The sequence below is a fragment of the Manis pentadactyla genome, chromosome 8 (assembly GCF_030020395.1).
Source record: "Manis pentadactyla isolate mManPen7 chromosome 8, mManPen7.hap1, whole genome shotgun sequence".
Taxonomy (NCBI): Eukaryota; Metazoa; Chordata; class Mammalia; order Pholidota; family Manidae; genus Manis; species Manis pentadactyla.
The window spans coordinates 110524968-110585915 of record NC_080026.1 but is presented as its reverse complement, the minus strand read 5'-3'; the positions used below and the strand labels follow the sequence as shown (position 1 = coordinate 110585915).

Sequence of the window (60948 nt, the reverse complement as noted above, 5' to 3'; positions counted from 1 at the left end):
TAAACACAAACAGACCCTTTGCCTACACTTTTATATGCCCTTTATACCCTTGTGTAGAACTCGTTGGAGGTTACCACACAGGAGCTGCCTTTTTTTTTTTTTTTTGCTATCACTAATCTACACTTACATGACGAATATTATGTTTACTAGGCTCTCCCCTATACCAGGTCTCCCCTATAAACCCCTTTACAGTCACTGTCCATCAGCATAGCAAAATGTTGTAGAATCACTACTTGTCTTCTCTGTGTTGTACAGCCCTCCCTTTTCTCCTACCCCCCATGCATGCTAGTCTTAATACCCCCCTACTTCTCCCCACCCTTATCCCTCCCTACCCACCCATCCTCCCCAGTCCCTTTCCCTTTGGTACCTGTTACTCCATTCGTGAGTTCTGTGATTCTGCTGCTGTTTTGTTCCTTCAGTTGTTCCTTTGTTCTTATATTCCACAGATAAGTGAAATCATTTGGTATTTCTCTTTCTCCGCTTGGCTTGTTTCACTGAGCATAATACCCTCCAGCTCCATCCATGTTGCTGCAAATGGTTGGATTTGCCCTTTTCTTATGGCTGAGTAGTATTCCATTGTGTATATGTACCACATCTTCTTTATCCATTCATCTATCAATGGACATTTAGGTTGCTTCCAATTCTTGGCTATTGTAAATAGTGCTGCGATAAACATAGGGGTGCACTGATCTTTCTCATACTTGATTGCTGCATTCTTAGGGTAAATTCCTAGGAGTGCAATTCCTGGGTCAAATGGTAGGTCTGTTTTGAGCATTTTGATGTACCTCCATACTGCTTTCCACAATGGTTGAACTAACTTACATTCCCACCAGCAGTGTAGGAGGGTTCCCCTTTCTCCACAGCCTCGCCAACATTTGTTGTTGTTTGTCTTTTGGATGGCAGCCATCCTTACTGGTGTGAGGTGATACCTCATTGTAGTTTTAATTTGCATTTCTCTGATAATTAGTGATGTGGAGCATCTTTTCATGTGTCTGTTGGCCATCTGTATTTCTGTTTTGGAGAACTGTCTGTTCAGTTCCTCTGCCCATTTTTTAATTGGGTTATTTGTTTTTTGTTTGTTGAGGCGTGTGACCTCTTTATATATTCTAGACGTCAAGCCTTTATCGGATGTGTCATTTTCAAATATATTCTCCCATACTGTAGGGTTCCTTTTTGTTCTGTTGATGGTGTCTTTTGCTGTACAGAACCTTTTCAGCTTAATACAGTCCCACTTACTCATTTTTGCTGTTGTTTTCCTTGCCCGGGGAGATATGTTCAAGAAGAGGTCACTCATGTTTATGTCTAAGAGGTTTTTGCCTATGTTTTCTTTTTTTTTTTTTTTTTTAATAATTATTTTTTATTGAAGGGTAGTTGACACACAGTATTACATTACATGAGTTTCAAGTGTACAACACAGTGGTAGAACATTTATATACATAATTCTAGGTTCCAGCTATCACCCTACCAGGCTGTTACAATATCTTGACTGTATTCCTTATGCTATACATTACATCCCGGTTACTAATTTATTTTACCATTGGAAGTCTGTCCTTTTTTTTTTTTTTTTTTTTTTTTTTTGTGAGGGCATCTCTCATATTTATTGATCAAATGGTTGTTCACGACAATAAAATTCTGTATAGGGGAGTCAATGCTCAATGCACAATCATTATTCCACCCCAAGCCTAGTTTTTGTCAGTCTCCAATCTTCTGAGGCATAACAAACAAGTTTTTACATGTAGAACAAATTCTTACATAATGAATAAGTTACATAGTGAACAGTACAAGGGCAGTCATCACAGAAACTTTCGGTTTTGCTCATGCATTATGAACTATAAACAGTCAGTTCAAATATGAATTCTGATTTGGTTCTTATACTTGATTTATATGTGGATACCACATTTCTCTCTTTATTATTATTATTTTTAATAAAATGCTGAAGTGGTAGGTAGATACAAGATAAAGGTAGAAAACATAGTTTAGTGTTGTAAGAGAGCACATGTAGATGATCAGGTGTGTGCCTGTAGACTATGTGTTAATCCAAGCTAGACAAGGGCAATAAAACATCCACGTATGCAGAAGATTTCTCTCAGAACGGGGGGGTGAGGTTCTAAGCCTCACCTCTGTTGATCCCCAATTTCTCATCTGATGGCCCCCCTGCGACTGTGCCTGTCTTAGGTTGTTCCTCCCTTGAGGAATCTTACCCGTCTCTGGCTAACCAGTCATCTTCCGGGGCCATACAGGGAAATGTGAAGTTGGTAAGTGAGAGAGAAGCCTTATTGTTTGAAAAAGTTAGCTTTTTACTTCTTTGCATATTTATGCCCTGTGGCTTCTATGCCCAGCATTTGTCTTGAGGTATCTTTACCACTTGGAAGAATTATGATACTCGGTAAATTTGATATGAGGCACGAATTCTATTTAAGGGTTGTAATTAGGAAGGAAGAAGAAAAGCTATAGAAGTAGCAGGCGGAAGAAAACATGGGAAGATTGATTATTTCTTTGATATATCTTCTTGTAGAGTAACTTCAGCATGTATAGGTTTTAAGCTACTACTTAAATTGCACACACACATTAACATAATAGGAGTATAGTTACATAACCAAAGCATATCTGTAATTACCAGCCATCTGCAGTGAAACCAAGAAAACCAGTTAGGCACCTTAGGCATTTGTGAAAACTTATCTATGATATGGTGGATATTGTCCAACTGAACTTGAACAGTCTGAGAGAAATCAGACAAATTAAAACAACCCATTCCTGGGGACTGTTCACATGCCATATGTTCTTTTAACAATAAATAGTTTGTAGTTGTAAGACTTTGGAGCGCTACAATTTGCACTTCTCCAAATTCTTGGTTGAGTTCCAACAGTATAGATCCAGTCAAATTTTGTTGTTTTACTGTATGCACAGGCCAGCTTAGATATCTCCTTCCTCATTCCCATGGCAGGTCCAGGAACTGGTGGGATGAGTGCATCTACAGCTGTAGCAGTGCGTGGATCTTTGTTGGGGTTTTTTGATGATCATCTTCTGGCATGAGTCTTCCAGAGGGTGCAGATGTTGGAAGTTCTTTTTCGTATCGTATCTTAGTTCATTTTCGGGGTAGCCCAATTAGGCTTTGATCCTCTGTATAAACACAAACAGACCCTTTGCCTACACTTTTATATGCCCTTTATACCCTTGTGTAGAACTCGTTGGAGGTTACCACACAGGAGCTGCCTTTTTTTTTTTTTTTTGCTATCACTAATCTACACTTACATGACGAATATTATGTTTACTAGGCTCTCCCCTATACCAGGTCTCCCCTATAAACCCCTTTACAGTCACTGTCCATCAGCATAGCAAAATGTTGTAGAATCACTACTTGCCTTCTCTGTGTTGTACAGCCCTTCCTTTTCTCCTACCCCCCCATGCATGTTAATCTTAATACCCCCCTACTTCTCCCCCGCTTATCCCTCCCTACCCACCCATCCTCCCCAGTCCCTTTCCCTTTGGTACCTGTTAGTCCATTCTTGAGTTCTGTGATTCTGCTGCTGTTTTCTTCCTACAGTTTTTCCTTTGTTCTTATATTCCACAGATAAGTGAAATCATTTGGTATTTCTCTTTCTCCGCTTGGCTTGTTTCACTGAGCATAATACCCTCCAGCTCCATCCATGTTGCTGCAAATGATTGGATTTGCCCTTTTCTTATAGCTGAGTAGTATTCCATTGTGTATATGTACCACATCTTCTTTATCCATTCATCTATTGATGGACATTTAGGTTGCTTCCAATTCTTGGCTATTGTAAATAGTGCTGCAATAAACATAGGGGTGCATCTGTCTTTCTCAAACTTGATTGCTGCATTCTTAGGGTAAATTCCTAGGAGTGGAATTCCTGGGTCAAATGGTAAGTCTGTTTTGAGCATTTTGATGTACCTCCATACTGCTTTCCACAATGGTTGAACTAACTTACATTCCCACCAGCAGTGTAGGAGGGTTCCCCTTTCTCCACAGCCTCGCCAACATTTGTTGTTGTTTGTCTTTTGGATGGCAGCCATCCTTACTGGTGTGAGGTGATACCTCATTGTAGTTTTAATTTGCATTTCTCTGATAATTAGCGATGTGGAGCATCTTTTCATGTGTCTGTTGGCCATCTGTATTTCTTTTTTGGAGAACTGTCTGTTCAGTTCCTCTGCCCATTTTTTAATTGGGTTATTTGTTTTTTGTTTGTTGAGGCGTGAGAGCTCCTTATATATTCTGGACGTCAAGCCTTTATCGGATGTGTCATTTTCAAATATATTCTCCCATACTGTAGGGATCCTTCTTGTTCTATTGATGGTGTCTTTTGCTGTACAGAAGCTTTTCAGCTTAATATAGTCCCACTTACTCATTTTTGCTGTTGTTTTCCTTGCCCGGGGAGATATGTTCAAGAAGAGGTCACTCATGTTTATGTCTAAGAGGTTTTCGCCTATGTTTTCTTCCAGGAGTTTAATGGTTTCATTGCTTACATTCAGGTCTTTGATCCATTTTGAGTTTACTTTTGTATATGGGGTTAGACAATGGTCCAGTTTCATTCTCCTACATGTAGCTGTCCAGTTTTGCCAGCACCATCTGTTGAAGAGACTGTCATTTCACCATTGTATGTCCATGGCTCCTTTATCAAATATTAATTGACCATATATGTCTGGGTTAATGTCTGGATTCTCTAGTCTGTTCCATTGGTCTGTGGCTCTGCTCTTGTGCCAGTACCAAATTGTCTTGATTACTATGGCTTTATAGTAGAGCTTGAAGTTGGGGAGTGAGATCCCCCCTACTTAATTCTTCTTTCTCAGGATTGCTTTGGCTATTTGGGGTCTTTGGTGTTTCCATATCCCTTCTTTCTTAATTATAGTACACTGATTTTCTTTAGGGTGTCCCAAGAAGAAAGAGTAATTTCCCCAGACTCTCCTGCAGATAGTTATGACCCCACAATTAAGTCCTGGCCAATGATATTTAAGTAGTCATTGAGTAGGACTTCTGGGAAAACCCTCTAAAGGGGCATGGCCTTTTGCCATTTTTTTCTTTTCTGTTCTCTTTTCTGCAACCTGAAACTTAGATGTGATGGCTGCAGCTCCAACAGCTGTCTTGTCACTGTGAGGACGAAAGCCTTGCACTAAAGATGACAGAGCAGCAAGAAAATTACTCAGTTCCTGGTAACTTCATGAAGAAGTCATCAAAATTCCCCTGAACTGTCCTACCTCTAGCTTTTTTTATGTGAGAGAATAAACCCTTATAACGTAAATTTACAGTAGTTAGGTCTCTTTTCCTAGCAGACAAACCTTGGCCCAATTGGCAGAAGCTACGGAAGCCATACAGACATACTTAGCAGATCTCTGTATGTGGTTAACAGATGTGGTGACTCCAGGAAAGGAAGAAATTCATCACATATCCTTCCCAACTCCTTGCCAGATTTTCAAGAATAATTCCAGAGCCAGTTAGCAGAAAGTAAACATTCACAAGTTAAAATTAGATGATTAGTAGCCAAACTTATCAAGTTTGGCAGAAAGAATAAGTCCGTGAAAGCAGTGGGTGTCTGGGGGAGCAGAATGGGGATGCTGCATCACTTCTTCCACTATATCTGATCAGGAGAGGGGCCCCTTTTTGTACCTCTTCAAGAGAGCTGAATTCCTGATGCAGGGCTGGCTTCAGATCAGCACACTGTCTCCCACATCTCAATGCTACCAGCCACTGCTTGGTCAAATGTGGGGCCTAATCAAAGGACAGAGGCTCTCAGTGGAGACGTCTGAGGGAACTCCACATTCCTGCTCCACCTAAAAGTGCAACCTAAACTGTGTCACCCTAACTTAACAGGCTGACACCCATACCCAGGCTCCTCAGCTGTCTCTGAGGGGCATCCCGGTGGTGCCAGGAATCCCCTTACCACAGCACCATGGTAAAACAAGGTCCTTTAAAAGGGGTTCTCCAGTTTTCTTACTTCATCAGCTACTTCTGTGCTGTACAATCTTAGGCGGGGCACTTAATCTATCTAAGCCTCAGTGTCCTCATCTGAAAAATGGATACGATCATAGCACTCACCCTAAAGGGCAGTAGTGAGGCTCACATGAGTTCACATTTATAAAGTAGTGAGGATAGTGCTTGGCACAATGTAAGTGCTCAATATATGTCAGCTATTAATATCACTGAGTTATTTTTATTTCTTTTGAAAGAAAACTATTTTTAAATTTCTCCATCATTTTTTCCCATTATCAACAGGGGTCACCTTGTCTTTCTTCTCCACATTTTCCAAGAGCTGACACTCTTGCTCTGTTTAAAGGGCAACCCCCTTCTGTGCATTACCTTCTTCACACCCCATTATTTTTTTACCTGAAACCTTAGATAGGTCCCTTAGATATATACAGGCACTACCAGTTTTCAGCCCGTCCAATGTTCCTTTCTCAAGCCACACAGTCATAACTACACCACAACCATACCTCTTGAGACTGCTAGTTGAAATGGAAGAGTGTCTATCAGTTAAGCCAGGTGATAGACCTACTATGATTCTATGCCACTTATCCTCCTAAGGCGCACATAGTATTAAAACAAAACAATTTCACCAATCGTTTAGCTTTAAAAATGGACTGAAATTTGGGAAAGACATCCAAATAGAGTGTAAGTTGTTTTAAACATTGGATATACTTTATAGAATAGCTCCAATAACATCTTCCGGCAAGCTCGCTTATAAGGCTCATGGGGCTACTGCTTCCTCCCGGGTAAGTGCCATCCAGGTAGTCACAAGCGACGACTGATTCATAGATCAGGTGACATTGGCTGTTCTCCAGGCCAGGAATTTGGCCAAAAGGGTGCTTTGTGTAGTACCATTCAGGCTTGTTTCTCAGGTTAATGTTGATAACTTCATGTCTTAGAAAACAGAGGGAAAATAAGACAGAACAAAAATGAGAGGCTTACCCAGGCAGAAGCAATCGATCTATAAAATTTAAATTTGCAGTAAGTTTTTTAACATCTAGGCTTTTTACAAAGAAAAATCCGCAGCCGTATCATTGTCTTCCTTCCTACAGTTGTGTGTGTTGAATGTTGCCTGTGCCTTGTCTCCTGTGCTCCTTGTGATTCCTGTCTCTGTGAGGTTGAATCTCCTGCCCCAAATCACCACTAGGAAGTAGCAGAGCCAAGAATGGGAGCCCAGTAGGTCTGGCACAGAGCTCACATGCTTTTAGAACTCAAAAGTACAACTCTGAGGTGAGGCTTAGAACCTCACCCCCCCTGTTTTGAGAGAAATCTTCTGCATCCGTGGATGTTTTGTTGCCTTTGTCTAGCTGGGATAAATACTTAGTCTATAGGCACACACCTGATCATCTACATTTGCCCTCTTACAGCACTATGTTTTCTACCTTTATCTTGCATCTACCTACCACTTCAGAATTTTATTTAAAAAAAAAAATAATAATAATAATAAGGGAGAAGTGGGGATTCACATATAAGTAAAGTATAAAAATCAAATGAATAATCATAATTGACCTGATTGTTGATAGTTCATGATGTGTGATCAAAACCGAAAGTTTCTGTGATGACTGTCCTTGCACTGTTCACCATGTAAGAACTTATTCACTATGTAAGAACTTGTTGACCATGTAAAAACTTGTTCGTTATGCTTCAGAAGATTGGAGACTATTGAGAATTAGGCTTGGGGTTGATTAATGATTGTGTATTGAGTCCCCTATACGGAATTTTATTGTTGTTAACAACCATTTGATCCATAAATATGAGAGATGCCCTCTCAAAAAAAAAAAAGTTCAACTCTGACTTTAACAAGTCACTGCAGCATATGGTTAAGTGTTAGCAGTTATGGGCATGAATTCTGGCATCAAACCGCCTGGGGTCTGGACAGTCTAGCTTGTGATCTTGGCTGAATTCCTTAACCTCCCTGTGCTCAGTGCCCTTAACTGTAAACTGGGGGTAATAGTTATATCCACCTCTTGGTATGTTGTGAAGATCAAATAAGTGAATACTTATAAAGTGCTTAGGACAGTGCCTAGTATATAAGTGTGCAATAACTGTTTAATTCTTCTTCTTAATTATTATTAGAGGTTCAAGCCTACAAAGTTTATTGAGGTGCTCACATATGTTTAAAAAAGGTTAAAGGAAATAAGTGTATATCCTTTGCTCAGGTAATTATCTTAAATTCTAAAGTGGTTCTCAACCAAGAGTGATCTTGTCCCATTCCCCAGGGACACATAACAATGTCTGGAGATACAATGTTTTTGGTTGTGATAACTGGAGGAAGAGGGGATTCAACTACCACCTACTGGGTAGACACCAGGGATACCGCTAAATATCCAGAAACACTCAGAACAACCTCCCCACCCCCCCAACACATAATAAAGAATTGTCTGGCCCAAATGCCAATAGTGAAAGCATTGAAAAACTCTGCCCTAAAGAAATACTTACATTAATTCCTAAGCTGCCAATTTGTCATTCTGGGTAAAACATCAAGCGATTGTTACTTCAAATAGAGAACATTAGGGTCAACTAGAATTGAGCCAGAGGGAAGAATCAGGGCATACATGCTATACACATCACACAACAGAATTACATAATTTTATTTAAAATGTCTCTGTATTTCTCTGACATGAATCTGAAACTCTGAAGTTATCCCCTGATGATGGACTCGCCGAGACAAGAGCCGAAAGTCTGGAGTAACATGTTCTCAACCCACTGGCTTTGAGGCCAGCGGCATTACACAGTCCCCATTCCAGGGAAGTTGCTCTACCTTCCAAATCCAGAACTCCCTGCAGGAGCTGGTCTTGCAAAATTCCTTCTGGAAGGATATATACCCATTTCTATGTCAGAACCTTCAAGGCACCTCTTGATAGTGAGGTAGGGCAGAGACATGGAACAAGCATCATGATTAACTTTCCTGCCTATGATGAAAATGCTCAGATATAAGTAGCATAGTAAGAACAGCAGGAACTCCATCTTAAGGCCAAGATTCCATTTCATTTTAAAAACCAGGGAGGTAGGAGGTAAGATTCCTAACATATTTTCTGGTAATCGGCCAATAACCTACCCTATCTTAAGGCAGGGCAAGCAGTCCTAAATGATATGTTCCCACTGCTTGAGGGGAACCACTATCTTGGAGAACATGATCGAGAAATTCCTTGTGTTAAGTTAAGCTGACAGAACATCTAGAGGACAGACTGGATAGTGACATGATGTCTCTCACCAGAGACAGACATCATGAGGCAACATATAAAGCCTAACCCACCCCCACTCCAGCCCTTTGCCCCATTTTTGAAAACCTTAAAAGACAGAATCCAAAGCCTTAACCGCACCTCCTCTCCGAGGTTGGCCATAATCCCCTTTCTTCAAGTGTGTCCTTTGCCCTAAATAAAGGCTTCTTGCTGCTCAACTTGCTGCATTTTGTTTCTGTGGTCTTCCAGTGGTAAATGTCTTTCTTGTATCACTACTTCATTTAATTTTCTAGACTTAAGCACTAGTCTTCTCTCTCTCCTACTTCAGACAAGTAGGGAAGGGCTGCTGAGATCTCTGATTTGGGCTTGCAAGTTCCCATCACCTGGGTGATCAGGACGGGACTGCAGCTGTACAATCACGCTCTTTAGCAGCCTGCCCCCAGATCTCCTTTCTTTGCCTTTGGGAAGTTCTCAGAAGATAATCTCACTCCATCCAGTGCTCTGCGGCTCCCCCATATCCTGGGGTGGTAGGAGCTTAGTTAACACGCGGTGCAGATTCAAGCAGACCCTGGTTTCAGGAGTGGGCAAGGGATCTGCCCTATGAGGAGCAGGAATGCAATGAGCTTCCCTTCCCTCCCTCTGCTCTTCCTTGCGCTCTGCTGCCAGCACAGCTGCTGTCATTTGCTGCTAACTCTCACTTTAATAATTCCTTCCTTACCGACACTCCTCTGGCCTGCTCGAGAAGTCTTAGTCAGAGCCAAGACCTCTCCCGGACCTGGGTTGAGGTTTCACCTAGTGCACAGGGAGCGACCTCCCCAGATGCAGCTACCTGACAGCAGCAGTCCCTTTTATTTCATTGTTTGAACTATTCATTAAAAAAATATTTTTAAGCACTTACTATGTGCCAGGCCCTCTTCTAGACCATGAGTAGAAGAGACAAAAGTCCTTAACCTCAAAACCTTAAAATTGTGGGTGGGGGTTGGTGAGGTGGGGGTGAGTGTAGAGGTGGGGCTGGGTGTGAGGAAAGTCATCAACAAATAAGAAAATGCTGGGATGGGGTGGGGAACCCGAACCCACTCACCAGCACCATCATTCAGTTTATGCTGAGTTGTCCTAAGAGTTTAATGCACAGACACAACTCTAAGAAAAAGCTCTCTATCCCGGGAAGGCCGCTAAAGAACACTTCGCTAACCATTTATTGGCTTTGCCTCAGAAGAAAGCAACAGAGAGCCCTTTGGAATCTGAGCAGGGTGCCCCTAATTTTAAACGGCCCCTGTGGGCCACTTGGCCCCCTGCTTCTCACCTGATGCCTTTGGCCCCGAGGACAAGGCGCGTCCTGTGCAGACCCTCGTGCCATAGCTGCGGATCAGGCCCTCTGGCACCGGCCCTGGGGGTATGCGTCCTGCGGGGGAGGGGAGAGGGAGGGATGTAGCCCGGTGGCTGGATAGGCTCACCCGCCTCCCGGGACCCCAAGCCGGCTGCGCGCGCTTCGCTTCCCGAGGCCCAGAGACATCACTTTCGTTTCGCAGGTGGCTTTTGCGCGGAGGAACCCATCAAGTTCCTCCCCGCCGTGATGGTAAGGGAGCCGAGGCCGGTCCACCCCATCCAGAGCCAGCATCCCCCAGCCTGGCAGTGCTCCCCACCCGCAGGCCGCTGTCCGCAGGCCTCACCTTTCCCCAGGGTCCTGCTCGCTTCCTCAGCCACGCCTCCTGGGCTCTCCGCAGCGCCCAGCGCCCAACGCCGCCGCGCCAGGGCCCAGAGACAGCTGCGCTCCAGCGCGCCCCTCCTGCCCCAAATTCAATTACTGAGCCACTGAGCTCTGGGGGGCAGAGGGGACGTGATCTGAGCCGAGAGCTAGGGTACCTTAACCAAGAGAGGCATCACCCCAGATTATTCGAAAGCCTAAAGATTAGGAAGAGGGGGCAAGAAAACCCCTTCTTTAGTAGAGCATTCGGCGGGGGTCACCTCCACATCAATCCGTTAAGAATGGGCACTTAAAGTCCAGCACGTATTTCAAGGGGGTTTAATGAGAATTGACCAGGGTAATGCTAATATGTTCTTTCCCATTCTAAGCCCTCCCTCCTGTATTTCTAAGACATTAACACACGTCTGTAAAATGAGAAAAATTTCGTTTTGTTTTTGCTTTTCTTAATAAGGCCACACTTCTACATGATACAGCAGTTAAGAAAAACTTGTCGTGTTGACCTCTTGCCCTGTCCTGACAGTGACTGCCTCACTTGCCTCACCCTAGTTCTGGCTCTGAAAAATTGGTGATGAAACAAGATACTTAGATGCAAAGACAAATTTGTGAGCTCTCTCCAACCCCCAGCATAAATTGCAGAGAAAACCCTTTCAGTTTCTAAGGTCACATTGCCAAGGCCTAGCAATACAGGAGCTGCTTGGGTAGCATTTCCATCTACGTGAGATAGAGGAGATGGCTGGCCTTTGCTGTGACCCTGATCGGGTGAGGTCCTGAAATTTAGCAGGTGGAAAGATAATTTCAATTTTTTCAGGATTGAGGTGAAAGAGGAACTGCTTGTAAATAAATGGATTTTGTAGGATTTGACAGGTAAAGAAGGAAAGAAAAGTATATGTCTCACTCACACTGACTGATATCCATGGATTACCTTATTTGATTCCCAAACTACTCACTTAGGCAGCTAGTATGATTACTGGTTTCCAAAATAGAAAACAACCTTAGAAAAACGAAATTATTTGCCCAGTGACCAGCTACTAGGGATGAAGAACCTAAAAAGTCTACAGCCTGACTCGTCTTAGCTGCTAAAGCTGATAACAATGTGGAGAAGAAAGGATATAAGTCCCCAAAAAGATATATAACACATAATGGCTGCTCAACAGAAGTTAGCTGAATCTAAATATATTCATTAAAATGCCCACTCAGAGAAACTTTACCTCCAGTAATTTCAGGATAGTTTGGACTTGGGCTACTGAGTCACCTCAACAAGTTCCCAGAAGTGGTTTATTGAAAACAGAATGCTAGTTTATTAATTTGCAAGACAACAGTGGTCAATGAAGGATCTATATTCTCTACTGAATTGGACCCCCAACTTCCCCATCAGTGCCACTGCTCCCTCCTCTAAAGCTTGGGGAAAGGGCAAGGCACTGGGGACCCAGACTGCCCCAGATGGTGAGAAGGAAGGAGTTATCGGTTCTCTTGCGCTTGGTTTGTTCAGAGTGGAGGACAAAGCTGCTTGTCCTGACTTTTTGGCCAACTCTTGGAAAGGGAAAGTCAGGTTTGATGCATGTACTGCACAGGCAGCCAGAGGGGCAGAGAGGTGGGAAGGTTTTCTAGAAGAGGAAGAAGGGTCATTTTAGAGTGCCCAGGAGGTCTGCAGGATCCTCCTCAGTGGTTTGGAGGTCTGTGAATTTTTCCTGTTGAATGTGCATCCCCCCTCCATCTGTGTGGCCTACTCTGTGACATCAGTGGAATGCAAGTACCTCACAGGTGACATCACTGTTGCCAAGGCAACCCCTTCACCTCAAGGTAGACAGAGAGGAACAAGAAGCACCCTTCACCTCAAGGTAGACAGGGAGGAACAAGAAGCACCCCAACTGTAAGACGCCTATTGAAGGGAAGGTGCACAGGAGGAGTACCACAGGTGTGTCTGGCAGAGAGTGGGCAAGGGAAAGAGGGTATATGGAGGGTCTTCAGGCCTTGGGGTCGGCCGCAGGGAATACAGTACAGTGCAGTGCAGACAGCTGCAGTCTTGTTTAGTTCTCTGAGCTGCGAACTGGAACAAAGCACAGCTCCTTCCAGGGCCTCTGGCAGCTTCCATGGCTCTGAGCCTCCTATCTACAGCCTGAATGTGACGGGAGTAGGCGAAGAGCAGTCTGGAGCAGTGACGGGGAGATTAGAAAATGGGCTTTCCCTTTTTCACCCTCACCCCCAAAGGAAAGTGAGACAAGGATGCTCATGTCCTTACTGGATGGGTGGGGAGGTTCAGGGGGTCAAAGAGAGCCTTCATTCTGTAATGAAGCAAGTATTTATTGTGCACCTATGATGTGCAAGGTGCTGTGCTAGCGATCTGGTGGCCTCATGGAGTTTTGAATGCACACCAAGAGAAGAAATGCCTGGACTCCACTGCCCCAAGAGTAGGCGCCAACTGGAAATGGAAGCAGGGTCTCACACCAGCTCTAGCAGGCTCCTAGACATCTAGGTGGTTTAAATTAAACCTGCAGGATCCCTTCCTCCCAGGTAGTTCATGCAGTAATTCGGAGGTGTTTGAGATATACTCGAGGTCTGGGGAGGGGTGGTATAGAGGACAACCAAGGGTGTCAACTGTGTCCTACCAAAGACGAGAATCCCCCAGTCTGAGTGTCAGAGGTGAGCGGACAACGGGCAGCCATCACTCCCGCCATGTGCCCTCCTGCTGGACTCAGTCTGTGATATCAGGAGGTGGAGCTCAGATTCCCTTCTGTTTACTGGGTTTAGTAACAGCCAGTATCTGATAATATTCAGACTACTTTGAGACACTCAGGTGGAAGTCTCTAGAGAAAACACGAAGCCCATAATTCTCAAATGTCTCACTTCCCAACCCAAAACACAGTGGGAGGAGGGCTCAGCTTTGAAGCTCTCCTGGGCTGCTCCTGCTTTCTTCCAGGTCATTTCCCTGCACCAGACACAAGACAGTCTCCTACCAGCCGCCTCAAACCAAAGGGAAGGTGTCATCATTTTGGCCCTGCTTGTTGGTGCAAAACCACATGCTCCTAACAAACTGTTCTCCTGGGAACCTGCTTCAGTAGGCTTCTTACTAGCAGTTAGGGGACCTGCCTGAAGTTCATGAAAAGGTCCTTTGCTGAGATTTGTTCCAGGGTCACCGAGGAGGCAGGACTGCATGTGTGTGCTGGAAAGGGAGAGAGTGGGGATGCCTTGGCCCCACCACTGTGTGCCACCCCAGAATGCTCCCAGGGCATCCATACCATATCCTCCCTGATGCCTCACCCCAAAATGCACCAGCCAGTATCAGAAGACCCCTCACTTCCTTTCTCTAATCCACTGCATAGAAGGCTGCCCCGTCCTGTCGGCTAAAAAGCCATCTCAGATATCCCAGGTCGTACTCCCAGAACCTCTGGGCAGAAGGAGCCTCAAATTCAAACCTCATTTCCCTGCTTCATGCCCATATTTCTCCTAAATTGGCACCCACCTTTCCCTAAGCAATACCAGGAAAGTCCATAGACACACGTCTGATGTTTCACAGATACCAGGTCACTGAGAGCAGCATTATGGCAAGACCAAAGGCTTGAAAGTTGGACAGTCCTGGGTTCAAATCCTGGCTCTGTGATGTTGAGTAAGTGGCCTCAACTGCTCTGTGACTCAGTTTCCTTATCTGTAAAATGAGGACAGTGCCTCTTTCAGAGGTTTACTTTGAGGATGATACATGTAAAGCATTTTTCACAGTGCTTAAATATCAATAAATGAGGTGCATTGTTTGCTATTTACTAAACCTTCCCATGGGGTGCTGGGGCCATGCAACTTGTCTGGTTTTCTACAGAAAGAGAGAATTGCTCATCACTCTACCAATTGCTTCTCTGCTGCTTCTCTTAGTTTGCCCTGTAATCCTCCATTTATCTTCAGATTGTGTAAGACTCTCAAGCAAGAAGGTAGGTGTCAAGAGGAGAGGCGTGGGGGTCAGATAAACTTCTGTCAGGGTTCATTCCCAGGTCATTTAGTTGGTAGCATTGCTAGTAAGTCAGCCTGCAGAGAGATGAAGCCCCTCCAGACCTAAAGTGGCCAAGGGCTGTGTCTGGGAGGGTTTTTGCTCACATTTCCCAAGGCACTCAACCACTGTAAGCACTTTGTCTGACTTCAGCATGCCTCCCAGGAAAAAAAAACGCTTAGAAGTTACATAATCTAAGAATTCCATTCCATTTCCATTTCAAATTCCTGCTCCTGGGAGTAAAAGCAATGAGGTGAGGTTCTTTTCCCAGTCCTGACTCCATCCATTCATTCATTCAGCAAGTATTATTGGAGCACCTGCATCTTTAATGCCAGGCATCAGAGATGAACACTGGTTCCTCCTTCTAGGTGCTCAGAAATTGTGAAGCTGTCAGTGTGGATGCGGCCAGATGGGAGGGAGGGAACTGTGAGCGTCCCAGGTGCCATGTTTCCTGCTTCCCTCTGTGGCAGCCTCTGGAGCCTTTAGGAGGAAATGGGCAGGTGGAGGAGGCAATTTAGCAACAGCCCAGAGCTTCTGAACTTGGGCAGGGATGTTGGTCACCTCTTCTTCCCAGAGGAGTCCCTGTGATGCTCCCAAGCAGGATTTAACAAATCAAAAAAGAGACCTGGCCTTGTCACTAATACCAATGCTGGTCACATCCTGTGCAGAGCACGGCCATGCAACTACCATGCCATCAAGTAGGTACTGTTGTCACAAGTGGGACAGTCAGGACTCAGACTCAGGCCTTCTGATTGCAGAGTTTGGCCCATTCCTTCCCTGCTGTATGCTAAGCCTCTGCAAAGTGTTAAGCTCTTCTGAGTGGAAGACCTTTGGGCTGTTTCCTTCTGGGAGGCTTTGGAGCAGGAGTTATATCCTGCAACTTGGAACTTGGTGGCAGGCATGGCTGCTTGCTGCCCAGCCTCACTCACGTGTACCTGTAGTTTAGGGACACCTCCTGTGTGCCGGGTGCAGCCTCGGCAGAGCACAGGCATCACTCCACCCCGTGGCTGGAAAACCTTGTGATTGTAGGTTGTTATTTTGTGCAGTCACAGGAAGTGTGACTGCATTCGTGAATGATCCTGGGGGTAATTTTGCTGACTGTTCCTGGCCTTGTGTCTAGGTGCTCTGCTTTCCAGGAGAAAGAGAACTGGTTTGCTCTGACCAATGGGGCCCTGGTGTGGGACTGCAGGCTGACGCCCGGCTCTGTTGTGCGGCCCAAGCAGCCCAGAGCACAAGCAGAGAAGCCAGCCACAAACCCTGACGTTTCTTACAGCTGGGTTGGCCTCCCTCTTAACTTTGTGTCTCTTGCTGTCTGCCTTTATTAAGATGAAAGGGTTTTTAGATCTTTGCAGGCATAGAACGTGAGTACGTGAGTGTGTGTGTGTGTGTGTGTGTGTGTGTGTGTGAGGCCCAGAGGGCTTCCCTTCCTCCCCACCCCTCTCCCCCTCTCCCCAGCCCAGCTGGGGCCCAGGCTTTGTGTCAGGTACCGCCCAAGCCTCAGGGGACCACAGTGGGAGAGAGCCTAGGATTGCACTGTTTAGGGGCTAGCATCCCTCTAAGCCAGGATGTGAGTAAGAGGCAGGGGGTGGGAAGTGGGGTGGCAGTGGGGTGGGGAGGGCTGGTGGGGAAACTGGCCTTTTGCTGTGGCTGTGGAAAAGCCCTGGGGGCCGTCCTCCCTGTGCCTGAGAGGCCAGGTTGACTTTCTGAGCTGGTCTCTTTGTTCCCTTCTAGGGGGTCACAAGGAAGGTGGTGCCAGCAGTCTGTTTAATTCCTTCCATCCCCAGCTCATCTGTGAGAGGGGAAGTGGGTGGCCAAGGGAGCGCTTTGTCTCCACTTTGTTTCCCTTTGTATTTACTCCCTGGTTCCTACTCCAGTCCGTCTACATGAAGCCCCTTTTTGCTGTTGTCTGGAGCCTGCTTTCCTCCTGCCCTCCGCTCCCCACAGTGAAAGTGTGGCTGTTCTTGGCATTCGCTACTCTGCGTGGAGGCAGGGGTCAGAGAACACAGTGGTGGGGCAAGAATGGGGACAAGTTTGGGGAGTCCTGGTACCCCTGCCCCAAGGTGGATGTTAATGTTCCCTCCTTGCCGGTGCTCTGAGGGTGAGATGGAGCCTGGTGCTGCTGGAAATTACAAGAAATACTAGCTCAAGCCAAGCCAACATCAGACTGCACGTGAGGGCTGCTTCGCTGTGGGAAATGGTTAGGCTGCATTTGTATCATTAACATGCTCCCGTGATTTCATGTCTAGAAACCCAAGGTGGGAATCTCTCAGGGTCATGGGAGGCCCCCTGGTGCACACTCGCTGCAGGAAACACATCCTTCCTGAGAACGAAGGGCGTTTGTAAAGGCCTTCTTTTGAGAACCAGTCTCCAGAGTGCAGGATGTAAGCGCTGGTGGGGTCTCACTGCAATGAGCAGGCAGCCCTGCTTTTGGTCTCCATCAGCCGCTTTGGGGATGTCCTGACAGACAAGCCTGCCCTGGCCCTGGAGGAGCTCACCACCCAGGAAGGCAGTGGGGTGAGAGCAGACCCCGGCATCTCACTATGATGAAGGGGCAGGACGGGTGACCGGGGGCCTGTGGGTCTGGAAGGGCTTCGAGAAGTGCGTGTGGCTCCTCGGCTCTCTGCCTACTGGTGAGACCTCCAGCTTCTGCTCGGCCTCAATGCCTTGGGCTGCTGCGCATGTGCGGCAGCTAAGGATGGGGAGGTGGGTAAGCCTTTGTAGGGTGCAGGCTGTGTCTGGACACACATCTGCACAAGGCCCCAGATGCTGCGCTCAGAGGGACTTATGAATATGCCATCTCCCTCCCTTTGTTCTTCTGCCCCTTTCAAGAAAGAAGCATTTGTCTCAGGAGTTGGGGGTTGGGGAAGGGTCGGGAAGGCTCTTGTGCTCCCTGTGAGGACCCCTGGGTGTAGGGTGTTGGCTTCAGAGATGTGAGGTGTGACATGGTACAGGGAATGGTGGGGGAGTATATGAGGGCTTCAGGGATCACTCGATAATCTGAAGTGGCCAGGCAGGTGGGAAGGGAACTGAGGAGTTCCCTGTGGCTTGCTGGGGCCAGGCCTTGAACATCAGGCTTAAAGCTCTGACCTATGTTCCTTGGAAACAGAAACCCACTGAAATGGGGAAGGGAGACCTCCAGGGCCGAGGAGGCTACCTGCGGTGGCCGGGAATTATGAGTGCTCAGAGGAGCTGATTCCAAAGGCTCACACCACTGCCAGTAGGATGGGGAGCCCGGTCAGTATGGAACCCCCAGGCTGCAGAGACTGCCAATGCCAGGAGGAAACAGGACAGTCAGTGGGGAAGCTGGGTGACAGGAGGTTGCATCTCACTCTCAGACTGCATTAGTGTGCCAGGGCTGCCAGAACACAACGGAAATGTCTCCCCGCAAAGTTCTGGAGGCCAGAAGCCTGAATTCAAGGTACCCACAGGGCCATACTCGCTCCTAAGGCTCTACAGGAGAATACTTCTTTTCCTTGTCCAGCTTCCTGGGGCTCCAGCCATCCCTGGGCTGTGGCAGTATCGCTCCAGCCTCTGCTTGCGACTTCTCTCGCCTTCTCCTCTTTGCCATTTTTTCCTTTTCTGTCTCTTTATAAGGATACTTACTTGGATTAAGGGCCCACTGGGTAATGCCAGCTGAGCTCATCTCAAGGTCCTCAATTTAATTACATCTGTAAAGATGCTTCCTTCCAAATAAGGTCACATTCACAGGGCCTGGGTATTAGCACATGGACTTACCCATGCAGTGACGGTTGATTTGAGGTGCCCAGGGAGAATAATGAGAGAAAAGGGGATGTAGGCCTGGACTCAGGGCTTTCAGGGGAGCCCTTCCTTGTCTCTGTGAGCTCAGGCCTCCTTGTCGTCCCTTAGCCTCTGCAACACCAGGCCTCAGTATGTCTGTCTCTCTGTCCCAAGACACTGATTTCCCTCGACGCCCTGCAGCTCAGGGCCTCTGCAGTGGGGAAGTCAGGCAGCATGGACAGAAGGACGCTGTGTCCCTCCTGGGATACTGATGGCTTCCCTGCCTTCTCCATCCCTCGCTTGTCAAGGGACATGCATGAGCTGCTGATGGAGGAGCTGGGACAGGAAGGATGTAGGCTCTCCCACCCCTGCTGGTAGAGTCCTGGCCTCTGTCCTTCGTGCATCTGGGCTGGCCAGCCGCATGACCCCACTCCAGAGGACAGGGTTGGCATTCTGGTGACATTTTGGAAACTCCGTCTTCCAAGAGTGAGTCTGGAGAAATTTAATGCCTTCAGGGGTGTGACCGGATGTGCTCTGTGAATCTGGCAGGTGTGGCCATGTGACAGCAGAGCTGCAGGACCTCACCTTAGTGAGGAGGTCACTCCTCTCACAGTGTGCACTTTTCCACAGGCTCCACCTTGGCCGGGCGTGGGGCAGGGGTCTCCTCTCTGCACGCTCTCTGTCTGCCTTCCTCCCACTCTCACCAGGGCCCAGGTCTCTGCTCAGTCAGTCTGGGGTCTCCCCAGGGTTAGGGAGGGGCAGTGGGGTCTGGTTCCCCAATCCCTGGGACCTTAGACTGTAATACCGAGTACTCCCTGGTGCTGTAATACCCATTAGACTACAAGGTCTCTTAGTCCCCAGAGAGGCCACAGGGAGGGCTTTCATGTAGCCCCTAGCACAGGTCTGGCACATGGGCCTCATAATGCTGGTAATGATCATTCTGAGGGTGGCTACTGGGACCAACTGGGAGACACTGGAGCAGAGTCAGGACTGGGTCTGGGGAGAAGGGTCAGGCCAGAGTGGGGGTGTTTCAGAGGTGGATGCAACAGGAATAGCAAGTAGTGGTATCACTGAGGGGGACCAGTGAGGAGGGTCCAGGGTCAAGGGCAGCCTTGAGGAATGCTTGGAGGAGTGGGGAGGGAGAGCAGACATGGGGATGGGGCCGTAGACCAGGCCTGCAGGCTGTAGGTGGCACACTGACATATTTTATTTGGCTCATATGATTTTTAAAGAATTTTTGCAATAGCAGTGACATTGTAAAATTGGGGGATTTTGATAATCTAGATTTCTGGCTTCTCATAGAAAAAAAGATAATGCTATTCTTGGTGCACAGAACATGTGATGTGGTGGCTCTGCCCCTTTGATAAAGCATGTGTGACCCAGCTGACCCCATCCCTACCAGTTGGATCTCCAGCACCTGCAGCCTTGCCCGTTTTCTGCAGGGGTGCTCCCCTCCCTGGCATTTGGCATTACAACCCCTGCCCCCAGGAGACGTGACTTGAAAGGCGGTATGGAAGGGAGCCCAGTGGCTTTGAGGACTGTAGTTCTGAGGAAGGTGAGCCTGGCTGGAGGCCAAGACAGAGGTTCTGCCCAGTGGGTGCGGTTTGGAAGGTGACTGGGCATGGGGAGGGGCGGCTGCAGAGATGCTAAGGGAGGAGGGGCTGGGGGCCTGGAACCACACCTCCTACCCACTTTCTCAATTTGTTGTTGTTCCTCTTCCTTCCTCTTTCCTCTCTTCCTTTTTTGCCTGCCCCTCCCTCTCCTACCCAGATCTGAGGCCTGCCATAGTCCCCTGACCCCTCCCTCTCCCTGTTTGGGGTGCAGATAAGGAGACCTCAGCCAGAGACGCCCAGTGGTAGCACTATGGCCTTGCCCTTGCTGGGGCGTAGGCCGGCTCTGCAGGGCCCTTCTCCATCCCAGAAGGGCGGGAGCTAATCATGTCGAGTGGTAATGTGTTCAGAGCTGCCCTTACTGAACCATCTGAGCTGAGTCTGCCTGTCCCTGGCCCTGAGTTAGGTGAAGAGGAAGGCGTTTGTGGAGACATCACTCCCACAGCTGGCCATCTCCTCCCAAGTGGGTGCTAAGTCAACTCCTGCTGACTTATGGGCTCCTGCAGCATGCCAGCCCCAAGCCTGGTGCCCTGGAGGAGGCAGGAAGATGTTCAGCCTCTGTAGCTCCCTGGAACCGGAACTGCGAAGGCAGGGACTGGTGGGTGACCTGACACAGTAAAGAGCAGGAAGGTGGCCTGGGCTGCAGGAGTGCCGACAAGGGGCGGGCTCCCCAGAGGAGGGGCCTTGGAGCCGGACCTGAATGACGATGGGTGGGAAAGCTGGTTCGACTCCAGGATGGGCCGCGGTCTCCACTACCAAGAAGCGTGTAATCGGGGATGAGGCAAGATAGGCCAGACCATGGGAGAAGGGCCTCACCGGGGCTTCAGACGGACTGTTCATGGGGCCCAAACTCCAACACCAAGATTCAGGGTCAGACTCGTACTCTGCATTCTTATAGTCCTGCTTCTCCAAGGCTAGAAAGCTTGGAGGACAGCAAACCTGAATGGTTTTGCTGGACACTCCTGGCAGTGGTGCCTGGGAGGTGCCACCAGGCAGGAAGAGTTGGCAGGGCTCACTCATCCCCTGGCAGAGCAGAGGGAGGGGAACCCACTCACTGCAGACAGGGAGTTTGAGAAGCCACCCAGGGGACTTCCTTATCAGTCTCCTTGCAAGGTAGGGATATTGCAAATACCAAACTGATGTTCTGAAAATTAAATGGCAAAACACACACAGAGAACTTAGCTTCATAAATGTAAATGCCACTACTGATGAAAATGGCTTACCTTCCCCTACTCCTCTCCGTCTGGGTGGGAGTCCCTGAGGGGGTCCATAGGTCATGTCCCGGCCTCCAGGATCGCTTCCACCCACCCTCCCAGTCAAGCGTGTCTTCTCTTTAGGTCTGCTTCCTCATCTGTAAACAACGGGGCTTAGATTAGTACAGCTCTAAACTCCGACTTTCTAAAATGTCTGGTTTTATTTCCCCCAAACAACTATACCACGTTAGCTTGGACTGTGAAACTCCAGCTCAAGGCCAGGTGCACAGTCGGGGTTCATGATGGTGCCTGCCATCGAAGTCGAACAGTCTGAAGGGGAGGCGTGGAGCTGAATATATGTACAACTCACTCTGAGAGGATGCCCCATGTTGGGCGCCAGATGTAACGTGCTGCTCATCCTCTTTGGGTGAAATGAGAGAACAAAAAACACAGACAACACAGACAGACAGACAATGGCTGCAGCCCCGATGTGGCACAGCACCTTTATTTTTATACTGCCTTTCTCGGACCTCAGCCAAGTGCTATACTCATCTTTCCCATCTCAGTGGGGGCAGGCCAGAGCACCTTGTTGATTTTCTTAGAAGCTGCCTGGTAAGCAGTGGCGGTGTTTTCACACATACTCAAGGTCTCCCTATTTTCAGAGTGAGGAGTCTTGGCTCGTCTTCGAGGACAAGATATGTTTTTGTGGGCAGATAACTTTCAAGGACTGCACCAGTTGTTCTCAAGCTTGTGCTTTCCCATGCTGCATTCAGACATGGGGGAAGGTGCTTTCCCATTCTGCCTACAAACATGTGAGAAGACAAAGGCCGTCCCCAACAGGTTCAGCCCAAACTTATCAATGGTTTGGTCTCCCTTGGCCCCTTCTTTCTCAGAGGGCCCAGAACCTAAGCAGTGGGAAAGGGACACAGTAACCCCATGGGGCCAGAACTACAAGTGCCACCATCCCACCTCCTTTTTCCCATTTCATAAGGAAACACATCAGCTGCTCCTTTTAACTCTGAAGATGACACCAGGGCCCGGGCTGCTTTTTGCTGTTGTAATGAGCAGAGCTAATGGCATCCGACAGGCTGGGCGTGGGACAAACCTTCAGCAAGCTCCAGAATCTGGGCTGCAGCGACACTGTGGGAAACCCACCTCCTCCTCCCTGGAAGCCTGCCTGGCTTGGGCAGGGGTGGATCGCAGACTTCAGTGAGCATTAAAACCACCTGGTGGGCTCATTAAACACACAGGTGTTGGGCCACAGCCCTGGAGTTTCTGACGATCAGGTCTGAGATTGCATGTGAAAATTTGCATGTCTAGCAAGTTCCCAAGATGCTGGTACTGTTGAGCTGGGGGCCACATTTGAGAACTGCTGTCCCAGGGGGCCTATGGGGCTGCTGAGAAATGGGTCCTGGGTGCCCCTGCTGCGGAGGCCACCGAGCCAGCCGTGGGTGGGGGCAGGTGGATGATAGAGCTGAAGGGGGGTGGATGAACACTTTGTGGGGCTGGACACAGGCTCGCAGTGCTCCCGGTTTGCTGTGGGAATTCTGTCTGAAAGGAGGTAGACATGGAACCAAGGCTTGCACACCCAGATCTTGCACAGGGATGGTCTATAGACGAGGGTTCCCCAAAGAACAGAAAAGAAACTCTTCCTCTGCATTTTCATGGCCTGTTGCCTCCCCACGGGGGCTATGGTGTTTTTCCTGCTGAGAATCAGCTGCACTCATCTCTGGGCCCTGCAGCACCAGCACAGTGGAAAGAACCTGGGCTTGGCAGGTGGAAGCAGACACAACAGAATGACTCTCAGCCCAGCTGTGCCTTTTCTGGTTGTGTGACTGGAAAATTACTTGGTCTTTTGGGCATCTGTGAAACTGGGATAACACCCACTGCTGAGGTTACAGGGTCACATACCCAGCACATCCTTGTGAAGGCTTGATAAACAGAAGCGTGCTGCTGTTAGACAACTCTCAGTGACATTCACTGAATAAGGCTCTGGTGGTAGTGTCGAGGGGCTCTGGGGTCCCCAAGGATGACAGACCCCAAGGATGGGAGATTTAGATTTTTGCTCCAGGACCTGGGACTTCTGGCCAGGCACAGAGTAAGGGTCTGAACAGCCATTGGTCTGGGCTGACCACCTGCATCCCTCTGCCCAGTGCAAACAGAGGCTACCCTCTTACCCAGTGTCTGCTGCCCCAAGACCCTGGCCCTTTGCCAGGCTAAGTTTAGCTGTGGCCTACATGGACCCCCCTATGCTCTGTGGGCAGGGCAGGGGTGGAGAGTAACTAAGCAGATTTCCTGTGGGCTTCCTGGCAAGCAGACAGACAAAAGCCCTGGGAGTGACCCAGGTTTATTTTCAAAGTCAAACCCAACTGGACGTCTCAGATCACATGTGTGGAGCAGCCTTGTTAGAGATGAGAGCTTGAACCAAGGCAGAGGTAGACGTCCTTCCAGCTGGGGAAGAGGGTGTGCATGCGTGTCCACAGTTTTGTGGGAGGCTCCCAGCTACCTGCCCTGTCCCTGTGGTCTCCGCAAGTCAAACCACATGGATTCTGTTCCCTCGTTCTTCTGCGCTCCCTGGCCCCCAGGACAGTGTCCATGTGACTTAGTCTGGGGAGGGGAAATAGGGGAGGATTCAAACTCAGCACCATCTGGTAAGCAGTGAGCAGCCACCCCTGTTCTGCATACGCTAAGGTGCCATGAGCAAGCCAGCCAGCGAGTGCAAAGTTAAAAGGAGCAAAATGGCAGCTGGGATCCCATCTGACCCCGGGGAGGGAGCCGATGATTTAGAAGTTGAGGATGGAGTCAGAGGGAACTGCACCTCCAGGAGTATCCAGAGCTCTGAAGGCTTCCCCAGCTGTGGGCGGGTAGGGTTGGTGGAGTGACGTGTCAAGGGGCAGCACCCTGGAAGGGGCACCGTGTGCTTTCAGAAGCACTTCTGAGCGTGTGCTCCTCCATGCCCCAAGGACTTGGGCAGGGCTGGCGTGCTTGGAGCGTGAGAAAACAGAGACCCGTGTGGGCTGAAGGTGAGTGAGCTGGTTTTGTAGGGTGCCTGCCGGGGCTGAGCTCTGGGCTCAGCACCTGACGGGTTACCCCCTAAGCCAGCCTTCCTGTGAAGGAGGGCCTGCTGTTAGCTCCCTCTCACAGGGAAAGTGCTGGAGCCCTGGGGAAGCTAAGTGACTCACCCACAGCCTAGGCCTCTTCCACTATGTGGCCTCGTTTCCCTCAGGCCCCCATCATCTTGTCTGTAACCCTACTATTGTCAGTGTTTCTGGAGCTTCCTGCATCTTTCCAGAGTACTTCGTAGGGCCATCTGTGTGGCGGTCACCAACCCCTGAAGGCAACTTCATCTGCGTATTCCCATCCCATCACAGCTATCCTTTTATGAGAAAGTATACCCAAGGGGCAAGCATTTTGCTAAGGGCTTTATATGCATTACCTCATTCAAGCTTTACCACAGCAGGTGTTTTATTCCCATTTTACAGATGAAAAGACTGAGGTGCTGGGCAGTGGAGTGGTTTCTCCAAGGTCACATCTCTATTAGGTACACGTGCTAGGTTCCAACCCAGTTTCTCTCCCCTCCAGAGTCCTCTTAGCCCCTTGCACACACAGTCGATTGCTGCATGTGGTTTGGAGACTGAAGTCTTGAGCCTTGCCTGCCCCAGTACAAGGAGGCCTTTATAGCCCTTCATCCACCAGCACAGGTGGCCCTAGGGAGGCTGTCAGAGAGGAGAGGGACTCCCCAGGCATAGGGATTGGCCATAGCACCTTACCCCGGTCGGTGTCATCCTACCTGGAGTTAACATGGCAACTGACCTCCTGGCTGGGAGTTCCTAAGGGCTATTATGTGACTTGTCAGGACCTGCTGTGCCTGAAGGTGGCTGCATTTGGTACAGGGGCTCCAAAAGGCCTCAAAATCCGCAAGTTATCTCCAGACTGGCTGCTGACTGGTATTCTAGAATGAGTGTGCCACACCTGTGTCTTAACGTTCTGGTCCACGCTGATGAGCCGGCCTTGGCGGTTTGCCGCGGACCACCCTGGCAAAACTTTCCATTGATGTTTCACTAATGTAGAAGCCAGGGCTGACCTGTTTCTGCAATTATCTAGCAAGCTGCTCCTTGTCTCGGGGAAGAAAAGCTGGCTGGTTGCCCCCTGCATGTTTTCCTCACCTCCTCCCTTTCCAGTCTGGCTTCCTCCACTTTCTCCTGTCCTCCGTTTCCTCCTCAAGTGGAAGCACAAAAGTGCCTCAGAGTTCACCTCTGAGGCCTGGATATTTCTGAATTCTGCTGTTGCTGGACCTCCCTCCCACCCAGCCCTCTTGGTTCCTCCTGACGCATGCAGCTGTGTACAGTGTGGACCCGCTTCTCGGCAGTAGGCTCTATCCAAGTGTGGCACTCAGGTCGTCTGCATCCTGGCGTTGCCGGGTAGAATCTACAGAGGTCCTTACCTGGTGACAAATACCTGCTCCGTGGTGCCATTAGGGTAAGAATCAGAACAGGTGGTTATTAGGGGGCAAATTCAAGGTCAGGGAATGGGGCTCAGTAAAAACACAGTAGCTCCTAACAGCATGTGTTGGCATGCGTCAGTGGGGCAGTGGGAGGAACTCTCCTGTGTACTTTATTGTCCAGCCAGGGTCTCATGTGGCCATTTGCTCTCTTAGCTGCGGTCCCAGACAGGACAGAACAAGTGTGGAAAAAGCCAATTGTTATTTCCCACAGTACCTGCCAGGGAGAGGAGAGGGTGTAATGTCAGGCTTACACTACAGGATGGTGCCTCTGAGACTTTAATGTATTAAAGATGATATTAAAATGCAGATTCTGGTTCAGTAGGCCTGGAGTGGGGCTGAGATTCTGCATTTCTAGCAAATTCCCAGGAGATATTGCAGGTGCACAGTCTGAACAGCAAGGACTATAAGGGGTTAGCCCTTCCCCAGAAGTCACCTGAGACCTAAAAACCCTTTTACCCTGGAGGAATGGAGTGTCTCCTTCCACAATTAAATCAGATTTAAAGTTCAGACGACACATGAGAGGGAAACCAATGACTTGGTCACTCTGGTTGTCTCCAAAATTGTCCTGGATGAAGACCCAGGAGGTTAGTGTCTGAATTTGGGGTACAGACTTCCAGATCAGAAGGACAGGTTTACAGGGCGGGAAGATCAGTTCACAAAACTGCTTCCACACAGTTGTTATTCATTGAATACATGCTGTCCCCCGTTCAGTGTGCTGTGTATGCAGTTTGTGTGGATATCCATCCATTAGTGTGGTGACCCTGTGGGTATGTGGCTTTCCTCTGGTGCAGTAAGGAAATGGTCTCAGAGAAGTGAGTTAATATGCCCAAGGTCACACAGCTAGTCAATGACAGGGCTGACTTTGGAATCCAGCCCTCCTGTTCTTCTCCACTAGGCCTTGAGGAAAATGTGTTCACCACAAGGCATTCACTAGGAGAAGAAGGGAATGGCTTATTCAGGACTGTTTTTGGTTTCAAATGATGGAAAAATAACTCAAACTGACTTAAACAAAAAGGAGAATTTATTGATTTCTATGACTAAAGAGTTCAGAGGTGATGGCTTCAGGCATAGCTGGATCCAGGGGTTGGGAGTCTGCTTTCCTCTATGTTGGCATCTTTCTCAGGCAGACCCCTACTTTGAGGCAGCTACAGAGCCACCACCAGCTGTTCCCTGTTCCCTTGGCAGCCCTAGACCACAGTCATATGTTCGTCCCTGGAGCTGGGGCAAGGTTATCCCCACCCAAGCCATAAGGACTGGGAGTAGAAAAAGGCTGATTCCCAGGCAAAATGGGGCACTGCTACCAGAAAGAGGAATGTCTGGGCATACAGAACAGAGATCCACCACAGTGGCTGTTCAGCCAGGATCAGTGGTGCAGAACTTCGGGCTCTTGTTCCCAGGACTAGACTGAAGCAGGAGAGGAGACAGTGGGTTGTGTGGGAGCAGAGCTCTAAGACACTCACCTGCTCGGTGAGGTGGAGGTCGGTGTGCAGGTCTAGGGAAGACTTGGCATTGTTGGGAGCTTGGTGTGACTGTCTGTCTCTCTCTCTCCCCCTAGGAAAGCCCCAGCATGGCACTGGAGCTCTTCCGGGTGTGTCTGGTGGTGGTGACAGCCATCGTCAACCACCCTCTGCTGTTCCCTCGGGAGAACACCACCGTGCCCGAGAATGAGGAGGAGATCATCCGCAAGATGCAGGCGTACCAGGAGGAGCTGCAGCTGCAGCAGCTACGCCTGGAGGGGGAGGTGGCGCGGCTGGCGGCCGAGAAGGAGGCCCTGGAGCAGGTGGCGGAGGAGGGCCGGCAGCAGAATGAGAACCGCATCACCTGGGACCTGTGGAGCACCCTCTGCATGATCCTCTTCCTGGTGATCGAGTTGTGGCGGCAGGACCACCAGGATGGGCCCTCACCCGGTGCCTGGGCGGCACCGAGAATGAGCTGCCTGGCCTGAAGGGTGCACCCCTCCGGGGCCTCACCCTCCCAACAAGGCCATGCTCGACCACTTTCATGAGCATTGCATACAGGGAGCCACAGCCGATGCGGCTCATACCCGAGAGTTCGTGGAAGGCTTCGTGGATGACTTGCTGGAAGCTCTGAGAAGCCTCTGCAACCGGGACACAGACATGGAGGTGGAGGATTTCACTGGTGTGGACAGCACTCCACCATATCCTTTATATATAGGAACTTCTTTAAAAGGAACTTTTACAAATCAACAAGGAAAAGCAGTTAAGTCCTTGACAGATGGGTGGATAACAGGCCATTTTCATAAACATAGAGAGATGGTATACTTCGAGGAAAATCTTCTATTGCACAGCAACCAAAGGAATATGTATTAAAATCAACAATGAGAAACTATGTTTCTCTCCAAAACAGGCAAATAACTTTTTAAATGAAATCTCCCAACAGTTAGATAGTGCAAAGAGTATTTTCATGTACTGCTGGTGGAGGGCAAACAGCGCAAGTCTTTGGGGAAACAATTTAGCAACATACAGCTGAAGCCTCCAAAGGGTTCATACCCTCTGGTCTGGTAATTCCATTCCTGGAAGTCTAGCTTATGGACATCCTCTAAAATAAAGAAAGTGTTTTTTTAATGCAAAGAAGCTGTTATTCTCTGCCGCACCATTCACAGTGGTAAATGACTAGGAATAATCTAAACACCCCTAATGAGTGTGCTGGATAAATAACTATGGTTTATACACATGGCAAGTTATGTAGAATGATTTTTTTCTGTATTTTTAAAAAATCACAAATATAATACAGAAATACAGTCTCGTTATTTAAAAAAATTCAAACACAGAAAGCACCATAAAAGGCAAAGACCCTCCCATCCCATCCCTGCCCTTACCACTTTCCTTTCCTTTCCCAAATCTAATTCCTTTCCCAGGAGGATCCACTATTTGAAGTTTGATGTGGATCCTCTCTAGACGTTTTTCTAGGCATTTATTTACATGTATATGTGCATATACATAGTCTTGTTTTCTTCTATAAAAATGGGCTCACACCATCTGTATTACTGTGTAATTCACTTAAATATTTCTAGGTCAGTACACATAAGTCTATCGCATTCATTTTTAACTGCTCTCTGGAATCCCACAGGATGAATATAATTTAACCATTCCCTGTCTGGTGTACAGTAAAGTTTATAACTTGTCACCATCACAATAATGTAGCTCTAATAAACACCCTTATATATATACATATATACATATATGTGTATACATATATATAACCATTTATAGAGTTTATAAAAATACAGGAAAAATCCTTACATCACAATGGTAACCAAGTTCTACATACAGTACAATTTCAACTCTACAAAAATATATATTCTAAAAAAGGACAGAAAACAAACAAAAAGTCTAAAATAACAACAGTAGTTATTTCTGAGTAGTGGGATTATGGATGTTTTTCTGTTAGTTACTAAATTTTTCTGTATTTTCCAAATCCTCTCTAGTGAACAAGTATTACATTATAATGGGAGAAGAGTAAAATTAATTTCTAAATAATAATCATTCTTATTCTGTTACTTACATGACGGTAGATGGTAGAGCTGAAGGTTATTGAAAGAAATAGAGTATTAGTTTATTTAGAAAGCAGCTGTCAGAATTGAACAACAAAGTAAGTTACCAAACTAGCAACAGCATTTAGACCACTCAACTAGCCGACATGAATAGACAATAATCACTCCCTAATGTGAAAGCATGGTGGTTTCAACTAAACCATAGCATGTAGGTAGACAGTTAACTTAGCTAGCAAATCCAAAAGAATTGGCAACATATGTCCAAAAACTTGTATACAAATGTTCACACCAGCATTATTAGTAATAGTCAAAAAGTGGGAACCCATGTGTCCATCCATCAATGAATGGATAAACAAAATTGGTATATCTGTTCAATGGAATACTATTCGGCCATGAAAAGGAATAAAAGATGACCCTTGAAAACACTACGCTAAGTAAAAGAAGCTCATGAAAGGCTAACATTGTATGATTCCACTTACCAGAACAGGTAAATCCATAGACACAAAAAAGTAAAGTAGTGGTTGCCCATGGCTGCAGGATTGGGAAGAAATGGGAGTAACTGCTAAGGGTTTCTTTTTAGGATGATGAAATGTTCTGAAATAAGATAGTGATGGTTACACAATTCTATGAACATATTTACAACCAGTGAACTGGACCCTTTAAAAAGGTTAATTTTATAGTATGTGAATTATATCCCAATAAAGCTGGTATAGAAAATAGCTAGTAACAATGAATTCAGTTGATAAAAATGTAGTTGATAAAAAGTTAATTTAGCGTACATATACACAATGGAAAATTATTCAGCCATAAGAAGAAAACAAATCCTACCATATGCAACATGGATGGAGCTAGGGGGTATTATGCTCAGTGAAATAAGCCAGGCGGAGAAAGACAAGTACCAAATGATTTCACTCATATGTGGAGTATAAGAACAAAGAAAAAACTGAAGGAGCAAAACAGCAGCAGAATCACAGAACCCAAGAATGGACTAACAGTTACCAAAGGGAAAGGGACTGGGGAGGATGGGCGGGAAGGGAGGGATAAGAGGGGGGGAAGAAAGGGGGCATTAAAATTAGCATGTATAATGTGGGGGGGGCACGGGGAGGGCTGTACAGCACGGAGAGGACAGGTAGTGATTCTACAGCATCTTACTACACTGATGGACAGTGACTGTAATGGGGTATGTGGGGGGAACTTGGTGATAGGGGGAGTCTAGCAAACATAATGTTCCTCATGTAATTGTAGATTAATGATACCAAAATAAAATTTTAAAAAAGACCCCAGAGGACTCCCTTACCCCTTCCACCATGTAAGGAAGAAGGTACCAGCTGTGAAGTGGGAAGAGGACTCTCACCAGAAGGTGACCATGCCTACACCCTGATCTTGGACTTCCAGTCCTCTAGAACTGAGAAATAAATTTGTTATATATAAAAATTAAAATAAAATTAATTTAGCTTGTAAATAGTCTGCTGTACTACTGAAAATTATTTTCTGTGAACAATTAGCCAGATATAAACTTTTTTTCATTCATGTCCTGATGACATCAAAGGAGAAACAATTAAACAATGCATAAGTAATTTCATTATTGAAAGTAATAAAACTTATGAAAGAAAAATAGCAAAACGTAACCAAGACGGTATAATCTAATTGGGCAAAAATGTATTCTTTTTGGAGAAGGGAAAGGATAGATTAAAAATTAAGATTATAGGGAAAATTTTGAATCATGAAGATATTTAACTACAGAAGCTCCTGGGCGATAATATGCACCATTTATGTAAATTCAATCTCATGCAAACTGCTACACATAAGGGGCATGTAATCAAATTTGGTGATGTGAGAAACTTTGCATGGAAATGAAAAGTCAAGTGCCACAGGTGAATTCAGTGAATGCCAAGAATTATAAAGGGTCCTGTGGCCTCTAGAAGCTGAAGGCCTTGGTCACTGAAGGCACACATTCTCACTCCCTCAGTGTTTTTCCAGAGTTATCTTCCCAACTCTGAGTTTACAGACATCACATTGATAGGTTAGCACCAGCCTTCAGTGGGAGTCTTTACACCATGAAATTAGTGAATGCTATAAATGAGGGCTTTCCCCCACCCCCTTTTATTCAGAGTCTGTTGTTAAACATTTATCACCACACCATTGGTTATATTCCTGATATCTCTGGTTAAACAGCAGTCACAAAGGTTAAACACTGAGTTTCAGTTCTTGTTCTTATGACTGATGGATGCATTTTGTGGCCCTGTTCTGTGGTTATGCCTCCCCTACTTAGCCCTGACTTGAACAAAAAGAGATATTCCTGCTTGCTGTTGCCAGGCTGCATGTGTGAAGAAGGGCGTGGTCTGTAAAGAATCAAGCTCTTAGGCAGTAGGACCTTCCTGAAGGTCTGGAACAGCCCCCAGGTTTCCTTCCTCAGTGTTTTTCCACATGAATAGCCAATCAGCACCTCACACTGGACACAATGGATCCTCCCTCCACCTCTCTGAAAAGCATCACATTTCCTGAGCAGAAACTTGGAAACCATCCTCAACAATGCTAACCTCTTGGCAGACCCTGCTCTTTTCACTCCCTGTTAATCTTTCCAATCAAATCCCCTCTCAATTCACTTTGATGTGGTCCCCAAAATCCCCCACCATCCCCCATATTGCCTGCTCTCATCCAACCTTTATACAGTAGGTTGCTGGGCTGAACATTTGAAAAAGCAAGAGGGAGCAAGCCATTCCCTGGTTAATAATTCCTCGTTACTCTCCATCAAGTTTGATAGAAAGCACAAATCTCCTTGACACAGTGGAAAAGGCTGTTTAGCACCAGATTCTGGTCCACCTCTACACTTACCTGTTACCAGTAAGTCCCTGGTCACTAACCTCTCTCTGCTTATTGTTTGCTGGACACACCAGTCTTTCTACTCTGTGCCTCTGCATCATCCTGGAGAGGTCAACAGAGGCCTTAGTCCCCACCCAGCACACCGCCAGGTCTCTCTCTTAGCTATGTCTGCAGCATAGTACTTGGTACACCATAGTTTTAAATGGGTGTAACAGTCTGTCTCTCCCTCCTTGGGGCTTTGAGCTCTGTGAATGTCTTTGCATTCTGCAGTCCTAGGACCAGAGTCAAGCTTTTTGTATTCCTAGAGCTTGGCTTACTTTTTGTATCCCTACGTACCTAGTACCTATTTCAGGGCCTGCAGAGAGAGGCTACTCTCATCTGTAAAGTAGACACAGTACCATTTACCTGAGCCGGTTGTTGGGAAGATTAAATGAGATGGTGGATGCAAACACCTGCAGCATAGCGCATGGCACAAAAATATGGGTTCACTTTCCCTGGAAGAGCCCCAACAAAAGAACCATCACATTATACATTTATGCAGCAATCTGCAATTTACAGAGTTCATCCATCATTCAAATATAGAGAAGGAGAGCGACAGATCAAAATATGTCTTCAATTTTCTTTGAATTCAAAAGGGTATGTTTGAATTCAAACCCCTTTCCCTGGCCCAGCATTTATCTGTAAGAAGGTTAACCAGGCATGATGGAATCAGTTCAGCTAATCTTTAAAATAAAGACCTTAAAAATTCTCTATGTATAAGAGCTTTCAAATTTCCTTCCCCAGATGCTACCTTATTAGATGTCATGTTAAACAAGATGTTAAAAGCAGGGCTGTTCTGGGTGAAGCAGGATCTGAACCACCCACCAGACCTCCTCTTGCTGGGCCATTCCTTTGCAGAACCTAGAGGCTCAGAAAATACACCTTTCAAAACACTCCTTCACTCTATAAATGTGGAAAACCAAGCAGAGAGAGGTCTAGAAGCTTGCCCAAGGTTCTGGAATCCAGTAAAGCCGGCCGAGGATCTCATACTCTTTCCACCACATCATACTGCCTCCAGAGTCAAGACCACAGTCTCTGGTCTCACGACCAAGGGTTGACTACACGCGACTGTTTATCATCCATAAATGTTGCAACTGTACAAATCCAAGATAGCTGGAAATATAAATAAATTCATTCTGTTTCCACTTGGCAAAGATCAAATGGAAGAGTATTAATACCAGCTTTCCCTTAAGGAGATAAGAACAGCATTGTCTGGCTGCCCACAGAGTAACAACCCAGCCATAAAAGCAATATATCAGTTTCTGGAACAAAGATGAAGGAAGTCAAAGACCCACCTTCCAGATTATTCTAGAGGTAAGAGTTAACTAGCCCAATTACTGCCAGGTTAATGGAGGATCTGCTAGCAGAGATTGCTCCATGCTCACCCAGAGCTACTTTCCCCTTCTTTCTTAATTATAGTACCCTGATTTTATTTAGGGTGTCCCAAGAAGAAAGAGTAATTTCCCCAGGCTCTCCTGCAGATAGTTATGACCATACAATTAAGTCCTGGCCAATGATATTTAAGTAGTCATTGAGTAGGACTTCTGGGAAAACCCTCTAAAGGGGCATGGCCTTTTGCCATTTTTTTCTTTTCTGTTCTCTTTTCTGCAACCTGAAACTTAGATGTGATGGCTGCAGCTCCAACAGCTGTCTTGTCACTGTGAGGACGAAAGCCTTGCACTAAAGATGACAGAGCAGCAAGAAAATTACTCAGTTCCTGGTAACTTCATGAAGAAGTCATCAAAATTCCCCTGAACTGTCCTACCTCTAGCTTTTTTTATGTGAGAGAATAAACCCTTATAACGTAAATTTACAGTAGTTAGGTCTCTTTTCCTAGCAGACAAACCTTGGCCCACTTGGCAGAGGCTAAGGAAGCCATACAGACATACTTAGCAGATCTCTGTATGTGGTTAACAGATGTGGTGACTCCAGGAAAGGAAGAAATTCACCACATATCCTTCCCAACTCCTTGCCAGATTTTCAAGAATAATTCCAGAGCCAGTTAGCGGAGAGTAAACATTCCCAAGTTAAAATTAGATGATTAGTAGCCAAACTTATCAAGTTTGGCAGAAAGAATAAGTCCGTGAAAGCAGTGGGTGTCTGGGGGAGCAGAATGGGGATGCTGCATCACTTCTTCCACTATATCTGATCAGGAGAGGGGCCCCTTTTTGTACCTCTTCAAGAGAGCTGAATTCCTGATGCAGGGCTGGCTTCAGATCAGCACACTGTCTCCCACATCTCAATGCTACCAGCCACTGCTTGGTCAAATGTGGGGCCTAATCAAAGGACAGAGGCTCTCAGTGGAGACGTCTGAGGGAACTCCACATTCCTGCTCCACCTAAAAGTGCAACCTAAACTGTGTCACCCTAACTTAACAGGCTGACACCCATACCCAGGCTCCTCAGCTGTCTCTGAGGGGCATCCCGGTGGTGCCAGGAATCCCCTTACCACAGCACCATGGTAAAACAAGGTCCTTTAAAAGGGGTTCTCCAGTTTTCTTACTTCATCAGCTACTTCTGTGCTGTACAATCTTAGGCGGGGCACTTAATCTATCTAAGCCTCAGTGTCCTCATCTGAAAAATGGATACGATCATAGCACTCACCCTAAAGGACAGTAGTGAGGCTCACATGAGTTCACATTTATAAAGTAGTGAGGATAGTGCTTGGCACAATGTAAGTGCTCAATATATGTCAGCTATTAATATCACTGAGTTATTTTTATTTCTTTTGAAAGAAAACTATTTTTAAATTTCTCCATCATTTTTTCCCATTATCAACAGGGGTCACCTTGTCTTTCTTCTCCACATTTTCCAAGAGCTGACACTCTTGCTCTGTTTAAAGGGCAACCCCCTTCTGTGCATTACCTTCTTCACACCCCATTATTTTTTTACCTGAAACCTTAGATAGGTCCCTTAGATATATACAGGCACTACCAGTTTTCAGCCCGTCCAATGTTCCTTTCTCAAGCCACACAGTCATAACTACACCACAACCATACCTCTTGAGACTGCTAGTTGAAATGGAAGAGTGTCTATCAGTTAAGCCAGGTGATAGACCTACTATGATTCTATGCCACTTATCCTCCTAAGGCGCACATAGTATTAAAACAAAACAATTTCACCAATCGTTTAGCTTTAAAAATGGACTGAAATTTGGGAAAGACATCCAAATAGAGTGTAAGTTGTTTTAAACATTGGATATACTTTATAGAATAGCTCCAATAACATCTTCCGGCAAGCTCGCTTATAAGGCTCATGGGGCTACTGCTTCCTCCCGGGTAAGTGCCATCCAGGTAGTCACAAGCGACGACTGATTCATAGATCAGGTGACATTGGCTGTTCTCCAGGCCAGGAATTTGGCCAAAAGGGTGCTTTGTGTAGTACCATTCAGGCTTGTTTCTCAGGTTAATGTTGATAACTTCATGTCTTAGAAAACAGAGGGAAAATAAGACAGAACAAAAATGAGAGGCTTACCCAGGCAGAAGCAATCGATCTATAAAATTTAAATTTGCAGTAAGTTTTTTAACATCTAGGCTTTTTACAAAGAAAAATCCGCAGCCGTATCATTGTCTTCCTTCCTACAGTTGTGTGTGTTGAATGTTGCCTGTGCCTTGTCTCCTGTGCTCCTTGTGATTCCTGTCTCTGTGAGGTTGAATCTCCTGCCCCAAATCACCACTAGGAAGTAGCAGAGCCAAGAATGGGAGCCCAGTAGGTCTGGCACAGAGCTCACATGCTTTTAGAACTCAAAAGTACAACTCTGAGGTGAGGCTTAGAACCTCACCCCCCCTGTTTTGAGAGAAATCTTCTGCATCCGTGGATGTTTTGTTGCCTTTGTCTAGCTGGGATAAATACTTAGTCTATAGGCACATACCTGATCATCTACATTTGCCCTCTTACAGCACTATGTTTTCTACCTTTATCTTGCATCTACCTACCACTTCAGAATTTTATTTAAAAAAAATAATAATAATAATAAGGGAGAAGTGGGGATTCACATATAAGTAAAGTATAAAAATCAAATGAATAATCATAATTGACCTGATTGTTGATAGTTCATGATGTGTGATCAAAACCGAAAGTTTCTGTGATGACTGCCCTTGCACTGTTCACCATGTAAGAACTTATTCACTATGTAAGAACTTGTTGACCATGTAAAAACTTGTTCGTTATGCTTCAGAAGATTGGAGACTATTGAGAATTAGGCTTGGGGTTGATTAATGATTGTGCGTTGAGTCCCCTATATGGAATTTTATTGTTGTTAACAACCATTTGATCCATAAATATGAGAGATGCCCTCTCAAAAAAAAAAAAAGTTCAACTCTGACTAACAGGTCACCGCAGCATATGGTTAAGTGTTAGCAGTTATGGGCATGAATTCTGGCATCAAACCGCCTGGGGTCTGGACAGTCTAGCTTGTGATCTTGGCTGAATTCCTTAACCTCCCTGTGCTCAGTGCCCTTAACTGTAAACTGGGGGTAATAGTTATATCCACCTCTTGGTATGTTGTGAAGATCAAATAAGTGAATACTTATAAAGTGCTTAGGACAGTGCCTAGTATATAAGTGTGCAATAACTGTTTAATTCTTCTTCTTAATTATTATTAGAGGTTCAAGCCTACAAAGTTTATTGAGGTGCTCACATATGTTTAAAAAAGGTTAAAGGAAATAAGTGTGTATATCCTTTGCTCAGGTAATTATCTTAAATTCTAAAGTGGTTCTCAACCAAGAGTGATCTTGTCCCATTCCCCAGGGACACATAACAATGTCTGGAGATACAATGTTTTTGGTTGTGATAACTGGAGGAAGAGGGGATTCAACTACCACCTACTGGGTAGACACCAGGGATACCGCTAAATATCCAGAAACACTCAGAACAACCTCCCCACCCCCCAACACATAATAAAGAATTATCTGGCCCAAAATGTCAATAGTGAAAGCATTGAAAAACTCTGCCCTAAAGAAATACTTACATTAATTCCTAAGCTGCCAATTTGTCATTCTGGGTAAAACATCAAGCGATTGTTACTTCAAATAGAGAACATTAGGGTCAACTAGAATTGAGCCAGAGGGAAGAATCAGGGCATACATGCTATATACATCACACAACAGAATTACATAATTTTATTTAAAATGTCTCTGTATTTCTCTGACATGAATCTGAAACTCTGAAGTTATCCCCTGATGATGGACTCGCCGAGACAAGAGCCGAAAGTCTGGAGTAACATGTTCTCAACCCACTGGCTTTGAGGCCAGTGGCATTACACAGTCCCCATTCCAGGGAAGTTGCTCTACCTTCCAAATCCAGAACTCCCTGCAGGAGCTGGTCTTGCAAAATTCCTTCTGGAAGGATATATACCCATTTCTATGTCAGAACCTTCAAGGCACCTCTTGATAGTGAGGTAGGGCAGAGACATGGAACAAGCATCATGATTAACTTTCCTGCCTATGATGAAAATGCTCAGATATAAGTAGCATAGTAAGAACAGCAGGAACTCCATCTTAAGGCCAAGATTCCATTTCATTTTAAAAACCAGGGAGGTAGGAGGTAAGATTCCTAACATATTTTCTGGTAATCGGCCAATAACCTACCCTATCTTAAGGCAGGGCAAGCAGTCCTAAATGATATGTTCCCACTGCTTGAGGGGAACCACTATCTTGGAGAACATGATCGAGAAATTCCTTGTGTTAAGTTAAGCTGACAGAACATCTAGAGGACAGACTGGATAGTGACATGATGTCTCTCACCAGAGACAGACATCATGAGGCAACATATAAAGCCTAACCCACCCCCACTCCAGCCCTTTGCCCCATTTTTGAAAACCTTAAAAGACAGAATCCAAAGCCTTAACCGCACCTCCTCTCCGAGGTTGGCCATAATCCCCTTTCTTCAAGTGTGTCCTTTGCCCTAAATAAAGGCTTCTTGCTGCTCAACTTGCTGCATTTTGTTTCTGTGGTCTTCCAGTGGTAAATGTCTTTCTTGTATCACTACTTCATTTAATTTTCTAGACTTAAGCACTAGTCTTCTCTCTCTCCTACTTCAGACAAGTAGGGAAGGGCTGCTGAGATCTCTGATTTGGGCTTGCAAGTTCCCATCACCTGGGTGATCAGGACGGGACTGCAGCTGTACAATCACGCTCTTTAGCAGCCTGCCCCCAGATCTCCTTTCTTTGCCTTTGGGAAGTTCTCAGAAGATAATCTCACTCCATCCAGTGCTCTGCGGCTCCCCCATATCCTGGGGTGGTAGGAGCTTAGTTAACACGCGGTGCAGATTCAAGCAGACCCTGGTTTCAGGAGTGGGCAAGGGATCTGCCCTATGAGGAGCAGGAATGCAATGAGCTTCCCTTCCCTCCCTCTGCTCTTCCTTGCGCTCTGCTGCCAGCACAGCTGCTGTCATTTGCTGCTAACTCTCACTTTAATAATTCCTTCCTTACCGACACTCCTCTGGCCTGCTCGAGAAGTCTTTCTTAGTCAGAGCCAAGACCTCTCCCGGACCTGGGTTGAGGTTTCACCTAGTGCACAGGGAGCGACCTCCCCAGATGCAGCTACCTGACAGCAGCAGTCCCTTTTATTTCATTGTTTGAACTATTCATTAAAAAAATATTTTTAAGCACTTACTATGTGCCAGGCCCTCTTCTAGACCATGAGTAGAAGAGACAAAAGTCCTTAACCTCAAAACCTTAAAATTGTGGGTGGGGGTTGGTGAGGTGGGGGTGAGTGTAGAGGTGGGGCTGGGTGTGAGGAAAGTCATCAACAAATAAGAAAATGCTGGGATGGGGTGGGGAACCCGAACCCACTCACCAGCACCATCATTCAGTTTATGCTGAGTTGTCCTAAGAGTTTAATGCACAGACACAACTCTAAGAAAAAGCTCTCTATCCCGGGAAGGCCGCTAAAGAACACTTCGCTAACCATTTATTGGCTTTGCCTCAGAAGAAAGCAACAGAGAGCCCTCTGGAATCTGAGCAGGGTGCCCCTAATTTTAAACGGCCCCTGTGGGCCACTTGGCCCCCTGCTTCTCACCTGATGCCTTTGGCCCCGAGGACAAGGCGCGTCCTGTGCAGACCCTCGTGCCATAGCTGCGGATCAGGCCCTGTGGCACCGGCCCTGGGGGTATGCGTCCCGCGGGGGAGGGGAGAGGGAGGGATGTAGCCCGGTGGCTGGATAGGCTCACCCTCCTCCAGTGATCCCAAGCCGGCTGCACGCGCTTCGCTTCCCGAGGCCCAGAGACATCACTTTCGTTTCGCAGGTGGCTTTTGGGCGGAGGAACCCATCAAGTTCCTCCCCGCCGTGATGGTAAGAGAGCCGAGGCCGGTCCACCCCATCCAGAGCCAGCATCCCCCAGCCTGGCAGTGCTCCCCACCCGCAGGCCGCTGTCCGCAGGCCTCACCTTTCCCCAGGGTCCTGCTCGCTTCCTCAGCCACGCCTCCTGGGCTCTGCGCAGCGCCCAGCGCCCAACGCCGCCGCGCCAGGGCCCAGAGACAGCTGCGCTCCAGCGCGCCCCTCCTGCCCCAAATTCAATTACTGAGCCACTGAGCTCTGGGGGGCAGAGGGGACGTGATCTGAGCCGAGAGCTAGGGTACCTTAACCAAGAGAGGCATCACCCCAGATTATTCGAAAGCCTAAAGATTAGGAAGAGGGGGCAAGAAAACCCCTTCTTTAGTAGAGCATTCGGCGGGGGTCACCTCCACATCAATCCGTTAAGAATGGGCACTTAAAGTCCAGCACGTATTTCAAGGGGGTTTAATGAGAATTGACCAGGGTAATGCTAATATGTTCTTTCCCATTCTAAGCCCTCCCTCCTGTATTTCTAAGACATTAACACACGTCTGTAAAATGAGAAAAATTTCGTTTTGTTTTTGCTTTTCTTAATAAGGCCACACTTCTACATGATACAGCAGTTAAGAAAAACTTGTCGTGTTGACCTCTTGCCCTGTCCTGACAGTGACTGCCTCACTTGCCTCACCCTAGTTCTGGCTCTGAAAAATTGGTGATGAAACAAGATACTTAGATGCAAAGACAAATTTGTGAGCTCTCTCCAACCCCCAGCATAAATTGCAGAGAAAACCCTTTCAGTTTCTAAGGTCACATTGCCAAGGCCTAGCAATACAGGAGCTGCCTGGGTAGCATTTCCATCTACGTGAGATAGAGGAGATGGCTGGCCTTTGCTGTGACCCTGATCGGCTGAGGTCCTGAAATTTAGCAGGTGGAAAGGTAATTTCAATTTTTTCAAGATTGAGGTGAAAGAGGAACTGCTTGTAAATAAATGGATTTTGTAGGATTTGACAGGTAAAGAAGGAAAGAAAAGTATATGTCTCACTCACACTGACTGATTTCCATGGATTACCTTATTTGATTCCCAAACTACTCACTTAGGCAGCTAGTATGATTACTGGTTTCCAAAATAGAAAACAACCTTAGAAAAATGAAATTATTTGCCCAGTGACCAGCTACTAGGGATGAAGAACCTAAAAAGTCTACAGCCTGACTCGTCTTAGCTGCTAAAGCTGATAACAATGTGGAGAAGAAAGGATATAAGTTCCCAAAAAGATATATAACACATAATGGCTGCTCAACAGAAGTTAGCTGAATCTAAATGTCTTCATTAAAATGACGGAACCTAATTATGTAGCTTATGAATGGACACCTTTTTGCCTTTGGAATTCCAGTCTATCCATAAATTCTTGCTTAATAGTTTTTTTTCTACTGAAGAAGAGCCTGATAATCTTCAGAATATTGACTTAACTATATTCTTTGCTAAGTCATTCAGTGTGATTTCATGTGATTTCAACTTGTTGCTTTATAGGAACTGGGGAATGGCAAAAAAATTTGAATAAATGTTCTCTGAAAAGAATATGCATATATGTCAGCAGGAAATCTGGTATTGGAAAAGACAAATTGGTTGACCTGGCATGCTGACAATTTTGCATTTTGGAAGACAGAGAACGTAATAGGATAACTACTACTCTGGAGCTAATTTTGATCAAGAAGGACAAACTGGATGGAAAAATGGGAGCAACAAACATAACCATGTCATGTGAGAGCTTCTGGTAGACAAGAAAATGAATCCTGGGCAGACAAATGCATTCTGCACATAATGAGAACAGATTTCAAATAGTTGCGAAAAAATAAATCCTGATTCTAAAAGGTAAGACCATAAGAGGAATGTGAAATTCTCAAAATCAAAATAAATTATTACTAACATGTACTGGGTGCTTTCAGTTAATTTCCTGTGTATTCAGTCATTTAATCCTTATAATAGTCATATAAGGGTTCTATTATTATTCCATTTTAAAAGATGAGTAAACTGAGGCTAGCAAGATTAAGTGACTTGTCCAAAGCCTTCACAACTAGTGAGGGATGGAGGGAGAATTATGAAGCCTGGAAGTTTGACTCCAGGAGATGCACTCCAACCAGGACCTTAGTCTATACCAGAGATGGGCAAACTTTTCTGTAAAAGCTAACAGAGTAAACATTTTAGGCTTTTTTTGAGTCATCTGGTATTTACTGAACTCTACCTTGTAGGGTGAAAAGAGCCATATAATAATATATAAACAAATGGCTGTGGCTGTATTGGAACATTATTTCTGAGCTTTGAATTTGAGCTGCATAATATTTCCAATAGAGTCTACTTTTAGAGCAGTTCTAGGTTCACAGCAAACTAAGCAGAAGATAGAGTTCCCATATACCCATGACCCCCACACATGCACAGCCTTCCTCTCCAACATCCTGAACCAGAGACATACATTTCTCAGAATCAAAGAACCTACATTGACACATCATTATCACCCAGTCCATAGTTTAGATTAAGGCTCATTCTTGATGAATTTCACATGTCACAAATTATGATTCTCTTCATTTTTTTCAACTATTTAAAACTGTAAAAACTATTCTTAGCTCTTAGACTGTACAAAAACCGGCAGTGGGCTGCATTTGGCCCACTGGCCTTAGTTTGCCCATCCCAGATCTATTTTGACAATGACTGAATTAGCAATGGCCAAACTGAGAATTCCATTTGCCAAGCAAAAGGTTCCTGGATTCACCTTTCTACTATGCCAGAAGAGGACCTATTTCCAGTTTTTTTTCCTCATTCCCACCCTTAAAGGAACCCAATTCTGAGAGTTGGAAAATATTGCTTATTAAAAGTGTGCTTGTGTATAGGAAGTAACATTATAAAAGGCAAATCTATTTGGTGTAGTTAAGGGAGAATAAACAGAGGAATGGAAATAGTTCTTCCTCTGAAGGGAAGCAATACAATGTCAAGGTTCTCACTTAGCACTATATTTAAACCCTGGCTTTGGCACTTATACATGCTATCTAACCTTCTGTTTCTTTATATTTCTTAGTCGTATAATGAGAATACTAATAGTACCTACTTGATGGGTTTTGATTACTGAATGAAATAGTGCAGACTACCCTCAATATGATAAAAACTCAGTGTACTTCAAAACAGTGACAAATACTAGTGAATAGGGACACATTTTTATAACATAATGCATTCCAATTTTGTATCCATAAAGATGAAATACACTGCAATTCAGCTTTGCCAAGCATATTATAATTAAAATTCAACTCAGAATACTTAGTTCACCATTTATCAGTTTAATGCCAACTGAATGGACTGAATGCTGCAGGCTACCTTTCAGTAATGTGGCTTTTCATCTTACCACTGAACACTATGGTTTCCCTGGAAAGATTTTAATTATGACCTTTAAGCTTATCCCCACTTCCTTTCTAAGATCCATTAGATACCTCTTTGAAATCCTCTTTGCAAATCTGCCTGTTTTATTATATTATGTTTACACCTCTATTATATTGACTCACTCAAGCAAGAAACAAATGATAATAAGGCCATATTAAACCTACTCCAAATAGGTTTCCAGTTACCTGAAATATAATAGGATGTTTTGAAAATGTAGGGAGCTTCACTCATGGGTGATAATAACTTAAGCCTTCTAGAAGAAGAATGCCAACACAGAAATCATTTCTCTACTCTGTTTACATGAGTCTCTGTTTTGAGAAGAGGAGAGGAAGTGGAGTTTGCATTTTGCAGCTTTTCAAGTTTTTTGTCTTATCAATCCCTGATAGTGGCACAAACCGGAGGACATTCCCCTTAATATTTCAGAAGCCTAATTTACATGAAAGATTATGTTACTGGATGTTCAAATATTGTTCACCAAGTTCAGAGTGAGATAAATGAGCAAAAGGCTCTATTTTCAAGTGGGCCTAGATTGAGGAAGTAAGGCTAATAGGGAATCCTATGACCTAATGTCTTTGGGTCATTTTTGTTTTATTGAGCTATAAAATTGATGAACAGCTCTCTATGAGTTTAAGATACTCTGCATAATGACTTGACATACATATATTGTGAAATGATTAGCAGAATAAATTAACATCCACCTTCTCATAGTTACAAAAATTTTTTTTCCTCATTGAACTTTTATGACCTACTCTCTTAGTAACTTTCAAATGTACAACGTTTTTTTTATCAAGGTATCATTGATAAACACTCTTATGAAGATTTCACAAGAAAAACAATGTGATTATTACATTCACCCTTATTATCAAGTTGCCCCACATTCCCATTGCAGTCACTGTCCATCAGTGTAATAAGATGCCAGAGTCCCTATTTGTCTTCTCTGAGCTACACTGTCTTCCCCGTGACCCCACACACACCATGTGCACCAATCATGATACCCCACAATCCCCTTCTCCCTCTCCCACCCCTCCCCTTTGGTAACCACTAGTCCCTTCTTGGAGTCTGTGAATCTGCTGCTATTTTGTTCCTTCAGTTTTGCTTTGTTGCTATACTCCACAAATGAGGGAAATCATTTGGTATTTGTCTTTCTCTGTCTGGCTTATTTCACTGAGCATAATACCCTCTAGCTCCATCCATGTTGTTGCAAATGGTAGGATTTGTTTCTTTCTTATGGCTAAATAGTATTCCATTGTGTATATGTACTGCTGCTTCTTTATTCATTCATCTACTGATGGACACTTAGGCTGCTTCCATATCTTGGCTATTGCAATTATGCTGAGATAAACATAGGGGTGCATATGTCTTTTTGAATCTGAGAACTTGTTTTCTTAGGGTAAATTCCTAGGAGTGGAATTCTCAGGTCAAATAGTATTTCTATTTTGAGTTTTTTGAGGAACCTCCATATTGCTTTCCACAATGGTTGAACTAGTTTACATTCCCACCAGCAGTGTAGGAGGGTTCCCCTTTCTCCACATCCTCATCAGCATTTGTTGTTCCTAGTCTTTTCTATGTTGGCCATCCTAATTGGTGTGAGGTGGTATCTCATTGTGGTTTTAATTTGCATTTCCCTGATAATTAGCAATGTGGAGCATCCTCTCATGTGCCTGTTGATCATCTGAACTTCCCCTCTGGAGAAGTGTCTGTTCATATCCTCTGCCCATTTGTTGATCAGGTTATTTGCTTTTTGGGTGTTGAGGCATGTGAGTTCTTTATATATTTTGGATGTTAACCCCTTGTCAGATATGTCATTTACAAATATATTCTCCCATAGTGTAGGATGCATTTTTTGTTCTGCTGATGGTGTCCTTTGCTGTACAGAAGCTTTTTAGCTTGATTTGTTCATTTTTTATTTTGTTTCCCTTGCCTGAGGAGATGTGTTCAGGAAAAAGTTGCTCCTGTTTATATCTAAGAGAATTTTGCCTATGTTTTCTTCTAAGAGTTTTATAGTTTCATGACTTACATTCAGGTCTTTGATCCATTTTGAGTTTACTTTGTGTATGGGGTTAGACAATAATCCAGTTTCATTCTCTTGCATGTAGCTGTCCAGTTTTGCCAACACCAGTTGTTGAAGAGGCTGTCATTTCCCCATTGTATAGCCATGGTTCCTTTATCTTATATTAATTGACCATATATGCTTGGGTTTATAGGTGGACTCTCTAGTCTGTTCCATTGGTCTATGGATCTGTTCTTGTGCCAGTACCAAATTGTCTTGATTACTGTGGCCTTATAGTAGAGCTTGAAGTTGGGGAGCGTAGTCACCCCCAACACCTACTTTATTCTTCCTTCTCAGGATTGCTTTGGCTATTCGGGGTTTTTTGCGGTTCCATATGACTTTTAGAACTATTTGCTCTAGTTCATTGAAGAACGCTGTTGGTATTTTGATAGGGATTGCACTGAATCTGTAGAAAGCTTTAGGCAGGATGGCCATTCTGACAATAATATAACAGTGTTAATTATGTCATTTTGTTTTACATTACATCCTCAGTGTTTTTTTATCTTATAACTGGAAGTTTATCCAATTCCCCACCTGCACCATGTACACACACAAATCTTGTATTAAACAAGATTACCAAAGTTATCATAGGAGGAACTTCATCTTCCCATCAGGGAAAGCAGAGCCAAAGGAGATTTTCTTTTTAAGTAGTTGATCGTGCTCTCCTATCCCTATTTCTCTTTATAGCTTTCAGGGATCAAAGACAAAAAAATTAAACATTTTGATATAATAACAATTGAATGAGTAAAGACAGATTTTCGAAGACCCTGAAATCAACCAAAGTCAAACATTTATAAAAATCCAACAAAGCACACTGAGTTTGGGAAAGGAACATCAGGAGGCATTTGTGAAGTCAACCTAAGGCCTCTCAGGGCGTGGCCCCCAGATCGCCTGCATCCCCATGGGGCGGGGGCCTCACTTTGAGTGTGGACTTACTGACTTACTGAATCGGAAATCCAGTGGTGAGCTTTAGGTGACTGTTATGCGCTCTTATGTTTAAAATAAGCACAGGAACCAGACTGGACTGGGGCAGGTCTACATTCCCCCATTATGGGAAGAGCAGTGTGCTGGGTGTATCTGCAGATCTTTCTGCCAACATCTTAAGACCTCACTTAACCCCAGACCTTAGTTGAATCTTCTGTACAACAACGTGATACTCTCCAACCTCTCCACCTTTTCTCATGGAGGTAATGTGATGATATAAATTAGTGAGAAGCCCAACGGACTGTGGAAGTGTAAGGAATATGGCATTAGTATTTCTGAATTACTCATCCAGCCTAACTGAATTACCAGACTTGGTCTTCACAGTATTTAACTACATGTATTGGACGTCTGCTTTGTGTCCACCATGGAATTTGGTAGGAAGGATTTGAAGGGCATAGAGACTGGAGACTGGGAGACCACGTAGACCAAGGCCAGAACCCATTCACCTGGCTTTGAGGAGATGTGGTCTCAGTGGTGATGGTGGGAATAAGAAAGGTAGTGAAAGCTGATAGAAAGGAAGGAATGAGGAATTGGAAGTTTCTCAACTGAGAAGACAAAGTTGAAGGGGCATCTTATTGAAAATGACAACAGGGTATCCAAGTGGGAATGACCTAGGGGCAGTTAGAAATCTGCATTGCAGTCCAGTTCTCACTAGAGATGATGACGTAGAGGTTTTCATCACAGATGTGATAGATCCCTCTGAGTCACCTGAACACCCTGAAATGAAATTCTGCAAACATATCTGCAGGAAGACCTTGAGGACATCCCACAGTTAAGCCATAATGTGTCAAGTCAGAGGAGGCAATCCAATGAGACTTAGAGCACTTGGTAAAATTAAAGCATGTTATTACTTGTATTAGTGAAGGAAAAATTGGACATAATCTTCATTGCTGACTCCTGCCCCCATCAGAGCCCACAGTCACAGGCCTGGGGGCTGTTCTGCAAGTAGAGATCTAAGAAACCTTGCAAGGCCTTTCCATCAGTGAGGAGGGCCGATACTGTGGGATCTTCCTTCATGGCTGCCATCCAGAGCTTAAGTTTTGGAGTGTGGTCTACACACCTGGGGGAGGAAGACAGAATGAAGAAGGGAGTGAGATTGACTAAGAAGGCACTGCAGTCTCCTGTGTCATCATTCTCATGCTACAGTTTCATTTTGTCTTCCTCTAACCTTTTAAAATACTTCTTTAAAAATACTTCTTTAAAATGCACATAATCATAGAATTTTAGATTTAGATTATTGTACACATCTTTGTTTTATGGAAGAGAAATCTAAGACTGGAGTGAGATGACTTGCTCAGGTAGCATGAGAACCTGTCTGACAGACTGATAACTTTTTAGAGTGAGAACATGAAACACAATCAAGAATGTTATATATTGATTAGTCTACAGCCAGAATGTGAATAAAAGTAACATTGAAGAGCTGTAAGCTTTGATAAGTGGGAATAAGCCAAGGTAGCTGCCAAACTTCAAAACAAGGAGTTTGGAAATTATGTGGGAATCATGCTGGTAAAGGGTAAGTAAGTATCATTGGTCATACAATCCTGTGTGACATCTTTATGAAAATGTACATCCGTGTGGATTTTTAACCGGGAAGGAAGGAGTAAATTCCTTTTAAAACATTTTACTACATGTCACAGAGCAACCTGTCCACCCCAGGGATGGGGAAGAGTGGTGAATATAGGTGTGTTCTGGAGAGGCCAAGACTCCCCTCCTTTGTTCCCATTCATACCAGCTGTATGAAATATCTTAATTTTTGTTCAGAAAAAAGGTCAACTTAAGTATATGATGATAACCTTTTCATTTGCTGATTAAAAATTCTCATGAGGTTAAAAAAAGAAAAAAGAGAGAAAGGTTAATATAAACTATTCCAATTATCATCCTAAATTATGTACAAAATATTCAAATATCTTACTTGTTTAACTCCAGAGCTTCCAACCATTCAAACCAGGGCCAGATGAGATAATCAGTCATAGAAAGAGAACTGCCACCAAAGAAAGTTGTCTTCTTTTGGTCAGAACCTGAACATTAAATAGAATAAAAGTGCTTTTTATTTGTGCATCTAGTTAAGACTCTTCATCAGAAATGGTGAAGGCAAGTTAAGTAGAGCAAGTGAGAACTGCAGCTTTTTACCCTGATATATTCAAATTAGCTTTCTGTCTGTTTGATCAGTTTAAGCTTTAGAATCTCTTTGTTTGGGACAAAACAAAACTGTCAACAAAATAAACTAGGAAGTGGAGAAGAAGAAGCCACAGAATGCAAGACCTTTGTAATACATACAGCCAACAAAGGACTGGTATTCAGAAGAAAGAACAAACCCCTAGGCAATAAGAAAAAAGGCAAACAACCCATTAGAAAATTAGTCAAGACTTGAACCACAAGAGAGGATGTCCAAATGGCCAATAACCATATGAAATGATGCTCAACTCTATTAGTCATCAGGGAAATGAAAATTAGAACCAAAATGTAATACCACTACACACCCATCAGAATGGCTAACATACAAGACAAAGTAAGGGTGTGGAACCACTACTGATTGGAGTGTACATTGGTACAACCATGTTTTAACAGTATCTACTAAAGCTGAGAGCACTAAAATATTCATTACAGAACTGTTTTCAATAGCCCAAAAGTGGAAATGTTTACCATCCATCAGGAGTAAAATGAGTAAATAAATTGTGCTACAGTCATGTTAAAACACTATACAAAGAACAGGAATGAACTACACAAAACATAGATGAATCTTACAAACCTAGAACCGTATGAAAAAAGACCCAAAAGAGTTTATATTATATGATTCCTTTATTTGAAATACAAAAACAGCCAAAACTGAAATTTTGTTTCTTGACATGGGAATTGGTTCCATGGCTGTTCACTTTGTAAAAATTCATCAAGCTGTACTCAGGCTTTGGGTACTTTTTTGCATATAATACTTCAATAAAAATTTTCCTTAGAGTATATACTAGAAATAACTGGATTAACCATTAAACAGATGTCAAATAAAATTATTTGAAAATGAAGCACAAATAGTATGTTTCTGAAATTTAAGAAGGTGAATCGGTATTATAGTTTTGCCAAAGTGGGGGAACTGTGAATATCATCTGGCTAATTAACACCAAAACAACTTACCCTTTATAAAACCTCATAGATTTCTCAGGGCCCTTATAAAGTTCTGCCTTGTAGATTGATAGCTTGTATCTATCTGAGTATTTGTCTTTTGTTTACTACCAAACTAATCCTCTAAAGAGAATGGACTACATCTTAAACTATCTACTTCCCATACTGCCCAGAGAATGCCTTGCAATTTTTAGGCACTCAGAATTGTACACTGAATCAGTACTGCCTGGGTCTGTCCTTAAACTGTACTGCCTGGTAATTATAATATGCATAAGTAAAATTAAGGATGGTAGTTTCAGTCAGAAAGAAATACCCTCTTAGCAGCATAAAACAAGACAGGGTACTACTCACTTTAAAGCATGAGTTCTTAACCTGGAGCCTAAACTTAGATGGGAAAAAAATTACATGCTCCCCTGCCTCCCACAACTAACCTCAAATTTAGCAAGTATTTCCATTTTGAAAAAGGCTATAAACCTCAGTAGAGCTAATCTTACATATTTTAATTTAAGCATTTTAAAACATTATTCTGAGAAGGGGTTCATAGACTACCAGGTTGCCAAATGAGTCTATGAGGAAGTCTTAACCTTCAAAGAAGCAATATCCCACCTGCATTCTCTGACCATAATGTAATTAAATTAGAAAACAGCAAAAAAGTAGTTTAGGAAACTTAAACATACAAAGAAATACTTACTAAGCAATGAGAAAATCACAATGCAAACTGCCAAAAAAAATTAGAACTTAAGAATGAATATACTGCCTATATTAAAATACCTATATTAAAACTTACAGGATACAATAACACGTTATTTAGAAGTAAATGTGTATGGTCAGAAATGCATTTAAAAAGTCAAGAAAGACTGAAAACAAATGCATTAAATACTCAACTGAGCTACTTAGCAAAAGAGCAATAGTAAATCCAAAGTAATTGTTAAGAACGGAAATAAAGATAAAAGTGGAAAGTAATGAGTTGTAAAATAAACACTAGGGTATTAAGAAAACCATATGCTAATTAAAAATAATATTAAAATACATGTCTAGCAATGCTGACCAAGAAACTACAGAAAAAACAAACATTCATGGAAATGAATACAGGTATATAAGTAATTGTACATAGAGATTTTTAAAAATTAGGAAACATGAGCATCTTTATGCCAATATGTGTGAAAACCTAGATGAAATGTATAATTTTCAAGAAAAATGTAAATTATCGATCTTATTCAAGAAAAAATATTAAATCCAAAAAATCAATTACCATTGAAGAAATCCCAACTATTCATGAAAAACCTACCCCCATAAAAGACCCCAGACTCAAATGTTACAAAAACAACCAAACCCTATCATATGGTTTCAGAGATTAAAAACACAAGAAAAATAACAACTAATTTTATAAGGTTAGGCTATACATGATATAAAAACCAAAGACACTATAAGAACAAAATAATAGCCCAATCTCATTTATGAACAAATATGCAAAAATCCTTTAAATATTAATTCTAGAGCATATATGAAAATCCACTGAAATCCCAGTAATGCTAGGATTCAGCATCAGAAGAACCTGTCAAAAACACCATATTCATCACAGTAAAGGGAAAAGAATTCACTGAACATTTCAAAAGATGTAACAGATGCAGATAAAACAGTTGATAAAATCCAATACTTATTCATGACTTTTTAAAAAACTAGCAAACTAGAAATAGAACTTTCTTAGTGCAAAAATTTCTGAAAGAATTTACAGCAATCTGCATACTTAATGATAAAATGTTAGCATGCATTCCCATACAAGATAGGAACTGTTTCTTCCCTCAGTAAAACCTAAGGCTAAGTGTGAATGCAATGTCTGAAGGCCAAGAACACAACTAGATCTAAAGGCCCAAATGGTGTTCTCCCCGAAAGGAGGCAAAAACACATCTGGGCTTCCCCGAGTGTCTGTATGATTCATGGCAAACTTTGCAGTGGGAAATGATTATTATATAATACTAAGTGGAAAAAAGAACACTGAATAGTATCTCTGCTCTGATTACAGTTTATCTTTTTTTTACTATATGGACAAGGACTGGAAACAACCACGGAAAAATGAGAACAGGTGACAAATTGACAGGTGACAGAAATGCTGATGAAATTTTCTTTTTTCCTCATTACTCTAATGTCAGTGCAACAAAATGTTTTAAGAAAAAGCCCATGACAAAATATTTTTAGATGTTTTGGTTTATATCTTAAAACACAACAGCAGTCTGTTATGACAATGTTTTATAAACAAAAACTCCTTATTTGGTATTATTGCCATCAGGTGATTTGGAAAATGGGAATATGAAAAAGCAGAAGGAAGAAAAGGGTGGATACAGTGTATCCTTCACTTTGGTAAAAAGCAGAAGTGATTGTTTACCTCCTCTAGCTTGTTGAACTCTTCTTTCAGGCCAGAGCAGTCTTTTTCATTTCTCCTTCCAACAAAGCTTATTACCAAAGACGGTATCTAGACAGAAAATAACTTCTTAGTTTATCAATGTGAAGCTAACTATACCAGCCCCCCAACATAAAAGTACAATAGGACCCTTATAGTCTCAGTGTTAAGGTGTTCTAGAAATTTCAAAAGTGTACCAATTCCTGGGTTCACAGAGGTCATGCACTGATTTCAGAGACAGTTTTGTGGTCTAGGATGCTATATTGGTTAAGATTTTGTAAGTTGCAAATAATAGAATGCACTTTGGTGAGTATGAGCCAAAAATGTCTTAGGAGGATGCTAAGTGGCTTATAGAATTGTTGAGTGACTGAAAAAATAGGCTTGGAACAAAACTGGAACATTTTCAGAATCATGCTCAGAACTGACCTGAGGGGAAGCACCCACAGCTACCAGTGAGTGAAGCACTAGATGCTACAGCTTGTGGCGTGGCCAGAGGTTGGACTCTGAGGTAACTGATGCCACTAGCTTCGAAGCCATTTCTACTCTGAATTTAATCTTGCAGTCCGTCCAACTGCTCCCGAAAACCAGTTCTGCCACCAGCCATGCATACCAGCAGAACCCAGTGCCCCACACCAAGTCTGGCGCCCTGCATCGCTCATTTCTGACCTGAACTCTACCAGGTGTGTACCTGCCAGGGAGAGCCTAGGACCCAGGCATTGGCTCCAACTGCAAAGGGAGTTGGGGAAGAGAATCTTTCTGATTTCTATCTTGGGGAGGACATGAGAAGACTGTCCAAAAGGGACTTACTACCTGAAGACTTGACAGATGTAGAGTCAGATGCTTTAATGCTTGTGGTAGACGTGTTTGCGTATTTTAATTCTTCGGTCTTTGGTATCGCCCCATTGCAAGAAACAAGTCCACTCATCCCAGTTTAAGTAAACAAGCACTTGTAAAAATACCAGAGAATGTCCTGAAGTCCCATCAATGTCAGCACAGCCTCTTCTCATTGGAACTGAAGGTTTGCAGGCAGCCCTTCTGTCCACATTTCCATCTGGGCCTGCCTGGTCTCTCATCTCTTCCTCTTAAATGTCTGCTCCATACTATTTTCCATTGACCAATTCCCTTTGCAAGGCTCTTAATGTGACTTTGGTTTGTCAGTCTCCAATGGTACACACACACACACACACACACACACACACACACACACACACACACATACATACATATATATATATATATATACACAGCTCCAAAACTTCAACATCCTTACTGTCTTAGTCTCTGTGTCTCAGTTACAAGTTCATAGGAGAGAAGATTGTAAGACTGGGCGTGCGGGTGGGAGCGTTTCTGGTTTGCTGAGCTGGCCAGGAGGATAGTGTCATATGGTACCTAAAGCCACCTTTTCCCTGACTGTGAGCAGGGAAGTAATGTAGCCATCTCCAGCATTTATCTCATTTTCTATATAGAATACAGTGAATCTCTTGTTACTATTTTTTTTAATGCTCCAATAGCCGTCCTGTAAATACCATATTCCCTGTCCATCATCTTAGAAGCCACCTCTACTGTTCTTTCACTCATTCTGCTAAGCCACACAACTCCCTCTTCCTTCCTTGCTGGCTTCCTTTTGCAGTGTCTCCTTAAACAAAATGTTCTCCCTATGAGTCTCATCTTTGAGGTATTTCTTTAACCATTACTTAAATGCTGGCATATATCCTGACAGAGGATTACTACAGAAATATAACCTGATGTTGCTATTCTTATGATCTGCTATTAGTCATTGATTTATTAATAGTAATTGTTTAAGTAATCTATAACATCAAGGCTAATTAAGATGCCAACAGTTCCTCCACAGGAATTGCATCCACTCAGTCAGCTGAGAGCTGCTGCCAACACACAGTAGATGTTCACTGCTAGACACTGTAGCCAAAACAACCAGAGCTAACTGGGCACTTCCCATGTGTCAGACTTTGCTCTAGGTGTTTTATATTAATGGGTTATCTATGAGGAGGGAATAGTTACTATACTCATTTTATAAATGATGAGCTGACGCACAGAGGTAAAGTAATAAGTAACTTTCTCAGATTCACACAACTGGAAGAGCTGGTCACAAACCTAGGCAGAGAGCCAGCCGTGATGACAACACAGCCCTCACCCTCAAGCAGCTCACAGCCCTGGCACAACACCCAGGCAGTCACCGAGGAGAAGTTGGCACATGTGGGAATACAAGGCTGGGCACCAGTCCTGCTCAAAGGCTCCTGGAAGGCAGCAGTGTCTGAGCAGATACGGGAACACAGACTTAGGGATAACCAGGCACAGTGAGAAGGCGAAGAGTCTTCCAGGAAGAGCTGAGAAGAAGGTGGTGAGTTTGGGAAAACTGAAAATATTCAGTATGGCTGGAATGTGAATTGTCAGAAGAGTGAAGAGGATGAACTTTGGAAAGGTTAACAGGAACCAGGTCAAGAAGGGGCTTGAAGGACATACCAGAGCTGACAAGAGTAGAATCCTGTTTTGTTCTCCTTTCCCAAATCACTGAATCATAAAAGCACTGATTTAGCTTTAAAAAACGGAAGTTTTTCAAATAGGGACTGAAATTTCTTATACACACATCTTAGAAAATAATTCAAAGGCCATCTTTTGGCAGGCTTTCTCATAGGGGTCATCTGGCAACAGCTTCTTCCCTGGATATGCTCCATCCAGGTACTCACAAGTGATGGTAGATTCGTAGATCAGATGCCCCTGACTATTTTCCAGAACTGGTACCAAACCAGAGGGATTCTTCTTAAAGAACCATTCAGGCTTATCTTTCAGGTTGATGTTGATGACTTCATGCCTAAAAGACACACAGAAGAAGTGAGCTTAAACATTTTTTTGGGCAGCTGAATAAATCCTTACCGACTCTACTATCTACTTAGCTGATCAGACCCCAGATTCTGGAGTCAACTCATTCTCAAGTCAAAGGGTTTCAGCAGACCTGTCAACTAGACCTCCAAATCACATTCTGACTATTCACTTCTCAGCTTTACCCTGCCACCTCATGCAAAACATCCTGTCACCTGGGACTCTAGTCCCCCACTGGTCCCTCTCTTCCACTGTGACCTCCCTGCAGTCCATTCTCCATACACAAAAGTAAACTGGATCAGGCCACCCTCTTGCCACAACTCCATGATTGCTCCTCATTGCAATGAGGATAAACTTTAAACCTTTCCATGGCCTTTGATCTGGCTCCTGCTTACCTGTCACACCTATTTCCTATGACTACCTCTAGTCATTATGATCTGGTCACACTAGCCTTTTTTTTTTTATATTTCTTGAACTTACCAACATGTTCCCACCTTGGCATGTTTGTGCTTGTTCCTCTGCCTTCTCTGCCTGTCTTCCCAGGTCAAATGCCACATCCTCAGAGAGCCCGCCCCCTCCCCCAACCACCTGCTCTGGAGCTGCTGAGAACCTCTATTACATGATCATCTTGTTTTACTCACTTCATTGAACTGGTGATATGTATCTGAAGTTACTTTGCTTATTTACGTGCTCATTATGTCATCTCCCTAGAATGTAAACTCCATTTGGTGTGTTTTGTTCATATTCATAAACATATAAATGAACAAAATTTTAAATAGGTTTAAATGCCATTAAGTAAATAAAAATAGTTTCAGATAGGTACTCAATAAATATTTGTTGAATGAATGAATAAATAAGTGGAAATACTTCAAGATTATCCATAAAATACTCCATTTTGGGCTAAGAGGTTTCTAAATTGTAAATTACATGAGGCAACTAGTTGCATTGTGTCCACTACCCACTACATGAGAATCAACATGATAAAATTCCTTTTGTTAGTTTGAATACAAAGTTCCTCATTTTACAAGAATATTAAGAAATCCAAAAATTCATCTATAAAATAAACTTTCAGATTAAATCTCCAAGCATTGGTATTTTTTTGGAAATGTTACATGGGTGAACCACATTAAGTAAACCCAAAAGGAAAAAAACCAGATGACACCCAAGCTGTATTCATTATGTAATTAGATCTGATTTGTATCTTGCCTGGTAGCTTGTAGGGGAAATAAGAGAAAGTTTCATACATTGAAAGCCAGTTCCATATAATTGTCAAAGCTGGATAACTGTTCAATAGAACAGATTAGTTACTCAGAAATAATATACACCAACATCTTTTGCTTCCTCTTTCCCTATCCACTTCAGTAGCTAGAACAGCTAGTTTGAGGATTTATGTAATCCCTCATGGAAACAAAGGAGTGGGCAGATTGAAGTGTGTGTGTGTGTGTGTGTGTGTGTGTGTACAAAGGAGTAGGCAGATTGAAGTGTGTGTGTGTGTGTGTGTGTGTGTGTGTGTTAAAAGGTTCATGTGATGACAGAATACTGGACACCCAGATAGGAGACTTTGCAAGAAAAATGAGGCCCCAGGCTAAGGAATTGTCAGCATTTCTGAAATACTATACTATGAAAAACGAAAGGTAGATACTGGTCTTTTGTGATAAAGAAGGGTCTCAGAACACGCATGAATTTGGTGACCTGGCATTGTGAGCCAAGAAGTCAACACATCTGCCACAAGTTGGGAGATGCACCTTTTAGAGAAAACTATGCTTTGTTCAGTTATATCATGTGGTAAAAATCTATCACCTCTCTGATGAAAGTCTCCTGGGACTCAAAACTGATCCATGAATGTGGTAGACCTCTGTTGTTTGCAACCTCAGGTGTTAGCACTCTATCTCTCATACACACAATATTATGGTAAAATCATTTCAATTTTCCTTTGGAAAACTGTCCCAGTAAAAAAGATATGGTTGTTTTCAACCTAGAGTTCAGAGGGGCACAGAACACAGGACTTTGTGCCCCTGAATCCAGCTATGTCTTGCTCCTGGACTTTTCAAACATATGAGCACAAGATGTCTTTTCAGTCCAACTTCAATTAAATTTCTTACTTGCAATAAAATAATTCTAATTTTCTTACAATACTTTTTGAATGTGTCTCCTCACACAAGGCAACAAAGGCAAAATTAAACAAGTGGGACTACATTCTTTGTACTGCAAAGAAAACCAACAAGACAAAAAGGCAACCTACTGAATGGGAGAAGATATTTACAAATGATATATCCAGTAAGTGGTTAATATCCAAAATATATAAAGAACTCATACAACTCAACACCAAAAAAAATAAACAATACCACTTAAAAATGGGCAGAATACCTGAATACACATTTTTCCAAAGAAGACATACAGATGGCAAACAGACACGAGAAAAGATGCTCAACATCACTATCACTAGTCATCAGGGAAATGTAAATCAAAGCCACAGTAAGGTATCACCTCACACCAGTCAGAATAGCTAATACTAAAAAAAACAAGAAATGAGTTTTGGCAAGGATGGGGGAAAAGGGAACTCTAATGCACTGTTGGCAGGAATGCAAATTGGTGCTACCACTATAGGAAACAGTATGGAGTTTCCTCCAAAAACTAAAAATATGAAAATAACCATACGATGCAGCAACTCTACTTCTGGGTAGTTTTTTCCATTTTTCCAGTACATATATTGAAAAGAATCTACACATGAGTGGACCTGCATGGTTCAGACCCTTATTATTCAAGGGTCAACTGTATACATTTTTTAAATTCAAATATAGTTGATACTTGGGTATTTATCTGAAGAAAATGAAAACACAATTAGGAAAGATATATGTATCCACCCCTATGTTTATTGTTGTATTATTTACAATAGCTAAGATATGGAAGCAGTCTAAATGCCCATCAATAGAAGAATGGATAAATAAGATATTGGAATGTTACTCAGCCATAAAAAGAATGAAATCTCGCCATTGTGACAACATAGATGGACCTAGAGGCACTATGCTAAGTCAGATAAAGACAAATACTGTATGACTGCACTTATATATGGAATCTAAAAAAATAAAATAAACACTCATAAATACAGAGAATAAACTGGTGGTTGCCAGAGGGAAGCGGTGGGATGGATGGAATAGGTGAACAGGCTTAAGAGCTACAAATCTTACATTACAGGGATATAAAATACAGCATAGGTAATATAGTCAATAGTGTTGTAATGACTTTGTATGGTGACAAAATGGTAACGACATCGTGGTGAACATTTCCTAATGTATATAAATATCAAATCATTATGTTGTACACCTGAAACTAGTAGTATGTTAACTCTACTTGAACTAAAAGCTAATTTTTTAAAGTTTTGATATCAGGAGAAAAAAAAGAACAGGGGCTATATTTCAAGCGTCCACACCACAGGTATCCATCCAATGTCTGTTTAACAGATTCCAAAGGTCTTTGGACACGAGGCAGTGCCAATGTATCTTTGGGGGAAGGGAAAAGCCAAGTGACTGTTATATATTTCCGGTGGATAATCATGCTAGTTTCAATGAGGCTTCACAAAAGAGTGAATTTTGGGGCACATACACTTGGGCACGACCAACAACCCAAACTATAGGAGTATGCACAGTGCAGTTAACTCAGCACTCTGCCAGGAGGGTCAACGTCTGGACTCTGCTGTCATCAATTACCGACTATTCTGGAATGGACTATGTACTCAGAAACAGCAAACAGTATCAGATGAGCTGGACTTGAGCGGACAAGTGTGGTAAAAGTGAAAGGGCGGAGGACCGGGAATGGAATAACCAGGCGTTGACTTTACTGGAGCCCCAGCTTTTCAAATCCATATACTGGTTAGGTTAGGTTAGTCTAGGTTCGGTGTCCTAGCCTGGTGGAGTCTGTAACATTCCCCCCACCCCACCCTCCCACCTCATTGGTGTCCCCCTCCAAGGCTGAGAATAGTTTGCAGTGAAGGAAGTTCAGGGGCTTTATCCGAGATTCCCACCCCTGTCTCCGGCAGCAGCTGGTTCCCCGGGGGCTCGGGGAACCGCCCTCGTCTCGGACCTCACCTGGTCCCCTTGGCCTTCAGGACCAGGAGTGTCCTCTCGGCGAACGGGCAAAACCTCATGCCGCAGAGACGGATCAGTCCCTCGGGGACCGGCCCCGGGGGCGCGCTTCCTGCCGGGGAGAAGGGCAGGTGGTTACGGCCTGGAGAGCAGCAGGGACCCCCAGCCCCCGCCGCTCCCGGGCCACGGGGAGGTCCCGCTCGCGGCAGCCCCGGCCGGTTCCCCGCGCCGCGGGGTCGCCAAGACCCCCCAGCCTGTTGAGGCGGGCAGGAGGTCTCACCCTTCGCCAGGCTCCAGGCTGATCCTCTGGACATTTCCGCGCAGTGCTAGCCAAGCTCGCCCCGGGCTTTGCAGGCTATTCAGGAAGTAGGTCGCCCTTCCCTCCCTCTGCTTCCGTCCCTCCCTCCCTTTCTCCCGAGAGCGAGCCGGAGGCCCCGCCGGCCCCGCCCAGGCCACGTGCTCCCGGCCCCCGGCACCTGGGGCGCTTAAAGCGACCGCGCGCGCAGCGAGCCGGTGGGCAACCGGCGGCCGCGCCCAGGCTCATCTCCACCTTCTGCTGCAGCCCTGGTGGAATCCCGAGGGAAATCGCGGCTGGACGCCCAGCCCATGCGCTCCGACCCAGGGCCGGCCTCCCGGGTTTTGTGCGGATGACATTTTAAACACCGCAGCTGGCAGTTGTGCCGAAGGGTATCGTGCTGACTGAGAGACACGCCCATGTCGAGATGCATAAAAGAAGCTCAAAACTCTCAGAGCCATTCCCCGCCCCGAACGATGGTAGTCTCCGTTAACCCAACATGCAGGACCACGTCTGAACCTGATCCTGACCTCCCACACCCCGCCGCGGGAACCCGGAGGCGCACCCTGGCTGCGTTCAACGCGGCACGAACCTGGTCGCAGCTCCCGCTGCGCGCCCAAGCCTTCCCGACTTCAGGACCTGTGCTTAGGGCCCAGCTCTAATTCAAGGTTGCAGGAAGGGCTCTCTAAGGTCCTGTCCACTCTCGCCAAGTCACCTTGACAGCCTTTTCCTTTTTCTGTCAGTACTGGCTCAGTACAACTACTTGGAGGGCCACTGTTCCTACTATCACTCATAGGACATACCCTTTCATTTTAACCTAAAGGAAACAGCACAAATCTGCAACTATCCTCAGATGGTGTTGCTTTCCAAATCTATTAAACACTGACTTTTTAAACTTTAGTAGGGATACAGACTGCCAGGCAGATGGGCTGAGTGAATTTAGTCCTGTAGGTCTGAAAAAGGTCTGGCCAGGGAGTCAGCTCAAACAAGACTCTTAACTTAGCGGTTAGGAAAGCAGGGGCTCCAGGGCATACGATGCAGATACAGGATGTTTGGCTTGCCGGCCGAGATTTGAAAACTGGTAACTCCCATTGCAGGAAGGCCAGTGGAGGCGGGGTGGGGATTCTTTTTAATTTGGTTAGCGCTATTCTGTCAGAAACAGAGAGCGAAGTGCTAAGTATGCCTATCTCGGAGCCTTCCTGCCGGGGATTGATCCTGACTCCACCCTTGTACTAGTGTGCAAGGTCTGGGGTAACGTGTACCACAAGCTGGGTGGCTTAAGCAATGGAAATTTATCCTCACAGCTCTGGAGGCTAGAATTCAGAGATAAAGGTGTCAGCAGGGTTGCTTCCTTCCGAAGGCTGAGAATTTGAGCACCTGTGATGGTTTGCTGGCAATCTTTGGCATTCCTTGGAGTGCAGAAGCATCATTCCATCTCTGCCTTCATCTTCACATGGCATCCTATTTTGTGCATATCTGTATTGAAATTTTCCCTTTGTATGACACCAGTCATATGGGATCAGGAGCCCACACTATTCCAGTATAATCTCATCTCATAACTGTATAACTACTTATAACTGCTTGTATAACTTATAACCGCAATGATCCTATCTATATCCAAATAAGGTCACATTCTGAGGTACTGGGGTTTAGGGCTTCAATATATGAATTTATGAATTCATAATTTAGCATATGAATTTATTATGTAGCCATATGAATTATAATAACCCCTTAACTAACCTTGTGAATTCGGGTTTTTTCCCTGTATTTCAGTTCCTCATCTGTAAAATGGAGTGATAAAAACTTTATTGCCTCTCAGAGTTTGATGTAGGAGAAATGAACACCTATGACTCTGATTTGAAAAATTATTCAAAAAAGCTGGATTCTAAAAGTGAAGTTGTAGGAATATCTTTTGTCGCTTCTATTTTTTTTTTCATACTTGCGCAGGAGTAATATATGATAAAAATCTGTTTCCAAATGAGTTTGAATTCTCCTATAATAAAAATCTCAGTTTAAAAGAGCTTTTCAATAAGTATACAGTAAAAGTTCTGGGTGATGAGAAAGGATTGTTTTGTAATTTCATTGGTAGGTTTTCCCTTTATCATTTTATCTTAGATTTGGTGGAATACAGTATGTCTCCCTTACTGTCACCTCTAAAGTACTTACATTTTTTAAGGAAAAAATACATTTTTAAAAGTGATCAAGTACAAAAATACAAATACACACCCACAC

At 44.4% G+C, this 60948-nt stretch overlaps 2 protein-coding genes and 1 pseudogene across 2 annotated transcripts; all 3 read right to left on the bottom strand.

Moving 5' to 3' along the window:
* Positions 1-5277: 5277 nt before the first annotated feature.
* Positions 5278-10956, bottom strand: LOC118914812 (glutathione S-transferase omega-2-like; annotated as a pseudogene).
* A 23204-nt stretch (positions 10957-34160) lies between these two features.
* On the bottom strand, positions 34161-39476 carry LOC130684623 (glutathione S-transferase omega-2-like; the record flags this gene model as incomplete). The annotated part of the gene is given in 4 exon segments (XM_057506209.1): positions 34161-34534; positions 35462-35529; positions 35532-35683; positions 39277-39476. Coding segments are annotated over 4 exon segments (639 nt in total), but the record flags the coding sequence as incomplete, so codon positions are not given.
* Positions 39477-46818: 7342 nt separating this feature from the next.
* Positions 46819-59743, bottom strand: LOC118914809 (glutathione S-transferase omega-1-like). The gene is made up of 7 exons (XM_057505381.1): positions 58702-59743; positions 58425-58533; positions 54207-54331; positions 51558-51573; positions 51487-51527; positions 47902-48007; positions 46819-47049 (listed from the first exon to the last, which is right to left on the bottom strand). Exons 1-7 carry the CDS (start codon positions 58733-58735, stop codon positions 46896-46898), a joined length of 585 nt encoding a protein of 194 aa, XP_057361364.1. The 5' UTR covers positions 58736-59743; the 3' UTR covers positions 46819-46895.
* Between the last annotated feature and the right edge of the window lie 1205 nt (positions 59744-60948).

Excerpts from the sequence above, each read along its gene's own strand:
- LOC118914809 (XM_057505381.1), bottom strand. The coding sequence starts at position 58,735 with ATGTCCAGAGGATCAGCCTGGAGCCTGGCGAAGG. Across the intron at positions 58,534-58,701 it reads AGCCTGGAGCCTGGCGAAGG|GAAGCGCGCCCCCGGGGCCG; the intron begins GTGAGACCTCCT and ends TCTCCCCGGCAG. Across the intron at positions 48,008-51,486 it reads AGTTCAACAAGCTAGAGGAG|GTTCTGACCAAAAGAAGACA; the intron begins GTAAACAATCAC and ends TTTAATGTTCAG.